Genomic DNA, 60,948 nt, shown 5'->3' with positions numbered 1-60,948 from the left:
GTGGGATTGCTACATTGTGGCAGTTAGCATTTCAAGTGTTGTAGGAAATACCATAGAGTTTTCCATAATGAATCAGTAATGTATATTCTCACCAAAAGTGCACCTTTCATTTTCTCCATATCGTTAGCAAATATTTGTCTTTTGTCTTTAACAATAGCCTCTGTGCAGGCATCATAGTTCGCTAGTTGAGTTGTTTTCTTATTACTTTGTTGTTTCAGCTCTTTATATATATATTAGTTCTTCATGTTGTATTTATGAGTTATGCATATGTATGTATATTTGTGTATGTGCATGTATGTATCACGTATGCATGTATGAACATATGTGTCTATATATGTAACAGCAATTAATGAAAAGCAAGGCCAAGAATTGAAACAAAAACAAGAAGGGATATTTAGGGCGGTTTGCATGAAGGTAATTTAAACATTTTCTTCCAACATTTACAGTATATTTTTTTTACACTGTTGCTTCCCTTGCTTTGCATACACTTTTTAATTTGATGTTAACTAGTGTGTTTCTGTTGTTATAAGGGTAATTAAAAATAAGATTATGAAGAATGAACATCTATAAGATGAAGGAAATTATTAAGTGAATAAAAACTAGGTTTCATGGAAAGGGATAGCAAGCATAATTAAATGATTGGTAAATTTTTCCAAGGAGAAGTTACAGAGTTGTGAACCATCACATATGTGCTGGGAATTGAACCTCAGTGAGGAACATCTGGTGTTTTTAACTGTTGAGCCATTTGTTCATTCCCCCAAAGGTAAAATTTTTAACGTTAACCTCTCCAAACAAACAAACAAACAAACAAAACAAATTATATACTTCCAATATACAGTGATACAGAATAAATATTCCAATTTGAAAATGAAGGAATTGGGGACATAGCAGGGAGCAAAGTCAGAGAACATAAGGCCTTATGCTAGGGCCTTCAGGATGCTTTTCCTTTGATCCTTGGGTAAATCACAATGTTCCCATTTGACTGGGTAAATCCCTAACAGCTACTACCACTTTATTTTCAGTCACCTTAGTTGAAGCTTTAAATTTTCTTACATTACCTTTTCCGTGAGCATTTCCATGTCTTTATGTTCCATTTATGTCTCAAAACTCACAGGAAACACGGCTAAGAGCAACGAGCCATAACCATTTCACACCCTAAAGGTTATGCTGTTTTGAAATTTTCTCTGCCAAATAACTTAGCCCATTATTTTTTATTTCAATCTCCCTCTAATGTTTAGAATATGGGCCGTATGTGGCCATATTATTTGCCATAACACAAATTTCTTCTAGCCCAGCCCCTGATACCTCCCTTGTTTCCCTATAAAACCTCTTGAGCTAGGCCTTCATTAATCACATTTTTAAAATTGTTAACATGGAATCTGAGTTCCCACCAGAATGTTCCATTAGTCACCATTTACCGAGTTCTAAGGCTTCACTGTCCCACTATCCAAATTTCTTCCATATTTCTCCTGAAGTTCAGAAAGTCTTTCAACCACATGGTCAGGTGTACCATGACAACCCCAAATCTTGGTATCTTTTTTTCTGTGTGTGTTACTTTTCTTATCAAGTAGAAGGATGGAAGAATTTGTTTTGACTCATGGTTGAAGGGACAATGTCTATCATGGTGGGTACTTCCATGGAATTTTTTCTTCCCATTTTTAACATTAGCTGTTTTATTTGTTTGTTCCTGAGATAGATCCTCCCTCCCTCCCTCCCTGCCTCCTTCCCTCCTCTCTCTCTCTCTCTTTCTCTCTCTCTCTCTCTCTCTCTCTCTCTCTCTCTCTCTCTTCCTTTCATTTTTCAAGGCAGAGTTTCTCTGTGTAGTCCTGGTTGTCCTAGAAACTACTCTGCAGACCAGGCTGGCCTCAAATTCAGATTTTATCTGCTTGCCTCTGCTTCCCAAATGCTAGAATTAAAGATATGCACCACCACTGTCTGGTGAGTAGAAAGTATCTCATGGAACGTGCGCTTGAAAGGAATGTGTATTCTTTTCCTGTCAGATGGGTTCTTATGTGGTGTACTCTACTGCATCTCTCTGACCTAGTAGGTTCAAGTACAATGTTTCTTCAATGTTTTTTCTGCGTGATCTATTTTGAAAAGTGTTATGTTGACACTTTCTGCAATATCCCTGTAATAACATCATTATTAACTCTTAAATAATTTAATATTTGTTTAAGATACTTCTGACTCAGATGTTTGGACTGTATAAGTATACAACTGTTATTTCTTCATGATAAATCTCTCCTCCTTTATCATTCCTGAATATATTCTTTATCCTTTTTGATAGTTTATTTAAGGTCGGTTCTCTTTTATTAGAGTCATTCATGCTTTCTTGGGTTTCTACTTGCGTGTTTTCTTGCTCTAGAAATTCTATTTTTGAGTATTTCACTCATGAATCCAGTGAAATATGTGATCCAGTGAATATGATATCTACTCTATAGTTCCCCTGCCCAACTCCATTTACTTCCCCCCTAACACACACTCATTTTACTTCATAGTATTTATTTTATAAAAAATATAAACATCCCAATAAGCTCAGTTAGTGCTGACCATATATACACATGGTGTTCATTGGAGCACGAGAAGCCTACAAGTCGTAGCCACATCCTGGAAGGAGAATGATTCTCTCTTCTACACCAACTGTTAACTATCAATAGCTCCCCAGTAAGGAGTAAGGTCTGGCGATCATCTACTTGAACTATGCTAGGATTTTGGCTGGCTAGATCTTGTATAGGTCTTGTTCAAGTAACTACAGTTTCTATGAGTTCATGTTGTGATAGCCATGTTACTTCCAGAAGACAGCCCCCCACAATACTCTTTTCCTTCCTCCATTTTTACACCCTCTCTGCATCCTCTGATTTGGCCAGTAGAGAAAAAAAAACCCTGAATCACAAAAGAGAAAGGAATAGTTAAAAAAAAACCAACAAAGTTCAAATAGATGGTAATGTAAGATTAGTGATAAATAAATCAGTTTTGTGTTCAAGCAATGTGAAAGTATGTATATGTGTGTTTGTGCCTCAAGTGAAGGAAACCCTACATTGGGTATCATTCTGCTGGAAATTGTCAATAAAAAAGTCATTTTTTCCCCAAATGCACCATTTCTCTTTTCTAAGAAACCCAATTTAAGTTAGTAAGGATGGAATTGTATACAAAGGTTGGGGAAACTGGTTCCCTAGTTATGTTTATTACCGATCACTTTATCCATTTAAATGAGATAATTTGGTCAACATGATGTGGTTTTTAAAAGTGTAAAATAGTAACTACTGGCATCGCATCAGTAGAGAACTGCTTGTTTATAAGGCATATGAACTTAATTATGATAGCTGACAACTTTTTAACTAAAAAGAGAACTCAGATTCATATGTAATTAAAAAGAATGAAACAAAAGTACCCCAAGACCTGGTTTTCTTGGTCTCCACAATAAAAAAAATCAAAATGTTAGGTGTGTGTGTGTGTGTGTGTGTGTGTGTGTGTGTGTGTGTGTGTTCTGTGAAACCTGGATGATTTGTTAACAATGGTTTCCGTTTCAAAGGACATTTTGGTGTTTTAGTGAAAAAAGAATTTAACTCCTTCTCCACCAAGCAATTAAGTAAGAAAACAAGGAAAAGTACTCATTTAAGGCAAGATAAAAGCATTAGCTTTTGTTAAACCTTCATATGCTGGAGCCCTCAAGATGCACTTGTTTCTAAAAAACAATGTTTTCAGGATTGGCGAGGTGACTTACCGGGTAAAACTCTTGCCTACCAGGTGTGAGGACCCAAGGACTTGGATCCTAGTATTCATTTAGAATTTCTGCAAACTCAGTCACATCTGAAAGTATATAACTTTTGTTTTGTTTGTTGCTTTTTTTCCGGAAGTAAGTGAATGAAAAATTGAATAAAAAGGAAAGGACATGACTGGTTCCAGATTTCAGCACCAAATGAATAAAGAAAGAAAGAAAAGAAAAAAGGAACATGACTGCTCCTAGGTACAGTGGAGGAGAACATTTACCGTGCATTTCTGGAAGAGCATAGCCATCGTGCATTTCTGGGAGAGCATAGCCAGAGCCCAGGACATCTAAGAGAGTCCAGAGTGGACATGGTGAGACAGAGCTCTGCACGCGGAGGGCAAGGGAGAAGAGAGAGCAGAGGAACCAGGCGGAGCAGCCAGGAGGCCCAAAGGTACAAATAAAGCAGGTAACCAAAATGGTTGGATTATATAGGGAAGAGCAGCCCAGCACCCCTGGGCTGGAGAGCTGAGGGTAGGAGATAGGGATGGGGGAGGGGGTGTGCCTGTCATATCCTGTAATGGATAAAGCACTAAGAGATTGCAGAGAGAACCTAGCAGGCAGGTCCCCTTTGGATATTAAATAGTTACATCACTCATTAGTCTCAGGGTTTGATTGATATCTCACAATGGGGAGTTCTATATCGTTTGTTTGTTTGAGATAGTGTTTTGTAGTCTAGGTTGGACTTGAAATTACTACGTAACAGAGAATAGTTATGAACTGACTTTCTTGCCTCCACCTCCTAAATATTCAGATTATAGGTATGTACCACCACATCAGCAGTCCTGTCCATGGTTTCATTCAGTCCTTTCGTAAATCGATACAACTTTTAACAGAATTGATAGAGATTATCCTTCTCAAACTGCCAAGAATCATAAAAATATTTAATAATTTTCCACTGGTCAGAAACATTATTTAAACATATCTTCTTTTCTTTTTGTTTCTCTTCCTTTCTATTCCTTTCTTTTCTTTCTTGTCTTTCTTCCTTCCTTTCTCTCTCTCTCTCTCTCTCTCTCTCTCTCTCTCTCTCTCTCTCAATAGGAATTACCAGATTTATTGAGGAGAATGACTTTCTTTTCTTAAAAAAATTCAAATATCCAGAAAATTAGAGTTAATGGAAGGCTCAGCATGGGGAAAAGGAATAAGAGTGACAATAAGTCTCCAGTCTCCTAAGACCTTCCTGGTGTCCACGTAACCCTCCTTGATGGAAATCAGAGAGACTTGGAAATTCATCTAGGTCAAGTTCAGTTTCTTTCTTTTTTTGTTTTTGTTTTTTTTGTTTGTTTTTGTGATTTTGTTTGTTTGAGGCAGGTTTTCTCTATGTAGCCCTAACTGGTATTCATTCTATAACCAGATTGGCCTCAAATTCAGAGATCTGCCTGCCTCTGCCTCTCGAGTACTGGGACTGAAGGTGTGCATCAACACCGACCTGTCTACAGTTCAATTTCAATGGTGTTGTTGGTCAATGGTGTTGGTTGATAGGGGCGGTGGCAATACCTAACATAGTATCTGGAGACTTCTTGGCACGTCTCTCTCTCTCTTTCTTAAGATAGAGTTTAACAGTATAGTCAAATCTGCACTGGAATTCACTTTGTTGCCCAGGCTGGGCTCAAACTCATGGTAATATTCTTGACTTAGTTCCACTGGATCACAATTAGTACACTCAAGAGAAGTTCTCTTACCATGTTGCTTTCTACCCTTACAGCCATTGATGTGACTGATCTGTCCAGCTGGATTCGCAGTTCACAAGTCAAATCTACTTCTTTTCTTTGGAACCAGAAGAAAAGAATTCATGTTCCAGGAGATCCTGTTTTCTAGGAATTGTGGCGAATCCAAGGAGGACTTAAAAGATGACTTTCAGACACAGAGAAGTGATTCTGTTACCGAATAATCTCTTCTGAGAACCTAAATGGGCATTCATTCATGGCCTCTGTCTCTTGGGCTTCTCAAGTCTGCTCCTCACATGTCTGCTTCATGAGTAGACAGAGACTATCTGCCCATAATGCTCAGTGTTTGGCTTGTGCTGTGACAGCTACCAGGTCTCCTGGGAACCAATCACCTGATCCCCTCAAAATAAAGGAAACTGAAAATTTAACAGGCCAGTCTTAGTGATGAATATGCCCTCCATGAATGACATAAAAGATGATATTCTTGGGATTTCTGCCATTTTGCTTATGTGAGAACACCCAGTTATCTAATTCAGCCAATCAGAACTTAGGATGACTGTGAGTCTTTTGACACCAGCAGAGTAAAGCCTAGCTTATGGAAGGACAATAATCATAACAATAATCAATAATAATCAACCAGACAATTTTACCCATTCCCAAACACAGCTGGTATTCCAATGTCTCAGTTGCAAATGTCCCCATACTCACAGTTCCTCTCTGAGAAGTTCCATTCCTCTAGGAACTGATGGTTGGTTTTCAGTGCCTGAGACCCTTCAATAGTCACTAAGTTTTCCCTTTAGCCACACATGAGGCTACAGAGATGTAGAGGAGAGAAAAAAGTATTTATTGGAGAATGGACTGGATGATGTTCATCAGGAAGGAAAAGGGTCTGGCTAAGCCTTGCTGTTCAGGAAGCTGAGTGCTCTGTGGCAGTTCTCCTTCCAGGTGATTATGTTACTGATTTGATGGTCCAACCCTCCTCAGAGAATCCCTGATCTGACCTCTTTCTTCTTTCCTCAGTTGGACAGTATGCATCCAAAAAAGGGGAGCAGGGATTAAGGGATTGCATTAATTTTGTCATCTTGCTTATAGATAACCCAATTTTAGCTCATAGCTTGGAATACAGGTTTCTGGAGAGGGAGGAAGAGAGAGAGAGAGAGAGAGAGAGAGAGAGAGAGAGAGAGAGAGAGAGAGAGAGAGAGAGAACATGCGTGCATGTAGTGAGATGTGGGATTGTTTGCAGGAATTACACCATCAAAACACCACATCCAAAAGCTCTCCTTGTGCTAGGTATGAAGGTTTACCTATAATCCTAGCACTCATAAGGTTAAGGCAGGAGGATCACCTTAAGTTTAAGTCATGGATTTCAGAGCTGTGTAGACTACAGAGTGAGTAACAAACTCCTGGATGTGGCAGACACCTAGAATCTTACTGTAGCCTCATCAGAGCGGTGGCAAGTACTGGATTACTTGACCTAGCTGTTCCCTTTCTCATGCTGGGTAAGAACTGATGCTTCTTTCTTAATACCTCTGGGGTGGTGGGAGAAAACATGAGTAAGAACAAGACCAGTGTATCTTCACTGGATGGTTCCACAGAATAGGAGGATCAGGGATGGTTCCAAATCAACATCAAGATTCACCAATACCTTTTGACTGATAGTCTCATGGCTTGTCCTCCTCTAGCACTGAAAAGGCTTTTTTTTTTTTTTTTTTTTTTTTTGATTTTGTATTTTCTGGCCCCTGTGCATACCTTTTAACAAAACTTATTGATTCTCACTTCCAAATTATGAAATGGGCACCTTTGTGTGTGTGTGTGTGTGTGTGTGTGTGTGTGTGTGTGTGTGTGTCTGTGTGTGTGTGTGTGTTTAATTTCTGAAACAAAACACTGCCAAAATATAATTGAAGGAGAGGGGATTGGGGCAGGGAGTCTATTACAGTTTGGAAGACTTTGTTAGTTTTATCCATAGCAATGAAAGCTCGGCTTGAAAATCTCTACATTTTGACATATAAAGGGGTTTGCAACCCCATATGAAGAATAACAATATCAGCACACCAGTCCCCCCAGAACTCCCATGGATCAAGCCATCATCCCAAGAGAATACAGGGATGGACCTATGGCTCCATGCACATATGTAACAGAGGATGGCCTTGTGGGACATCAATGGGAGGAGAGGCCCTTGGTCCTGTGAAGGCTTGATGCCCCAGTGCAGGGAAATGCCGGGGCGGGGAGGTGGGTGTGGGTGGGTGTAAGGGGGAGCACCCCCACAGAAACAGGGGGAGGAGGGCTGGGATGGGGGATTTTGGAGGGGAAACCGGAAAGGGGGATAACATTTAAAATGTAAATTAAAAACGCAATTAAAAACCCAAACAAACAGAAAAAAACAGAGTGTTTAACCCATATTCAAAAATAACCCAGACGCTCAGACCCCACCCTGCTCGAGGTGGTTTACGTCTTCAACAGAAGCCAGTTTCAACCATTTTTAAACCTCCCAACACTACAACCAGCTGGGGACCAAGTATCCAGACACATGAGCCCGAGAAGAAAGATTTCACATTTCCTCTGTAAGAGCTATTAAATAACTGCTCTTATTAATGATGTACTTATCAGTTTCCCCTGGCTAATCTACTGCTTAGCATCAGATGAAGCCAGACAAGAGTTCCGAGGTTTTCACACCTGGCCCATGGGCAGTAGTGATCGGAGAGGGTAAGGTTTCTTGATCCTGCTTCCTGACAGGTGGCAGAGCCCTGGACATTGGAGGCAAAGGCATCTCATTCAGCAAGAACTATTGATTTATAGAACCAAGTCATCATGTTGCCTTGTGACTGTTTCAAAGTCCTGAGTTTTAGAGAAGAAAGGTCAGAGTATGTAGGTAGAAAGGCAGAAACCAGCAGGAGGCTGTCCTGGCAGATCTGTTCTTTTTATGGCTTTCAATATCCCGATGAGTTAGTTATGGAGTTCCATATGAGTGTGATTATGTCTTCTGGTGATTAAAATGCCTCTTTGTAGTTAGACATCCTTGAAGCTGCAGTTAGAATGTTCCCACTGTATCAGAAATTAGGCTATAGGACTCCCCCATTGACTATTCATGCATTATCAATGAGTATCCTGAGAAGCAGGTGAAGGATTTTAGTGCACGAGAAAAATCAGAAAAAAGGGGATGCCAAGGTGGGGGACTTACCGATGATACCTGAATGGGAAGGGGACTGTGAGAGACTTCTGAGCCTCCTCTAATGCTCTTCTCTGCCTTAGTCAGTCTCTTCAAGAGCCTGTGGGACACTGTCAGGTTGTGTTGCTAAATAAATTTCTGCCCAAACTGTCTGTATCTTGCTCAATTTTTTTCTTTTGGACTCCTTTTCAGTAGCAACATGACACACAAATGGAAAATTACATACCGGGCCTCATGTGTTTAGTCAAATAAATATTGTGTACAGTTATCTTCAACCTATGACTGTCAGGTATACAGGAAAAAATAAATTTAAAGTTTTGGTTTGGGTTTCATCCAAGAAATCTCACTGTATGCATACAAATAACAAAACACCTTACAATATAAAGTAAAATCTAGGAACCAAAACACTTGAGATATAAACATATATGATATAAATTATAATGTTATAAAAATCTATCAAAGTAGATCAAGAGTTGGAAAAATGGAAAAATAATTGTAATAAGTCAGAAATATCAGACTCAGAAAGCAGGATTTAATGAACTGGGATCTAATGGTTATTAGGCCTTGTCTTTGATGTTAGTAGTCCAAATTTAGTAATATAGATTATGTTCAAAGGAATCCTTAAGGCAGACTGTAGACGGGGAAAACACAATCTAAATCACCTCCGGAAGGGTAGGCATAGTGTATCAGAACATTTGACGCTGAGAAGTAAAAACCAGGCCACAGAAAGGAACTGACATCAGGGTGGGCAGAGGTGTGAGAAGTCCTGGGTGGACAGGAACCTAGAAAGAGCAGCACATAGGTGTCAAAGATTTACGGGAAAGCCACAACATCATTTCTAGGTGAGAAAGTAAGGCACTTGAGGAACTCGCTACTATAAATAGGCCTTTGGAAAGTTTTCTATCATTCCCTAACTTTTTCTAGTGCCAGAATATGGAGGCAGGGGACCTGAGAGGCGGAGCGATCTCTGCTTAGCCTGTAAATATATTCTGTTGAGTTCCAATGGTCATTAGAATTACAATGGATTGCAAACATTGATGGTATCAGACACCAACATTTCTTGTGGACAGCCTGGCTTTGGTCAAAGATTTTGGTTTTGTTCTTTGGTTGCAGGCTCCCTTTGTCCATTCGATTCCATTCTATCTTTTACTTTGTGCCTTCTGGATTCCTCTTTCCTAGAGCTTTAAACTTTAAAACCCAGCGCTAGCTGAAAACAGTTCTTGTATCATTCAAGACAGCTCATTTGTTTAGATTTTAATAGAGTCCTGCCCCCTGGCCCTACCTGTATTGGAACTCACTATGTACAACAGACTCACTTTTGATTATCACCCACCCCACTTTCTTTGTTTCCTCAGTACTGGGGTTATAGGTGTGTACCAATTGATTCAAGCTGAGCTTTAAGATGGAGCAGATTACTTGAGGGCCCACCTGGCTTGATCCCAATTGGCTTATCTTCCTCACCTGAGATACTGAACTAAGCCCTTTAGAAATGAATTAGTGGAAAAGAAGTCCTTCTGATGTTTGGAGCCAAAGGATGAGACAGATTTGCTTACCCCAAGGTAAAAAGAAGTAAAATGTTTTCTGCAAAATATAATAACCCTGTGTCTATTTCATGAGGTATTAGGGTGTACATAACAATGTATTTTCTGCGATTCATAAGCATTTATTAAGTATAAAACTGCTATTAGATACAACTTTCGGGACACTAGCTGCCCGGCAACTGTATTTACAATTAAGCTTTTGCCTTTTGAAAGTTTTTGTTTGTTTGTTTGTTTTATACTCTCTGAAACTTCCTCCATACCTCTTTTTATTTCTTTAATGTATTTTATTTTGGTGTGCTTATTTGAAAGCAAAGGACTAGATATTATAAAGCTCTTGTCTCTATTTGATGTTCTTCCAACAGCCTAAACATACCAACATCCCAGTAAAATCCCTGGATATTTTCCCAGCCAACTTCCCCAGTCTGTTCTAAGTTTCTTTCTTTCTTCTTCTTCTTTTTTTTTTCATCTTTATTAACTTGAGTATTTCTTATTTATATTTCAATTGTTATTCCCTTTCCCGGTTTCTGGGCCAACATCCCCCAACCCCTTCCCCTCCCCTTCTCTATAGGTGTTCCCCTCCCCATCTTCCCCCCATTACCGCCCTCTCCACAACAATCCTGTGCACTGGGGGTTCAGTCTTTGCAGGACCAAGGGCTTCCCCTTCCACTGGTGCTCTTACTAGGCTATTCATTGCTACCTATGAGGTTGGAGCCCAGGGTCAGTCCATGTACAGTCTCACAGTTTTCTTTCTTTTCTGTCTTCTGCTTGGTGAGTTTCAGGGACTCTTCTCTGTCATTACCTAGTCAGATTCTAGCCTGTTGATCACAAGCTGCTCTTCCTTAGCTTCTGTCTCAGGTGAGAATACCTGGAGGAGGCTCCTGCACTGCCCTCTTCCTGCCGAGAAAGAAACAAAAACAAAAAATAAAGTCTTACCTTGATTTCTCTCTCCTAAGAAACAGGGTCATTCAATTTTTATGCAGTCATGGGCAGAGAGGCAGAGAGAAGTATGGATTTTAAAACATCCTTAGAATGGCATTGTGAGATTGAAGTTGTGCTTCATCTTCCTTTTGGTATAGTACCTGCTGTAAACTTATTTAGAATGATTGTGCTGCTTACTGGTGAGAGCTTATATCTTATACATGTAAAAGATATGTTAATAGACAAAGCACATTCATTTAGCTTTTTTTCTGAGGAGCAATGCTAATGATTGCTTTTATAAATTTTGTTCACTGGTCTCCCTTTCCTTTTGTGAAACACAAGCACAATCAAATGGTAATAATTATGTTTGTCTGTCAGCCTGTCTGTCAGTCTGTCTGTCTTTTGACCAAATACTCTACAAGAAAAAAAAAATTAGGGATGAAGCACTTATTTTATTTACAATTTGAGATATACTCTATTATGGTAGGGAGGCCTTGTGACTGTTACAATCACATTGTATTCAGAGTCAGGAGAATGTGAAGAATGCTGGCCTAAGCTGATTTTCTCTCTTTCTCTTTATAAATTCAATCAAGTATCACAACATATAGAATGGTACTGCCCAACTTCAGGATGAGTCTTTCCATTGCAATCAACCCAATCTAGGAACTACCTCATCACATGACTAGAGCTTTATCCCCCAGATGTTTCTAGAAACTGTCATGGTTACAATAACTGTTAGCCATCACAAACCTACCCTTTATCAACTTGACACTTTTAAATCATAACCTTCCCCCTCTTGTCTCCATAAGGCCTTCACTATCAACCAATGCAAAATACATTCAATATAACAGTTGAAGACCACCCCTTTCCCCAACTTTTAACAATGCTGTACAAAAGCTCATAGTTTTAAACAAAACTCAAAATTCAAAGTCTCTTATGCAGGTCAAGCAATCTTTTTGCTGTAAGCCCAATTATTTCAGTTAATACACTACAACACAGAGTTAAATATTCCCATTCCAAAAGGAAGGAATATGCACATAGCAAGAGAATATTGGATCAAAACAAGACCAAAATACAGTAGAAAAATACCAAATTTCACAACTCTGTCTAGGAGCTTATGATAGAATCATCTGGACTCTAATGGCTTAGATCTGCCGTTGCTTTACCTATAGCCTTTCTCTGTATGGTTTAATCCAATGCCCTTATGTTTACTGTATGATAATCCCATAGTCTTTGAGTCTTTGATATTCCAGCATGTCCATTCTATCTAACACAGACTTTGTCTACATAGCTACATACAGTGCAATCTCAGGTCAACTTTGTAGTGATTCTATTTTGGCATACACTCCTTGGTCTTAGTGGCCTTTAGGAACCTTGGCACAAACTTCCACATTGCATCTTTCATGCTTGTAAAACCGAGTTCTACTGACTGCTTGATATAAGTAGCCTTGAAACATAATCACAACTGTACCAGTCTTTGGTAGTGCTCCTAGGAACATACTTCCCTAGGGGGTTATTTTTGAGCATCCAATCACATAGGCATAATTTTCAAATTATTTGTTTGCTTGTAAATGCTCTCTGTTTTTTCGAAATAGAGCTTTTAAAGGGTATGGATCCTTTAAAGCATCTTTTCTGTTTTTTTTTCAATGCAGAACAAGGTGATTTTTTTATCAGATTTTTTTAAATTTAAATTTCAAATATTGTTCCCTTTCCTGGTTTCCCATCCATAAACCCCCTGTCCCATCTCCCCTTCCCCTTCTTCTATGAGGATTTTTCCCCATCTAACCACCTACCCCTTCTTGCATCTCCATCCTGACATTCCCCTACACTGGGGCATTGAGCCTTGGCAGGACTAAAGGCTTCTCCTTCCATCGGTGTCCAACAAGGCCATCCTCTGCCACATATGCAGCTGGGGCCATGGATCTGTCCGTGTGTACTCTTTGGATAGTGGTTTAGTCTCCGGGAGCTCTGGTTGGTTGGTATTGCTCTTATGGGGTGGCAAACGCTTTTAGTTCCTTCAATCCTTTCTCTAACACCTCTGATGGGGACCCTGTTCTCAGTTCAATGGTTGACTGTGAGCATTTGCCTCTGTATTTGTCACGCTCTGGCAGCCTCTCAGGAGACAGCTATATCAGGCTCCTGTCAGCATGTACCTCTTGGCATCAGCAATATCATATCATCTGCGTTTAGTGGCTGTATGTATAGGTAGGGGCTGGATCCCCAGGTGGGGCAAGCTCTGAATCGTCTTTCCTTCAGTCTCTGCTCCAAACTTTGTCTCTGTATCTCCTCCTATGAATATGTTTATTCCTCCTTCTATGAAGGAGTGAAGCATCTACACTTTGGTCATCCTTCTTCTTGAGCTTCATGTGGTCTGTGGATTGAATATTGGGTAACCTGAGCTTTTGGGCTAATATTCACTTATCAGTGAGTGCATACCATATGTGTTTTTTTGTGACGGGGTTACCTCACTCAGGACGACATTTTCTAGTTCCATCCATTTCCCTATGAATTTTATGAAGTCATTGTTTTTAATAGCTGAGTAACATGTATAACATGTGTAACACATTTTATGTGTCCATTCCTCTGTTGAAGGACATCTGTGTTCTTTCTAGCTCCTGGCTACTATAAATAAGGCTGCTATGAACATGGTAGAGTATGTGTCCTTGTTATATGTTGGAGGATCTGTTGGGCATATGCCCAGGAGTGGTATAGTTGGGTCCTCAGTTAGCACTACGTCCAATTTTCTGAGGAACTTCAGACTGATTTCCAGAGTGGTTGTACCAGCTTGCAATCCTACCAACAATGGAGGAGTGTTCCTCTTTCTCCCCATGTTTGCCAGCATCTGTTGTCATGTGAGTTTCTGAACTTTTCCATTTTGACTGGTGTGAGGTTGAATTTCAGGGTTGTTTTGATGTGCATTTTTCTGATAACTAAGGATGTTGAACATTTCTTGAGGTATTTCTCAGCCATTAAATATTCCTCAGCTAAGAATTCTTTGTTTAGTTCTGTATCCTGCTTTTTAGTAGGGTTATTTGATTCTCTGGAGTCTAACTTCTTCAGTTCTTTGTATATATTGGATATTAGCCCTCTATCAGATGTAAGATTGGTGAAGATCTTTTCCCAATTTGTCGGTTGCTGTTTTGTCCTAATGACAGTGTACTTTGCCTTACAGAAGCTTTGAAGTTTTATGAGGTCCCATTTGTTGATTCGTGATCTTAGAGCATAAGCCATTGGTGTTCTATTCAAAAAAATTTACCCAGTGCCCGTGTATTCCAGGGTCTTCCCCAACTTTTCTTCTATTAGTTTGAGTGTATCTGGTCTTATGTGGAGGTCCTTGATCCAATTACACTTGACTTTTGTACATGGTGATGAGAATGGATCAAGTTGCATTTGTCTACATGCTGACTGCCAGTTGAACCAGCATAATTTGTTGAAAATGCTATCTTTTTCACTCTGGATGGTTTAGGCACCTTTGTCATAGATCAAGTGACTATAGGTATGTGGGTTCATTTCTGGGTCTTCAATTCTATTCCATTGATCTACCTGCCTGTCTATGTACCCGATACCATACAATTTTTATCACTATTGCTCTGTAATACTGCTTGAGGTCAGGGATTGTTTCCCCCACTTCCTTTATTGTTGAGGATAGTTTTTGCTATCCTGGGTTTTTCATTATTCCAAATGAATTTGCAAATTGTTCTTTCTAACTCTATGAAGAATTGGATTGGAATTTTGATGGGGATTGCATTGAATCAGTAGATTGCTTTTGGCAAAATGGCCATTTTTACTATAATATTCCTGTCAATCCATGAGCATGAGAGGTGTTTTCATCTTCTGAGATCTTTTTCGATTCTTTCTTCAGAGACTTGAAGTTCTTGTCATACAGATCTTTCACTTGCTTGGTTAGAGTCACACTGAGGTATTTTATGTTACTTGCGACTATTGTCAGAAGTGTTACTTCCATAATTTCTTTCTCAGCCTATTTTTCCTTTGAGTAGAGAAAGGCTACTGATGTGTTTGAGTTAATTTTATACACAGGACTTTGCTGAGGTTGTTAATCAGGTTAAGTAGTTTTCTGGCGGAACTTTTGGGGTAACTTAAGTAGACTATCATATTATCCGCAAATAATGATATTTTGACTTCTTCCTTTCCAGTTTGTATTCCTTTGAGATCATTTTGTTGTCTGATTGCTCTGACTAAGACCTTGAGTACTATATTGAATAGGTAAAGAGAGATTGGGCAGCCTTGTCTAGTCCCTGGTTTTAGTGGGATTGCTTCAAGTTACTCTCCATTAGCTTGATGTTGGCTACTGGTTTGCTGTATATTGCTTTCATATAGTTCTTTTTGTTTCTACTTGGTTGATTTCAGCCCTGAGTTTGATTCTTTCCTACCTTCTACTCCTCCAGGGTGTATTTTCTTCTTTTTGTTCTAGAGCTTTTAGGTGTGCTGTCAAGCTGTTAGTGTATGCTTCTTCCAGTTTCTTTTTGGATGCACTCAGAGCTGAGTTTTCTTCTTAGCACAGCTTTCATTGTGTCCCATAAGTTTGCGTATGTTGTGCCTTCATTTTCATTAAATTTTAAAAAGTCTTTAATTTCTTTCTTTATTTATTCTTTGACCAAGTTATCATTGAGTAGAGTTTCCAAGTGCTTGTGGGCTTACTGTCACTTTTGCTGTTATTGAAGACCAGCCTTGTTCCCTGGTGATCTGATAAAATGGTTGGTATTATTTCAATTTTTTTTTGTATCTGTTTAGGCCTGTTTTGTGACCAATTATGTGGTCAGTTTTGGAGAAGGTACCATGAGGTGCTGAGAAGAGGGGTATATCTTTTGTTTCAGGATGAAATATTCTGTAGATATCTGTTACATCCATTTGGTTCATAACTTCTGTTAGTTTCTCTGTTTTGTTTCTATTTCTATGATCTGTCCATTGATGAGAGTGGGGTGTTGAAGTCTCCCACTATTATTGTGAGAAGTGTAATGTGTGCTTTGAGCTTTAGCAAGGTTTCTTTTATGAATGTATGTGCCCTTGGATTAGGAGCATAGATATTCTGCATTGAGAGTTCATCTTGGTGGATTTTTCCTTTGATGAATATGAAGTGTCCTGCCTTATGTTTTTTGGTAACTTTTGGTTGAAAGTTGATTTTATTCACTATTAGAATGGCTACTCCAGTTTTTTCTTGGGACCATTTCCTTGGAAAATTGTTTTCCAGCCTTTTACTCTGAGGTAGTGTCTGTCTTTGTCACTGAGGTGTGTTTCTTCTATGCAGTAAAATGCTGGGTCCTCTTTACATATCTAGTCTGTTAGTCTATGTCTTTTTCTTGGGGAATTGAGTCCATTGATGTTAAGAAATATTAAGGAATATTGATAGTTGTTTTTTTGCGGCTTTTTTCTTTTGGGTTTGTTGCAAGACTACTTTCTTGATTTTTCTAGGGTGTAGTTTCCTTCCTTGTGTTAGAGTTTTCCATGTATTATCATTTGTAGGGCTGGATTTGTGGAAAGATATTGTGTAAATTTGGTTTTGTCCTGGAATATTTTGGTTTCTCCATCTATGTTAATTGAGAGTTTTACTGGTTATAGTAGCCTGGGCTGGCATTTGCATTCTGTTAGTGTCTGTATAACATCTGTCCAGGATTTTGTGGCTTTCACAGTCTCTGGCGAGAAGACTGGTGTAATTCTGATAGATCTGCCTTTATATGTTACTTGACCTTTTTCCCTTGCTGCTTTTAATATTCTTTCTTTGTTTTGTGCATTTGTTTTTTTGACTATTATGTGATAGGAGGAATTTCTTTTCTTGTCCAATATATTTGGAATTCTTGTATGTTTATGGACATCTCTTCCCATAGGTTAGGGAAGTTTTCTTCTATGAGTTTATTGAAGATATTACTGGTCCTTTAAGTTGGGAATCTTCATTCTCTTCTATACCCATTATCCTTATATTTGATTTTCTCATTGTGTCATGGATTTCCTGGATGTTTGGGTTAGGAGTTTTTTGTGTTTTACATTATCTTTGACTGTTGTGTTGATGTTTTCTATGGTATGTTCTGCCCCTGAGATTCTCTCTTCTATCTCTTGTATTCTGTTGATGATGCCACATCTATGGCTCCTTATCTCTTTCCTAGATTTTTTATCTCCAGGATTATCTCCCTTTTTGATTTCTTTATTGTTTCTATTTCCACTTTTTAGGTCCTCAACGGTTTTGTTCAATTCCTTCACCTGTTTGGTTATATTTTCCTATAAGTTTTTTTTTTTTTAACGGATTTTTGTGTTTCCTCTTTAAGGGCTTCTACCTGTTTATCTGTGGTGTCCTATATTTCTTTAAGGGAGTTATTTATGTCCTTCTTAAAGCCCTTTATTATAATCATGAGATGTGATTTTTAAATCCAAATCTTGCTTTTTTTGGTGTGCTACGATATCCAGTATTTGTTTTGGTGGGAGAACTGGGCTCTGATGATGCCAAGTAGTCTTGGTTTCTGTTGTTCAGTTTCCTGCACTTGCCTCTAGCCAACTGGTTATCTCTGGTGTTAGCTGTTCTTGCTCTCACTGATAGTTGCTTGACCACCTGTATGCCTATGTGTCAGCACTCCTGGACACTGGTTTTCTCCCAGTGGTATCTGGGTATAGAGAACTGTGGACTGGGTCAATTCTGGTTGCAGGCAGAAACTGGTAGAATCCTGTCCCAGTCTACCCCTAGACTGTGTCCTGAAGGCTCCTAGGGGATTTTCTTGGGCCAGGAATGTGAGCAGTAGTGGTGGTCTCCCTGGTGTTTCAGGATTGTCTATAATTCTGAGATTCCAGCTTTCTCCCCAGTAGGATCTGCGTACAGAGAGCCGTGGAATCAGGTCAGCTCCAGGAGCAGGTGGAAACTAGAAGGATCCTGTTCCATACTGTTCCATACTGCTCCTGGGTTCTTGTGTCCTGAGGGTTCCAGGTGGGTCCCTGGGAGCAGAAGTGGTTGTCTTGCCTCTGCTCTCAGGTGTGTTAGTGCTCTTGGAGACTGACTTTCTGCTCCGGGCACAGGTGGAGACAGGAAGGATCCTGTCCCTGACTGTTCCTAAGTTCCTGTGTCCAGAGGGCTCCAGGCAGGTTCCTCTTGGCCAGAAATGTGGGCAAAAGTGGTTTCTCTCCTATGCTCTCAGGATTGTCTGCACTTTTCAAAGTCCAGCTCTCTCTCTCTCACAGGAACTGGGTACAGAGAGCTATGGGACTGGGTAATTCTTTTAATAGTAGTAATCTATTCAAAACCTACTACTATTTTTTTCAATATTCACTTTGTAACTTTAAACTCTTAGCTTGTTCCATTCAACTGAGATGTTTATTAATTTTTCTGGTCTACTTTTTTTCTCTTCTCTCTGTAGGCTCATAGATACATAAGCACTAGCTATGACAGATCCTGGATATACTTTGTTTTGAGATTTCAAAGCAAAAAAGATAATCCTTTGGTTTTTTTTTTTTTAACTCAGTCACACTCAAATTCTCAGGCCATCTCCAGAATACTGTCACAGTCTCAACCAGAATGCAGGAAGAAGACTTCTAGTCAAGTCCCTGATTGAGTGTTGTTTATTTTCTGAAACCCTCTGACCTATAGCTTTCTTACTATACCTGTCTTCTAGGATCTGACTAGAATGGACCACTAAGCTCTGCTACATTATATTAGGATGTCACTAGCCAGTACCATGTAACAAAGCAACAGTGATCCAATTCTTGGTACTAATTTTATGTATTTGTTACTTTAATTATTTCTGTGATAAAACCTCTGACATGTGCAACTTAAGAAGAATTCTGTTTGCTTTACAGTTTGAGGGTAGAGTCCTTTGTGGGGGAAGGCATGGCAGTGGGAGCATGAGACTCCTGAAGTACTGGGTCTGCATGAGGAAATCAGAGCAATGGAAGCTGCTGTACAGGCTGTTCTCTACCCAGTCTCCAACTCTGCCCCACCAATTGGTGCCACTCAAATCTGTTGTGGGTCTTTCCACCTCTGTTAGTTCACTCTAGAACCTCCCTCACAAACAAGCCCAGAGACTTCTCTACTAAGTGACTCCAGATATTGTAATTTGGATAGTTCATATTATATCATGCCCGTGTTTGGTAAGGCTAATATAAAAACACCCAACATTATAAAACAAAAACCTTTGGATTCTACATCCAAAATACTTTGCTACTATTTGTCTTAAATGTTATTTATTTGAATTTACGTATTCTATCAATCCACTTAGAAGAACAGATTTTTTTTTTAAAAGAAGTTACATCTTAAAGAACAGAAGGCCATTGAGGGAAGACTACTTAAAGCCCAACCTTGAAGAGGTTCCCTCTTATGTTCCCTCTCAAAGTTGCCGAGTAGCCAAATGAATGTAATCCATACAAAGGTTGAGTCAGTCTGATGTGTTGAACAAGTCCTGATCCATTATATCTTCCTCATAAGGTTGCCTCTGAGGACCACAAAGTATGGTTCTCAGAACCATGATTAGGGCTCAACCTCATCAGATCTCAGAACCATGAGTAGGGCCTAACCTCATCAGATCTGTTCTCCTGTGGCATACATTTCCTGAAATGTTAATTTCTATCAAAACAAATTCTTAATGGATTAAGTTCAAAGATTAACTTATAAAAAATTCCTGAGTAGGCTTTACTTTTTTAAAATTAATTTTATTATTTAACTATATTTATTTATTTTTATCAAAAATAGTTCTTTTTACATAGTGTATTCTGCTGTCACTTCCCCCTCCAACTCCTCCCAGATCTTTCTCACATACCTAACTTCATACCGTCTCTTTTTCTTCCTCTCTTTAAAAAACAGAAGAGTGAAAAACCTTCAAACTAACAACAACAACAACAACAACAACAACAACAACAACAACACACACACACACACACATAAAGAAAAAACAAAACAAAAAAACCCGGAGCCCACTAAAACCAAAATCAAAATATATAAGCAAAAGATCAATAATATAAAAAAATGTCCAAATAAAGGAATTTGAAACTCAAAGTCTACAAAAATTGTTTGAAATTTGTTTAGTGTTGGGTATCTATTGCTGGTCATGGGGCCTACCTTGAAGTGGGTTGGATATACCTAGTGAGACTGCATTGGCAAAAACTAAGCCTTCCTCATGTTAATTGGAGATAGCTTCTCAGTTAGGGGTGGGAGCCCATTTCTACTCCCCTTCCTTAGTACTTGGACCCTATCTGGCTTGAACATGTACAGGCCCTATGCGATGCTCCCATAGTCTTTATGGATTCCTATGTTTGTCTGTCCTGTTGTATCTGGAAGACACTATTTCCTTGGAGTCATCTCATCCCCTCTGGCTCTTATAATCTTTCCATCTCTTCTTACACGCAGCTCTTTTATCCTTGAGGGGAAGGATTTTTGATGGAGACGTCCCATTAAGACTGAGTGTTCCATAAATCTCTATGGGTCTTCCTGTCTACTACAAGAAGAACATTCTCTGATGAATGTTGAGCAAGGCAGAGATCCTCCACTGGATGTGCAATGGGTATAGATCTTTTCCCATTCTGTGTCCTGCCACTTTGTGATAATGATAGTGTCCTTTGTTATACAGAAGAGGAAGTTTTATTTTTCATTCATGGTACTGTCTTATATATAGAAGATGGTAGGGGCAAGGGACACTCTTACTAACAATATAATGATTTATTGTTTTATTAGATTTATTATTGTTTATTAGATTTATTCAGCACTTTCTATGTGTCGGTTATAAGAGAGGAGAAATAAGTATAATTTTATACCCGTTTAAGGTTCTACATCTAGGAATTGAATGGAAAGAAGGCAGATTAATAGAAGAAAAATAGGTAAGGCGAGCTACCTCTCTGGCCAACTCCAGAGCTTTGATCTTTTAATGTATGTATTTTAGTATTAGGCAGCCTAGTCAGTAGGATAGCTAAATTATTTCATGTTATATGAGTTGCATGATGTATCTGTATGTTTAGTCAAGACATAATAAGTACACTTTAGAAGAACTTGGGTCTTAATCAAGAATTTGAAGTATAGCCCGTGAAACAATCATAGGGTTTTAATTGCATTAGTGTCCTGCTTTGTGAACTAGAAAAGTCAAGTCTATATTCCATAAAAGCAAAACATAATCTTCCACTGTCATCTTATGAACAGGAAACAGATATGTTTCACTGGAGATTTTTCTAGGCATGAAGATTTCAACAGAAGGAAAGGTAGCAGGATGCTACTCTCTGATCACAAATGCTATCCAGTTTCAACCAACCATTTAACAGTAGTTCTACTAGATGCTCACTGTATCTAGTACGAATTGTAGGGATGAAAGCTAATTACATAATGTTTCATGCTACCTACATGCTGCAATTTCTATCAGAGGGATTAGTTTATATGACATGGGCTTGGGTTGTGTGATTTTTGTGATTGATTCAGAGAACAATACAGTTAGAAGGAGAGTCATATGTTTGAAAGCTGACTAAATTGAGAAAAGTAGTTATCAGTCAGACTTCATAGGAAAGGAGAGAACCTTAAAACTTTTGTTGGGATGGGAGAATTGAAGGAAGTGGGGAAAGGGGTGGTCTGTGAACTTGGGAGAATCAATTCACTTTGTGATGTCATCTGCTTCTAGAACCTTGGAATTTGCATGACATCCAACCTATAAAGTCCTCTGTAGACCTTGCCTTGTTCTAGGAGCGCTTGAGTAGATTTAGGTTGACCATAACTCACATGAATTAAGATTTTCTTTTGTTATGATGGAGATGCAGATGGTAGGCAAGTGATTCTAAGTTTCCAGCAAGGTAATAGTATACGTGCTTTATTATAAATTTCTTGATATTCATTTTTTTAGGTGAAAGTGATGAAAATTGTCACTCAATGGAAGGTATATTTTTCTAACTGATGATATTCCCCTACTGTGTTTCAGTTCTCATAATTTGTAAGTGGTAGTGTCAAATTATCCATTTAAATCCCTTAAAAATTCATTTAACTCAGGAACTCAAAATTCAAAGATACTGTTAATTAAAAGATCTCTTTAAATCTATCCTAGAAAATTTTTATTTATGCCTCATAATTGAAATTCAGAGTTTTATAAGGATCAATGTAATCAATCCCCTAGATCATCTAAGTACAACTAACTGAGTTTTTAATATAAGCTTATTTCTATATTTAAGATATTATGTTCTATTTGTCACAATTCTTGACATTGTTATAGGACAGAAAACTAATATGAATATCACAGATGATTTTGGTACAAGTGTTTTATACATGGCAAAAGTGAGTCCTTTAGACAAATTCAATCCATAAACAATGTCAAAGTAAGGAATGATATCAATTTCTAAAATATTTCACTGACATAATGGAAGCATGGTTATCTGAATTTATATTTATTCCATCTATCAAACATCCAGAGAGCAAACAAAGAGTAGGAATTGCCAAGGATAGAAGATAAGTCTATAAAATCAAGTAGTGTGTCTTTACAGCACTGGGAGAATTGGGGATTCTCTCAGGTGCGTTGATTACAAGAAATGTAGTGATATTCATAAATGATGAATAGTGAAGAAATTTGGTCCCAGTGTGAATGCTAGGGTAGAATCAATTGCCTTTTATACCTTAGCCTACCATGGTTTGAAACATCATAGCAATTTAATGTCCATGTGTGATTGGAATGTCAGAAGAGATTAGAAATTCATAGGTTTCTAGGTGCTAATACCAACATGACAGACTCTAAAAGTGCAGATGAGATAGAACAAGGGGAGAGGGTTCCTCTTCAGCAAGTAAGCCCCCTTCAGTAACAGCTTTGCTTTAGTTGTCCATACTCTACAGGCAGAGCTCTGGGAGTCTGATGTAGTAATAGCATCCTGCCTTTTGCTGACTCTGTGTCTCCAAGTGTTACCTGTAACTTGTGGAGTAAGCAGTCTGTCTTAGGCAGTGGTAACTCATTTTGTTAGACCCAAAGCAAAAGAAAGAAGCTTTATCTTGTCTCTGAAATTCTGTATATGTGGATCATGATAACTTGATTTACTGATAGGTAAATAGGAGGAAGTCTAAACATTCCTCAGTATTTTTCACATACATAGGAAACTCTATAAAAAAAAACCTGTAAAGCAGTGGTTCTCATCTTTCTTAATGCTACAGCCCTTCAATTCAGTTTCTCATGTTATGGGGACTTGCAACCCTAAAAAATATTTTTGTTGCTATTTAATAACTATAAGTTTGCTATTATTATGAATGATAATGATTTTTTTTTGAGATAAAGGTTTGCTAAAATACTTGAGAGACACTGCTCTAATATCTAATATCTAATATCTAATGGGGGGAGGATGGGGAGGGGAACACCCATAGAGAAGGGGAGGGGGAGGGGTTAGGGGGATGTTGGCCCAGAAACCAGGAAAGAGAATAACAATGGAAATGTAAATAAGAAATACCCAAGTTAATAAAGATGAAAAAAAAAAAAGAAATATCTACAACTAAGATCCTAATAGGTTTTTAAAGAAAGATTCATTATGAAGAACAAATGAAACCAGTGAAAATTTCTAAAGGAAGGAATGTGTGGCATATGACCAGAAGGCATATGTAGAAACTATTTGACAATATAGGACATGAAGTATGTTTGTTAGTACTGGTTCACTTTAACAGTCACCCAGTCTCAACTTATGAGACATATTCTTAGTACAAAGAAGATAGCCTCATTATGATAGCTATTTTGTTCTGGGATAGATCAGAAAGCCCTTTTCACATGCATTCAATCAATTTTCATTAGCTTAAAATGCCATATCACTATGTTTTAGGATGTTGTATTATGAATTTCTTTAAAACTCTTACCCCAAGAGATTTATATATATTCTTATAATATCATAAGGGACCTTATATATAGTTTTTTGTAATCCATATATATATTTATATATGGATTATATGTAATCCATATATATAGTTCTTTATAATTCATATATTATATATACATATAATATATGAATATATTATATGGATAATCCATGTATAGTAGATTATAAAAACTATATAGGTTTATAGATATATATTATATATGGATTATATATATAATGTGGTTTTTATGTATTTTATGTACTTATATATTTTATATATTATTTAGTTTTTATATATTTTACATATAATATATAGTATATGTAGAGTATGGTTTTTCAAGATAGGGTTTCTCTGTGTAGCTCTAGTTGTCTTGGAACTTGCTCTGTGAAGCTGGCCTTGAACTCACAGAGATCTGCTGGCCTCTGGCTCCCAAGTGCTGAGCTTAAAGGTGTGTGCCACCACTGCTCACCTGTATAAGCTATATATTGTAGTTAAATATGTAAAGGAAAACGTGTAAAATGCAGCAAGGTTGCAAATTTTGAGTAAACTGACTGAGAATTGAGTCTAACTGTATGCCTCTTGGTTCTACCTAGAAAATTCAATTGCTTTGTGCAGTATGGGTATTACAGATATTAGTTAAGAAATACTCAGATAAGAGTTTCTGGTTGTTAAAGAGATTAAGTTGAAGACAATAAATAACCTGCCTGTGCACAATTAATTAGAGTGGCTTTTTATTTTAGGATGCACATTCAAATGTTTCAAGTTCCAAAAATATTGTCTATCTAACTGGTTTATACTGTACATACATATACATTCACTTGTAGTCAGTATAAACAAAATAATATCTAACTATGACATTGTTGTATATAAATTGTGTCATATATTCCAAGAATTCCCCTTCTTTAATAGAGAAAGATAAGACTTTTTTCCAAAGCTGTTGTTCCATACCAAGTATGATGAGATTGAGTTCCACCAAGAGATAAAGGAGAGTATCAGTTTATAGGTAATTATTAGCTCTTTTTTTGGTCTAATCTCATTTTAAATAGTTATTATCAATGCTTCCACCATGCCTATGCCATAAAGTCACTATCAAACTTTGATAGAATTTGGGAATTCTCAGGTCATAGAGGACCTTGTGAAGATTCTTGAATGGAGGTTCACTTGGGAAAGTATGAAGCTTTGACCGGCTTCTCTTACCAATTGATCCTATGTATCTCCCTACTCTTGGACTTTGCAGCATCACTTATGACAATCTACTAAATCTGTTGCCTGAAGTTCTGTGTTTAAGGAAAGTAAGAAAGCCCAGAGAGAGAGCTGTGGGAAACTTAATGTTTTACCGAGTTGGTCAAAATCACCTGCATTCTGTGACTGCCTCTTGATGGGGGAAAAGAAATTCTGTACTGAGCTATTAGCACAGAAGCTCTGCGTCTGAGGATCTACAGGGTCAGAGTTACATTGGGTTTGAGAATACCTAATTGTTGTCTGTCTTAGAACTCATGGTTTGTAGGTAAAGAGAGACCTTCACACTTTTTAAGGTCACAGAAGTCTTCTGTGTTGGATGTGACATGAGAGTGGGAGTTAATGGATTCTTTGTTTTCCTAACACAGGATCACTGAAAGTGCCCATATGATTACAGCCTCTTATTTATTCACTGCACTGGTGCTTGGTACTCTATCCCATTCTGTCCTAACTTATCCTCACTCTACTTAAATCTACTTCTGTTATTCATTTTTCCACATGTGCTCATTAAGAGCTATGAAAATGAATTTTGGTAGGAACATGACATATAGTTGTGACTTTCAATTTTGAAAAAGTACAAAGGGTGGGACTTACTATTACTTTCCTATGTATGTATGTATGTATGTATGTATGTATGTATGTATGTATGTATGTAATGGTCTTCTAGTTAGATTCATCCACAAGGGTTCTCAGGTTCAGGAGCTGATTAAGCACTCCTGCCAAAGAGGTTACTTCATTGTTCCATTCTTTGTCCACATGAAACATATGATCTTTGTTGAGGTTAAGACAAAACAAAGTAATAGTCTCTTGTGGGCAAGATTAAGGGATAATTTAACTAATGTAGAACCTCCCTCTGTTTTAATCTCTGATTCTTACCTCAGACCATTTCATTGCTGTCACACTTCGGTGTCATCCATCAGAATGACAACACAGTCTTGCTTTCTGAAACAGTATTTAAAGATCAGAATTCCTCTCATATTTTTATTTAACAAGTTTAGAGTCAATCAAGAGTCATTTGTTAATTTTAACAGTGAGAGGACATCTTTGTAAGATTTGATTTGGCAGTATCCTAAGGGGATAATAAACTTATATTCAATTATTATATTACTTGTGGGGAAAAATGACTTTTCCTCTCTCTTGTACTGTCCCTGACAGAAGAGTAATAATAAAGTGGGAAGAAAGAACAAGCATTAGAAACAGTGATGGTTGAGGTCCACATCATTAAAAAAAATAAAAAAGAAAAAAAAAAAAAAAAAAAAAAACAGGGATGGTGGTAGACAAATAATCCTAGGGATTTGAGAGGCTGAGGTACAAGGATTATGAGTTCCAGGATATCCAGGGAACTTAACAATACCATGACCTAATAAATGAGTCAATGGATGATCAAACAAACACATTACTGGAAATTTAACTCATTTGAATGTTTTCCTAGCATATGCAAGGACTTAGGCTCATTTCCCAATACCACCCTCACATTCACATACACAGTCATAAAAGAACTATAAAAAAAGTATTTTTCTTCAAATTCTGTGAAAGGTTGTTTTAAAAAATTGGCAGATCACGACAGAGTGGTTTTTCACAAACAGTAAATACAAATTTACATCCCTTTAACTGGTATTTTCTAAAATATTGATAGATAACATACCCTATATATCTGGAAATGAAGTAAGAAAAATAAATACATTCAGTTTTCTGTGGGATCAGGAATGATTTTGGAAGATAAGTGTTGACTATTACAGAAGTTTATCATCACAAGGGAAAAAACTTATTGCTTTAAATACTTCAAATAAAGCCTTCTACCTTTTGAAATTAATTTAAACTCCTTGCATAAATTGGAATTGCTAAAGCTCTCACGTGACTACAGAGAATTTCATATTTGTCTTTTTTTTTTTTTTTTTCAGTTCTGGATGTTTTAACTTGCCGCAAGATATTCCTGAAATGTAACACAAGAAGAAGAATCTTCTGTGTAAATTAGTCACATACTTTATTCTCCCACAGTGGCCTCATGTCACAATCCTTCTAATCTATTGCATCAAATTCGGGAGTGACCGAAGTATATAAGAAATAAGTGCTTACATAGTAATTATTCTCCGTAATGGGAGAGTTGCAATTTAAGTGCCTCTTTTGGAGGAGCTTTGCTGAGTCTGGGGGCACATTCCAAACAGTGTTAATCTTTCTTTTCATTCCATATTCCTTGACTGTGGATTATAGGGCAGCACCAATTCTGTCAGATACAACTTTCGTTTGGGTCTGGAATGTTCCAACTGAAGCTTGTGTAGGAAACGTTACTGAACCAATAGATCTGAGCTTCTTCTCTTTAATCGGAAGCCCCCGGAAAACTGCCATAGGGCAGCCTGTCACATTATTTTATGTTGATCGACTTGGTAACTATCCTCACATAGATGCACAGCAAAGAGAACATCATGGAGGAATACCTCAGAAGGGGAATTTGAAAAATCATTTGGTGAAAGCTAAGCAAGACGTAGAGCGTTACATACCAACAGACAAACTGGGTTTAGCTATCATTGACTGGGAAGAATGGAGGCCTACCTGGTTGAGAAACTGGACACCTAAGGATATTTACAGGAATAAGTCTATTGAATTGGTCCAGAAAGCTGTTCCAGCAATTAATATCACAGAAGCTACTGTGAGAGCCAAAGCACAATTTGAAGGGGCAGCTAAACAGTTTATGGAAGGGACTTTAAAATTGGGGAAACATATTCGACCAAAGCACTTATGGGGTTATTATCTATTTCCTGATTGTTATAACAATAAATTTGAAGTCGATAACTATGATGGCCAATGCCCTGATGTGGAAAAGAAACGAAATGATGATCTTGACTGGCTATGGAAAGAAAGCACGGGCCTTTACCCATCTGTCTATTTGAAGAAAGACTTGAAGTCGAGTCGAAAAGCAACCCTTTATGTCCGCTACCGAGTTTTAGAATCTGTCAGAGTGTCCAAAGTTTCGGATGAAACGAATCCAGTTCCAATTTTTGTCTATATCCGTCTTGTTTTCACTGATCAAGTCTCTGAATACCTTCTAGAGGTAAACAAATGATTCTTGATGTATTTATACATGATGTTTACTGGAAATTAATGTTTTTAAAGGACATATAGTTCAGAATGTAATCAGTATGGTCTCCAAAAGAGGTAGAATTACTACATTTTTAGTGCTTATTGTAATTATATGACCTGTTAGAGACCATGGAGAATCATAAAATATAGACATTTTAACTTTTGTTTTTATTTCATGGATATTGCCAGTAGAAGTAATTATGATAATAGCCTTTTTTTCCCCTTTAAAATAGTAAAGAAAGCCCAAAGAGTCAGATCCACCAACTCAAGAACATATAGGGCTGGACCTAGGTCTCTCCACATATATATATAGCAGATGTGCAGCTTGGTCTTCATGTAGGTCCCAAACAACTGGAACAGGAGCCGTCCCAAAAGGTGTTGCCTGTACGTGGGATATGTTCTTCTAGCTGGGCTGCCTTGTCTGATCTCAGTGGGAGAGGAAGCACCTAGCCTGGCAGAGACTTGAAGTACTATGGTGTGTGGAGGGCCACACCTGCTCAGAATATAAGGAGAAAAGGGAATGGGGGAAGGGTAGGAGGAGGTGACCAGGAGGTGGTGACCAGGAGGGAACAGTCAGCGGGATGTAAAGTGAGTAAGTTAAAAAATATTAAAAACAGATTTAAAGGGTGCAAAAATATTTAAAGTATTATTGTTGGATTAACATGCTTGCTTTGTTGATGTTGTCCTGTGTGAATGATTCCATTGTTACTTCCTGCTAACTCTTATAACCTTTGCCAGGATGATCTTGTGAATACAATTGGTGAAATTGTTGCCCAGGGTACCTCTGGAATTATAATATGGGATGCTATGTCTTTAGCACAACGTTCGGTAAGTTGAATTGGTTGGAAGTAGATGAAATAATTTTATCCTTTGGAGATGGTGTTAAGAAAAGTATTCTGTTAAGTACTGTCTATGTTAAGTACTCTCGTGGGCAAACAGTAGGTGCTCAGAATTTGCCAAATCGAGTTGTGCTGCATCTCTTATTATGAAGTAGAAAATGTATTTGTCTTCCAGTGGTGAGAAATAGCCAGCCTTATCTTATAGAAAACTTGAATATTTAATATTCAGGAATTTTTGTGAGTCATCATTATTAAAATTAATGAATAAAAAGTCACAATAAGGGGTTGGGGATTTAGCTCAGTGATAGAGCGCTTGCCTAGCAAGCGCAAGGCCCTGGGTTCGGTCCCCAGCTCTGGAAAAAAAAAAGAAAAAAAAAGAATGAAAAAAAAAAGTCACAATAAAATACATTGTGTTAAAACCCAAAATAACTAATGCTCAAAATATGCCAGCTGTTTTACTTCATGTGTACCTGAATGCCTGAGGTTGTATATATCTGTTGTATCTGCACGGGTTGAACACTCTAGAATAGATGCTACTCACTTTATATGCTTATGCTATAAAACAGGAGTGTTCTCAGTTCCTAACTCTGCATTTAGTGTAATTGCTTGGTAACATTGTAGGTATAATTATATAGTATTTTTTAGATTGAAAGTGTATATCTTTCCATAATGTACATATAAAACTATCATCAAATCATCTTTCTCTAGTATGCCTTTTGTTTAACCCTTGTCTTTTTGTTTGCCTGACTGATGATGGTTGACTGAGGGTCATTTCTGTCTTCTAGAGGTCTTGGGCTTTTTAAGGTTCTGGATCTTCTGTTATAAAGTTAGTAGTAGTGATTCATTTTTTATTTACTTATTTATTTTAGATTATATATATACACAAAATCTATATAGATATAAAAAAGTATGTAGATTTCTTAGATTGTTATAATTCTATTTCAACCTTCCCTTTTTTCCCTGCAAAACTTCCCAAATACCCCTTCCCATTCGTTAATATTAATGATCTATTTTTCCAATTAATTGTTGACACACACACATATTTCTAAATATAACCCACTTAGTCTACATAATGTTCCTTCTATGTATGTTTTCATAGTTTTATGTAGCATATGTTGGTTGGCCATTATTTGCTATGTTGCTGAGGTTGATCTTGAACTCCTGATAGAAGGTTCTCTAGGGACTAGAGGGCAGATATATTTGCCAGGAGATTACTGACTAACAATAGAATGTCAGCTCAAAGAAAATAGCAAATGTAGATTCAAATCAGAGCTGCCAGGATTCTCTATCAGTTTTTTGGCAATGTGCTACCACAGTCAGCCCATTTAGTAGAACTTTTCATCGTTAGAGACTATGACTGTCTTCAATTTATTTTAAAGGCTAATATTCAAGTTTTAGAACACAGTACTGTTAAGATGGATTACTTCTGCTTCTTATCACTGTAATTTACAGTTTGTCAAAGAATTGTCATTATACATGCTTGACTCTATATCATTTTAGCCATCAGTCTTGGAGCTATATATAATGATATATAAATTCATCTGACAAGAGTTTTTGTTTCAACTCTCTATGACTGAGAGTTAACTGAGGATGTGGTAGATACTATACCTATTTATAACTTATCTTCACAATAACTCTGTGAGGCAGGTTTCAAAATCATCACTAATTTACAAGTGATGGAACCAAATAACTAGTTTTTCTGAAGTGATCCAGATAACAAACTAAGATTTAGAAAGGTTGTGAGATACCCTAGGTTGGCAGACATGGTCATTAATGAAGGTGGTACTATTATCGGACAAGTTAACCTCAAAGCCCATAGTCTTAACAGCTATAACACTCTATTCCTTTGATTAATTTATGAATTATTGGGGAAAATGAAGGCTAGGATAACTTAAACCTCAACTAATCAATTCTTCAGTAGCCCAATAAGCTTACACATTACAAACTAGTTGCTTGTTAAAGAGAAGAAGTATGTCCTATCACTTGGTAAGTCAAATGTTTCATTCGTCCTTAAGAGTTACTTACTATATTATATCTGTTCATAGAAGAACTTGTGCTTTATTATGCTGACTGTCTTATTATTTTACAGGCAGGTTGCCCAATCCTACGTCAATACATGAAGACAACCCTGAATCCATACATACTCAATGTCACCCTAGCAGCCAAAATGTGCAGTCAAACACTTTGTAAGGAGAAAGGCATGTGTTCGAGAAAAACAGAAAGTTCAGATGCATATCTTCACTTGGATCCAAGTAGTTTTTCTATTAATGTAACAGAAGATGGAAAGTATGAAGTTCTTGGCAGGCCCGAGCTTAGAGACTTGAACTACTTTTCTGAACATTTTAACTGCAGCTGTTTTAGCAACACGACATGTGAGGAGACATCTGATATGCGAAGTATACAAGATGTGAATGTGTGCATGGGTGACAATGTTTGTATAAACGCCACGGTAGGACCCAACTCAGCATTCTACCTCCTACCTGGCAAAGGCCTCCTCCTTATGACAACACTTGCTCACATCTTGCTCCATCTACCACATGATATTTTTGTTTTTCCGTGGAAGATGCTAGTCAGTACTCCTTAGTTTTCTCTATCCAGAGCATTTGCTATATTATTTTTTTGCAGGCCTCGGTAATTTGGGATTATGAATGTGATTCTATTTTGCAAAAGCAATTCAATTTTAATAATCAAGATTCTATTTTTGAGTTTCAAAGACAAATTATATACTCTTCCACCAAAGACTGATTGCAAGCAAGGCTACTGAACTTAGAGATTATTTTTTTTGTTTAAAGAGAATGAAAACTGAATAAAATAACTAACTATAAATTGGTGTATTCTCAATAGTCTGTCATTGCTTTATTTTTTTTTTCTTTTATGGAGAACTCCATGTAATGTATGAGGAAGGTCACTTGTTATCCTCTGGCTTACCCACACATTTACACACTTGTGCATGCACTCTACACACGTGTATGTACCTGCATATGCATGAGCATCTCACACAAACTGTCCATATGGCTTGGCTTGCTCAGCCTGCTTTCTTATGGAATCCAGGACCATGAGTTCAGAGGTGGTACTACCCACAGTGTGCTGGACCCATCGATATCAATCACTAAGAAAGTGCTTTACAGGCTGGCCCGAAGCCAGATTTTATGGATTCATTTTCTTTTTTTTTCTTTTCTTTTTTTTTTTTTTTTTTGCCAACTTGAATATTTCTTATATACATTTCAGTGTTATTCCCTTTCCGGTTTCGGCAACATCCCCTTCCCTCCCCCCTTCCTTAAGGGGTTCCCTCCCCACCCTCCCCCATTGCTGCCCTCCCCCCAACAGTCTAGTTCACTGGGGTTCAGTCTTAGCAGGACCCAGGGCTTCCCTTCCACTGGTGCTCTTACTAGGATATTCATTGCTACCTATGAGGTCAGAGTCCAGGGTCAGTCCATGTATAGTCTTTAGGTAGTGGCTTAGTCCTGGAAGCTCTGGTGGCTTGGCATTGTTGTACATATAGGGTCTCGAGCCCTTCAAGCTCTTCCAGTTCTTTCTCTGATTCCTTCAACGGGGGTCCTATTCTCAGTTCAGAGGTTTGCTGCTGACATTCGCCTCTGTATTTGCTGTATTCTGGCTGTGTCTCTCAGGAGCGATCTACACTTCTGCACTTCTTTGCTTCATCCATCTTGTCTAATTGGGTGGCTGTATATATATGGGCCACATGTGGGGCAGGCTCTGAATGGATGTTCCTTCAGTCTCTGTTTTAATCTTTGCCTCTCTCTTCCCTGCCAAGGGTATTCTTGTTCCCCTTTTAAAGAAGGAGTGAAGCATTCACATTTTGATCATCCGTCTTGAGTTTCATTTGTTCTAGGCATCTAGGGTAATTCAGGCATTTGGGCTAATAGCCACTTATCAATGAGTGCATACCATGTATGTCTTTCTGTGATTGGGTTAGCTCACTCAGGATGATATTTTCCAGTTCCAACCATTTGCCTACAAATTTCATAAACTCGTTGTTTTTGATAGCTGAGTAATATTCCATTGTGTAGATATACCACATTTTCTGTATCCATTCCTCTGTTGAAGGGCATCTGGGTTCTTTCCAGCTTCTGGCTATTATAAATAAGGCTGCGATGAACATAGTGGAGCACGTGTCTTTTTTATATGTTGGGGCATCTTTTGGGTATATGCCCAAGAGAGGTATAGCTGGATCCTCAGGCAGTTTAATGTCCAATTTTCTGAGGAACCTCCAGACTGATTTCCAGAATGGTTGTACCAGTCTGCAATCCCACCAACAATGGAGGAGTGTTCCTCTTTCTCCACATCCTCGCCAGCATTTGCTGTCACCTGAGTTTTTGATCTTAGCCATTCTCACTGGTGTGAGGTGAAATCTCAGGGTTGTTTTGATTTGCATTTCCTGATGACTAAAGATGTTGAACATTTCTTTAGGGTGTTTCTCAGCCATTCGGCATTCCTCAGCTGTGAATTCTTTGTTAAGCTCCAACCCCATTTTTTAATAGGGTTATTTGTCTCCCTACGGTCTAACTTTTGAGTTCTTTGTATATTTTGGATATAAGGCCTCTATCTGTTGTAGGATTGGTAAAGATCTTTTCCCAATCTGTTGGTTGCCGTTTTGTCCTAACCACAGAGTCCTTTGCCTTACAGAAGCTTTGCAGTTTTTTATGAGATCCCATTTGTCGATTCTTGATCTTAGAGCATAAGCCATTGGTGTTTTGTTCAGGAAATTTTTCCAGTGCCCATGTGTTCCAGATGCTTCCTAGTTTTTTTTTCTTCTATTAGTTTGAGTGTGTCTGGTTTGATGTGGAGGTCCTTGATCCACTTGGACTTAAGCTTTGTACAGGGTGATAAGCATGGATCGATCTGCATTCTTCTACATGTTGACCTCCAGTTGAACCAGCACCATTTGCTGAAAATGCTATCTTTTTTCCATTGGATGGATTTGGCTCCTTTGTCAAAAATCAAGTGACCATAGGTGTGTGGATTCATTTCTGGGTCTTCAATTCTGTTCCATTGGTCTATCTGTCTGTCTCTGTACCAATACCATGCAGTTTTTATCACTATTGCTCTGTAATACTGCTTGAGTTCAGGGATAGTGATTCCCCTGAAGTCCTTTTATTGTTGAGGATAGTTTTAGCTATCCTGGGTTTTTTGTTATTCCAGATGAATTTGCAAATTGTTCTGTCTAACTCTTTGAAGAATTGGATTGGTATTTTGATGGGGATTGCATTGAATCTGTAGATCGCTTTTGGTAAAATGGCCATTTTACTATATTAATCCTGCCAATCCATGAGCATGGGAGATCTTTCCCACCTTCTGAGGTCTTCTTCAATTTCTTTCTTCAGTGTCTTGAAGTTCTTATTGTACAGATCTTTTACTTGCTTGGTTAAAGTCACACCGAGGTACTTTATGTTATTTGGGTCTATTATGAAGGTGTCGTTTCCTAATTTCTTTCTCGGCTTGTTTCTCTTTTGTGTAGAGAAGGCTACTGATTTATTTGAGTTAATTTTATACCCAGCCACTTTGCTGAAGTTGTTTATCAGCTTTAGTAGTTCTCTGGTGGAACTTTTGGGATCACTTAAATATACTATCATATCATCTGCAAATAGTGATATTTTGACTTCTTCTTTTCGATCTGTATCCCTTGACCTCCTTTTTGTTGTCTGATTGCTCTGGCTAGAACTTCAAGAACTATATTGAATAAGTAGGGAGAGAGGGCAGCCTTGTCTAGTCCCTGATTTTAGTGGGATTGCTTCAAGTTTCTCTCCATTTAGTTTAATGTTAGCCACTGGTTTGCTGTATATGGCTTTTACTATGTTTAGGTATGGGCCTTGTATTCCTATTCTTTCCAGGACTTTTATCATGAAGGGGTGTTGAATTTTGTCAAATGCTTTCTCAGCATCTAATGAAATGATCATGTGGTTTTGTTCTTTCAGTTTGTTTATATAATGGATCACGTTGATGGTTTTCCGTATATTAAACCATCCCTGCATGCCTGGGATGAAGCCTACTTGATCATGGTAGATGATTGTTTTGATGTGCTCTTGGATTCGGTTTGCCAGAATTTTGTTGAGTATTTTTGCGTCAATGTTCATAAGGGAAATTGGTCTGAAGTTCTCTTTCTTTGTTGGGTCTTTGTGTGGTTTAGGTATAAGAGTAATTGTGGCTTCATAGAAGGAATTGGTAGTGCTCCATCTGTTTCAATTTTGTGGAATAGTTTGGATAATATTGGTATGGAGGTCTCCTATGAAGGTCTGATAGAATTCTGCACTAAACCCGTCTGGACCTGGGCTCTTTTTTGGTTGGGAGACCTTTAATGACTGCTTCTATTTCCTTAGGAGTTATGGGGTTGTTTAACTGGTTTATCTGTTCCTGATTTAACTTCGGTACCTGGTATCTGTCTAGAAATTGTCCATTTCCTGCAGATTTTCAAGTTTTGTTGAATATAGGCTTTTTATAATAAGATCTGATGATTTTTTGAATTTCCTCTGAATCTGTAGTTATGTCTCCCTTTTCATTTCTGATTTTGTTAATTTGGACACACTCTCTGTGTCCTCTCGTTAGTCTGGCTAGGGGTTTATCTATCTTGTTGATTTTCTCAAAGAACCAACTTTTTGTTCTGTTGATTCTTTCTATGGTCCTTTTTGTTTCTACTTGGTTGATTTCAGCTCTGAGTTTGATTATTTCCTGCCTTCTACTCCTCCTGGGTGTATTTGCTTCTTTTTGTTCTAGAGCTTTTAGGTGTGCTGTCAAGCTGCTGACATATGCTCTTTCCTGTTTCTTTCTGCAGGCACTCAGCGCTATGAGTTTTCCTCTTAGCACAGCTTTCATTGTGTCCCATAAGTTTGGGTATGTTGTACCTTCATTTTCATTAAATTCTAAAAAGTTTTTATTTTCTTTCTTTATTTCTTCCTTGACCAGGTTATCATTGAGTAGAGCATTGTTCACTTTCCACGTGTATGTGGGCATTCTTCCCTTATTGTTATTGAAGACCAGCTTTAGGCCGTGGTGGTCCGATAGCACGCATGGGATTATTTCTATCTTTCTGTACCTGTTGAGGCCCGTTTTTTGACCAATTATATGGTCAATTTTGGAGAAAGTACCATGAAGAGCTGAGAAGAAGGTATATCCTTTTGCTTTAGGATAGAATGTTCTATAAATATCTGTTAAGTCCATTTGGCTCATGACTTCTCTTAGTCTGTTTACGTCTCTGTTTAATTTCTGTTTCCATGATCTGTCCATTGATGAGAGTGGGGTGTTGAAGTCTCCTACTATTATTGTGTGAGATGCAATGTGTGTTTTGAGCTTTAGTAAGGTTTCTTTTACGTATGTAGGTGCCCTTGTATTTGGGGCATAGATAATTAGGGTTGAGAGTTCATCTTGGTGGATTTTTCCTTTGATGAATATAAAGTGTCCTTCCTTATCTTTTTTGATGACTTTTAGTTGAAAATTGACTTCATTTGATATTAGAATGGCTACTCCAGCTTGCTTCTTCCGACCATTTGCTTGGAAAGTTGTTTTCCAGCCTTTCACTCTGAGGTAGTGTCTGTCTTTGTCTCTGAGGTGTGTTTCCTGTAGGCAGCAGAATGCAGGGTCCTCGCTGTATCCAGTTTGTTAATCTATGTCTTTTTATTGGGGAGTTGAGGCCATTGATGTTGAGAGATATTAAGGAATAGTGATTATTGCTTCCTGTTATATTCATATTTGGATGTGAGGTTATGTTTGTGTGCTTTTCTTCTCTTTTGTTTTGTTGCCAAGACGATTAGTTTCTTGCTTCTTCTAGGGTATAGCTTGCCTCCTTATGTTGGGCTTTACCATTTATTATCCTTTTGTAGTGCTGGATTTGTAGAAAGATATTGTGTAAATTTGGTTTTGTCATGGAATATCTTGGTTTCTCCATCTATGTTAATTGAGAGTTTTGCAAGATACAGTAACGTGGGCTGGCATTTGTGTTCTCTTAGGGTCTGTATGACATCAGTCCAGGATCTTCTGGCCTTCATAGTTTCTGGCAAGAAGTCTGGTGTGATTCTGATAGGTTGCCTTTATATGTTACTTGACCTTTTTCCCTTACTGCTTTTAATATTCTTTCTTTATTTTGTGCGTTTGGTGTTTTGACTATTATGTGACAGGAGGTGTTTCTTTTCTGGTCCAATCTATTTGGAGTTCTGTAGGCTTCTTGTATGCCTATGTGTATCTCTTTTTTTAGGTTAGGGAAGTTTTCTTCTATGATTTTGTTGAAGATATTTACTGGTCCTTTGAGCTGGGAGTCTTCACTCTCTTCTATACCTATTATCCTTAGGTTTGATCTTCTCATTGAATCCTGGATTTCCTGTATGTTTTGAACCAGTAGCTTTTTCTGCTTTACATTATCTTTGACAGTTGAGTCAATGATTTCTATGGAATCTTCTGCTCCTGAGATTCTCTCTTCCATCTCTTGTATTCTGTTGGTGAAGCTCGTATCTACAGCTCCTTGTCTCTTCTTTTTTGGTTTTCTATATCCAGGGTTGTTTCCATGTGTTCTTTCTTGATTGCTTCTATTTCCATTTTTAATTCCTTCAACTGTTTGATTGTGTTTTCCTGGAATTCTTTCAGGGATTTTTTGTGTCTCCTCCCTACGGGCTTCTACTTGTTTATTTATGTTTTCCTGGAATTCTTTTCAGGCATTTTTATGATTCCTCTATGTAGGCTTCTACTTGTTCTCTAAGGAGTTCTTCACGTCTTTCTTGAAGTCCTCCAGCATCATGATCAAATATGATTTTGAAACTAGATCTTGCTTTTCTGGTGTGTTTGATATTCCATGTTTGTTTTGATGGGAGAATTGGGCTCGGCGATGATGTCATGTAGTCTTGGTTTCTGTTGCTTGGGTTCCTGTGCTTGCCTCTCGCCATCAGATTATCTCTAGTGTTACTTTGTTCTGCTATTTCTGACAGTGGCTAGAGTGTCCTGTAAGCCTGTGTGTCAGGAGTGCTGTAGACCCATTTTCCTGTTTTCTTTCAGCCTGTTATGGGGACAGAGTGTTCTGCTTTCGGGTGTGTAGTTTTTCCTCTCTACAGGTCTTCAGCTGTTCTTGTGGGCCTGTGTCTTGAGTTCACCAGGCAGATCACTTGCAGCAGAAAAGTTGGTCTTACCTGTGGTCTCAAGGCTCAAGTTCGCTCGCGGGGTGCTGCCCTCGAGCTCTCTGAGGCGGCAGCAACCAGGAAGATCTGCGCTGCCCTTTCCGGGAGCTTCAGTGCACCTGGGTTCCAGATGGCGTTTGGTGTTTTCCTCTGGCGTCCGAGATGTGTGCAGAGTGCAGTCTCTTCTGGTTTCCCAGGCGTGTCTGCCTCTCTGAAGGTTTAGCTCTCCTTCCCACGGGATTTGGGTGCAGAGAACTGTTTATCCGGTCTGTTTCCTTCAGGTTCTGGTGGTGTCTCAGGCGCAGGGGTCCTGCCGCTCCTGGGCCCTCCCCCACGGGAACCCAGAGGCCTTATATAGTTTCCTCTTGGGCCAGGGATGTGGGCAGGGATGGGCAGTGTTGGTGGTCTCTTCCGCTCTGCAGCCTCAGGAGTGCCCACCTGACCAGGCGGTGAGGTCTCTCTCCCACGGGTTTTGGGAGCAGAGAGCTGCTGCGGGCCGGGATCCGCGGGTGTGGGATTCCCGGTAAACACAGGAAGTGCCCGGTCCTAGAGGAATTCTGCCTCTGTGTGTCCCGAGTTCACCAGGCAGGTCTCTTGCAGCAGAAAAGTTGGTCTTACCTGTGGTCCCGAGGCTCAAGTTTGCTCGTAGGGTGCTGCCCACGAGCTCTCTGTGGCGGCAGCAACCAGGAGACAATTCTATTTTTAAACCAATGAATACATCGGTTAGTTAAACAGTTAGTTTTTGGTAATGACTGGGAGAGGACAGGATATATAGATTGGTTTATCAGAATGTGAGGTAGAATGGAGCTAGAAAAGCAAAATGTATGATCCAAATTTTATATTCTTAAGCTTTTTTTTTATTATTACAAATAGTTTCTCTCATAAAATACTTCCCAACTACAGTTTCTCTTCCCTCTGCTGTAGAAGTCTGGTCTGGTTGTACCTCCCAGACTCATGCTCCTAAAACTAAGGCTCAAAATATATTTACAAATACATTGGCCATATAGCTAGTCTCTTCCCTGACTAGATCATAACTTTTAAAATAACCCATTTATTTTAATCTACACTTTGCTGTGTGCTTGGTTACCTGTGGCTAGGCAACATGCATCTGTCTCATCACATCTTCTAGGGTGAATCTCCCACCTGGCACTATCCCAGAATCCTTTCTGCCTCCCAGATGTTCTACCCCCATTTCCTGCCTAAGTCATAGGCCATCAGTTTCATTATTTACAGGTACCATATCCATATAGACATAAGAGATTCTCCCTACAAATATATGGACAGGTTTATCGAAATGTAAAGTAGGATGGAGTTGCAATATGAATGATCCAAATTATGTTCTTAAGCTTTTTATTATTAAAAACAGAACCTCTCACAATATACATCCCAGCTGTAGTTACTACTCCTTCTATTCCTCTTCACTTCCCTCCCTATGCCCTCTCCACTAGATCCAACATCCCTCCATTTCCTCTCCAGAAAAGAGTAGGCCTCCAAGAGAAGAGATAAAAAGGACAAAACAAGATACAATAAGACAAGGCAGAAGCTGTCATATAGAGGCTGGACAAGGCAAACCAATAGGAGGGAAAGAGTCTCAAGAGCAGGTAAAGGAGTTACAGATACATGAGTTACCACTGTTAGGAGTCTCACAGAAACATCAAGCTAACAGTTATAACATATATGCATCAGGCAGACTCCATGCTTGCCATTCAGTCTCTGTGAGTCCATGTGAGCCCTGCTTAGCTGATTCAATGGGTCATGTCTCCATCCCTTATGACTCCTACAGACATTCCTCTCTTCTCCAATAGGGTTTCCCCAGTTTCCGAGGGAAGGGACCTGGTGGAGACTTTCAATTAAGACTTTCTCTTCACATAATGTCTGATAGTGAGTCTCTGTACTTCCTTCCATCTGTTGTCTGAGGAAGCCGCTCTGGCGATGATTGGAAAAGTAACTGATCTATGAGTATAGCAGAATATTATTAAGAATCTGTTCATTAAAATTTTTTCTAGCTGTGTTTGATTCTACCATATTTCTCCAGGGTATCCAGCTGTCAGGGTGGCCAGCCAGCCAGTGTCGGGTGGTGGGCTCCTTCTCATAGTGTGGGCCTCTAGTTTAATCAAATATTGGTTGGCCACTCCCACAGGTTCTGTGCCACTAATGCCCCAGTATATCTTGCAGGCAGGAAAGATTGTAGACAGAGGGTTATGGGACTTCTTTGGTTTCCAGGTTTCTCTTTCCATAGCCTTCAGAGTAACATTTCACACCAAAGAGACTAGAATGTCGGGGTGAAGGCTCCATGTACACATCCAATGGGCCACTCTACATTCAGTGAGCTGAGCACAATGGAGCCCCACTGATAGTTTTCAGGGAGCAAACTTCCAACCTAGCATCTGCCTAGATTGTTTATGGATCTTCATGGGACTTCCTTGGTTAAGAACTGAACCAAATCTAACCCAGTCTCACTACTGGAAGCCTTGCCTCGCTACAAAAGATGGCCAGTTCAGACTTTGTACTCTCTAGCACTAGGAGTTCTCACTAGGATCCACTGTACTAGGTTCCCATCCCCAATGCCCCCCAATTCCAGCTGTCTCCTCCTATACACTCTCCTCTATTCCCTTCACATGACCCCTTCTGTTCTTGTCTCAACATAAGATTTATTTTCTAATTCCAACCAAATTTTCAAATTTCATGAGGTGATTTTATTTGGTAATCAGGCCAGTTTCACTACGTTAATTTTATTGATCAATGAGCAGGGGAGATCTTCTCCAATTTGTTTCTTCAAAGACTTGAAGTTCTTGTCATAGAGGTCTTCCATTTGCTTTATTAGAGTTACTCCAAGATATTTTATATTGCTTGTGGCTACGTGAAAGGTGGTGTTTCCCTGACTTCTTTCTCAGTCAATTTATCATTTGTATGTAGGGGGGGATACCGATCCTTTTTCAGGTAATTTTGTACCCAGTCACTTTGCTGAAGCAACTACTCAGTAGGGTTTGCTTATGTATACTATCAAATCATCTGCAAATAATGATACTTTGATTTCTTCCTTTCCAATTTATATCCCCGTTATATCATTCAGTTGTCTTTTTCTTCCTACTAGAACTTCAAGTACAAAACTGAATAGATATGGAGAAAGTGAACAGTTTGCCTTGTTCTTAATTTTAGTGGAAATGCTTTGAGTTTCTTGTCATTTAATTTGATTTCGTCATAGGCTTGCTATAAATTACCCTAATTATGTTTAGGTGGGTCTCTTGAATCCTTAATCTCTCCAATTATTTATCATTAAGGGACACTGGAATTTGTTCTTAAGCTTTTAAGCATCAACATCCTTTCATAATTTATATGTCCAAAATAATTTTCATCTGTATAAATAAATCGATGCTCTTTATAATATAATACAATACAGAGTAGAAGCCAATGTCTCCTTCCCTCCGTATACCAGTGATAATTCCAGGTTGGTTTTATATGCATACTTTGAGATATTTTTAAGAATATAGATGCATATATTTATGATATATTGAGCTATTCTGTGTACAACTTTCTAGATCCCCCTTTCCAATCTAAGTGTATATCTGAATGCCCATTATGGTACATCTTATAATGACCACATCATCCTCTAGTATAGTACTATATGACAATTAAAAAAAAATCCTGTTGACAAAAATGCTCTTTCCTGGGTATTTTTTTCTTTTATGTGAGTAAAAATCTTGTAGTTAGTACTGTAGACACCTATATCTTCACACACTGTATGATGAAATAGAAGTACTGATGTAGGTGGTATATGACTATGGGTAGATATCAGTGAATTTACATCCAAACATTCTGTTCTATTTAATAATTGCAATACTAGTGTTCCTGTGCTTACTGGACATTCTCAACTTCTGCAGTGCCTATTTCTTTTTTTGATAGCAGAAGTGCCACTGTTAATATGATAGCTGAAATGAAAATAAAGACCTCTCCTGACACATTGACTTTCCCTCAATATTAATTAACTGCAGCATTTGCTACAGAAATAATCCATTAATAAAAGCCTTAAAATAAGACACAAATGTAAATATTGATGGAAATTCCTGTTACCAGTAGCAGGAGTCAAGGAGAAAGCCAATTTAATCTTAGTCCAACCATTGGTAAACTGTTGACTTGGGATAAGTTATTCTGCTCCTTTAAGTGTTTAATCAACTACAAAAGATCAGGTGTTGACTAGATAAGAGAAGATCAGCCAAAGTCAGCTGGCACATTAGGCACTCAGGAGTCAACCAAGAAGCATTAGCAGTATAGAAAGCCTGATCTGCTTCCTCATATTTTTCCTATAGATGAGCTGAGGTTTGCACTGTATAATGACTATTACTGGTTGTCAACTTGACTATATCAGGAATGAACACAATCCAGAATTGGAGGGTTCACCTGTGATCCAGATCTTGAGTCTGATAGACACAAATTTCTGACCTGGATCTTGGCATGGAGATATTGGGGCATAGTAGCTATGAAAAGCTTAGGTCCAGGCAAGGTAGTGCATGCTTTTAATCCGAGGAAACTGAGGCAAGATGATCTCTGAGTTCAAGGTTAGCCTGGAACAAAGCAAGGCCCAGATCCAGGCATAGTGGTATGCACCTTTAATCTGGGTCACACCTTCTGCTGGAGACCTACATAAGGACATTGGAAGAAGGAAGATAAACTCTTCTTCGCTTGCTTGCATTTACTTTGCCAGCACATCTGTTGGAACCTATCTATACAGAAGAGCAGCTGAAACCACTAGCCCCATGGGACTGAGCAACTACTAGACTCTTGGACTTCCCATCCCCAGCTGCCCATTGTTGGGTTAGTTAGACTACAGCCCATACATCATCACAATAAATTTCCTCAATTTAGACATTCCATATGTTCTGTGACTCTAGAGAACTCTGACTAATACATGCTGGAAATACAAAATTCACTTCATTATTTCATTTAGAGGGGTAGGATACTTAGTGAAACATGCATTTATATTGTGCTTACTTTGACTAAAGTGATAAATTAACATTAGCAGTGTGCTATTATATTGATATATCACATGTCTGTATTAGTTATCTGAAAAAAGTTAGCTGCTTGCAGAAGCCTAATGACTGATGTGCACATTTGGGATCAAACTGTATAGGAGTTAAATATCATGGCCAATTTGATTATTTATTTGATCTATGATCACTTCAATATTATATGTAATAACAAAGTAGAACATAGACATGTTATAAATGAATTATTCTATCCCAATAATGAAATACAAATTACTATAGTCACATAACACGTATAGGGACAAGATAGGGCTTGGATCAATATACACTTAAGTGGTTTTTAAGGTGTAAAACTTTGCAAAGAATTTTACTTTTTTCACTAGGTTTTGGTTAAGTATGGAAAGAAAAAAAAAAGACTTCTGGGTTTAAATTTATGCTCTGAGGAACCCTGGTCTAATAATTTTATTAGCACTGTCAAAACATCTGACAGAAATTAAGGGAGGGACATATTCTATCTCAGGATTTCAGTGGATGCTGTCATCACGAGTGGCAACTACAAAGAGTTTGTTATGTGAGGTGAGCATGTGGCTGATGTGTGCTGACATAGGCCAGGCAGGATAATAAACTTTGAAAGGTTCACTCCAAGTGATCTCTCTTTTCTAAGTTGCCTTTAACAATCAGGTATCAAAAATGATGGGGAGACAAGGTCTTGGGAGATGCCAGTGGATTCTCTCCTGAGTTTCCAAGAGCCACTGTTTTAACATCTCCTATAATATAATTTAATTGAAGAGTAATCTGAAGCCCTATATGTTTTATGAACAAGGTCAGCAATAGGATATGAGAAATGTGGAGAAATACCTATTTCATTTATGCTTCCGGTAGGACCTTTCTCCAAGGATCTCCAGGGCTGTTGGAACACCAGCCAGCTCTATACACAATGCTTCTGTTCACGCCTGTTCACTTGGATTGTTCAGTTCTCTTCCCATTGTGGCTTCCCCACCACTCCCCCTTTCCCTTCCTTCTCTTATTGCTACTCGCAGGGTAATTTTGTTCTGCCAAATCCATTTATTTACATTAGTGGCTTGAGCCTTGTGTTTTAAGAATCTGGATGACCAAGATGATATGCTGAAAAATAGAATTTTTTATTGTTGCAACATAATGATTCAACTTTTTCTATGTTACAAAATTCAACAAATGCATCAGCACACCAAGAAGTCTCAACAGCCTACCCTACTTTTTGTCAAAGGATCATTAAATGCACATCCAGATGCTAAGCGCAAAGAATGAATGTCTAATAGAGAAAAAAATGTTCTTCCCATTGAGAGATTAAGTTCAAATGGGTCTCCCCAGAGTATGACATGCAACTCAGGGATATCAAACAAAAGTTTTTATAGATTATTTGGCAGGGCAAATGGGAGGGCATAGATGGTATTTGAGCCTACAGTGGGCTCAAATCTAATACGAAGATACCAATATCACCAGAGGTTGAATTCTCTGCATAGCTTCCAGCTAAGCTCAAAGGGAAATTAGAGGACCATGGTACATATTTAAAACATACTGGGGTAGAACAATTGCCTCACATGCACCAGACTCTGGGTCCATCCCCACACTACAAAAAAAAAAAAAAAAAAGTATTGGTGATTTCTGTGGGCTCGTTCTAGAAAACGAAAGTTGTTCTAACAAAGTGGCTTGTGCTTCCTAGTGTTATGAATAAAGTGCTCATTTCCTCTTAGACTGAGCCGATTATCTTAGGGTACAGTTTACGTCACTGCATACCTTTTCCAAAGGCAGTATAGGTCATTGCCCAGTTTTTTCACCATCAACTACTAGAGATCAGCATTGCCTGAACAGTTCTTCTGCTACTATACCTCTTAAAGCCTGTTGCGGTTGTGGTGTCATGGGTGTGTCATCAGGCCTCTTATTGTGTTCCTAAACACATGTAAATGAGTTGGGAATATGATCTCAGCAGAAACACGGCTTCAATCAAGCTTATACAAGAACACCGAACATCAGATACGATGAACACGCTTGCAAGCCTCTGTTGGCTTGGCAGCCATCTTCCAGCTCACTCTTTCTCTCCCAAAACCCTCTCTGTTGCTCTAGTTGAAGTGACAGCTTTCAAATTCAACTGCTACAAATATCTGTGAAGTCTTGAGCAGCATTTAGAGTCAGAAGACCAGATTCAAACCCAGAGTCTGATGGTCTGACAACCTTTAAAATGCTGCCACCTGCTGGGAATCAAATGCTAAGACCTATGAGTCTGTGGGGCTATTTTACATTCAAACCGAAACACCCATCCGGAGTTTAATATGCCATACATAGAATTGTATGAAAACTGAGCAACAAAAGGTGTCCTTTTTGTACCCCTTAGACAGCTTGAGTCTGAAATAGCCAAAATAAACTTCAGTGTGCAGTAATATTAACGGGGTATTGCTCCTGTGAGATTCTGGAATCAGCTGGGCTGAAATTAAAAACACACTTTATTGTTTCTCAAAAATTATTTTTTGTCTTATTCAACACTTGCAATGTTCTACATGCAAATTCTCATTAAACATGTTTTTCCTAATAAAGAACTGTAGCCTTAAACTAAGTGATTTGCTTCTGATCACACAGCGAATACATCCAAAATCCACAAAGATCTGGATAAGTGAGTTTGACTCCAAAGTCCATACATTTCACCAGTACAAAAATACTGCCCCCATTAGCTTTAGCAAAATACAATCATGGTTCAATCAAGTGTTACCCCCTTTTTTTCTCCAGACATATCTAAGGTCTGTCTACCAAGAAACTTTCCAAGTACTAGACCATTGGAGGTACAGCTGTTTGTGGGGAAACTATGTCTACATATACTTTCAATGAGAGCATGCACGCGCGCACACACACACACACGCACACACACACACACACACACACACACACACACACACAGCAGGGAGGCTCTGCGTACAATGATTTTTGAATTGCAAGCAAAAGTGGGATTTCCAAGACAAGAATTTGTTCTAGAAAGAGGTGTCCATTCTATCGAGTAATGCAAATAAACTTGTAATTACTTCTTAATCAGGATTAAAATTGTAAGGTTTATATTTTAAGTCTATAGGGAGATAAGGTTGCAAGAAGAAATTGGATGTTTAAGGCTGGAGGTAGAAGCCAGGTGCTTTGAGGTTGGTCATTAGGAAGGCTTGAACTACAGAAGTACTGGGGATGGAAACGAAGGACAGACTTAGGAGTGTGGGTTCAAGGAAGAGCAAGGCTTGTGATCTCAGACAAGTGTGATATCTATTACGAGAAAGGAACACGTGTTGGGGGGCAGATTAGGAAAGATCTGTGTTCAAGTGCTTAATGAGTATTGTATTGGGCAGTTTCCTTAAAAGCCATAGGATTATTCTTCATGAGTCCCCCAATTAGCTCAGGTTAGTAGATTCTCTGGGTTTTCTTGTGTTGTCCTTGACTCCTCTAGCCGCTTTAATCATTTCTCCACCTTTTCAACAGGATTCCAAGTTCCACTTAATTTTTGGCTGTTGGTCTTTGCATCAGTTTCCATAGTTTCTGGGTGAAGCCTCTCTGATGACAGCTATGCTAGACTCCTGTCTGTAAATATAGCGAAGTATCAGTAGTGTCCGGGGTGGACTCCCTGTCACGGCATGGATCTCCAGGTGGGTCAACCATTGGTCTGCCTTTCCCTCATATTCTGCTCCATCTTTTACCCCCTGCACTTCTTGTAGGCAGGATAAATTGGGAGTCTGAGGTATGGCAGCTGGGTTGGTGAAGCACAGGATAGAGTCTGAACTAGGCTGTTTTGAGACTACCTTTGTCAACACTATTAATCTACATCTCTTTAACTTTGGCAGCCAGGAGGAGGCTCTCTTCTCCATTGGGCACAGCTTAAGCGTTAGGAGATCTTAACCCCCCCTGCCCCTCCCACCAGTGACACACTTTCTCTAACAAGGCCATACCTCATAATAACGCCACTGTCTATGGGCCAAGCATATTCAAACCACCTGAGTTCTATGAAACACCAAGCTAAACAGTCATAATATATAGACAAAGACCTGGGGCAGACCCATGAAGGCCCTGTGCTTGTCATTTCAGTTTCTGTGAGCCCATGTGAGCCCTGCTTAGTTGATGTGGTAGGCCATGTTCTCTGATGTCCTCCATCCCCTTTGAGCCCTACAGACTTTCCTCTCCTTATTCCATAGGGCTTCTTGATCTCCTACAAGAGGGACCTGATGGAGATCTTCAATATAGACTTTCCTCATAATGTCTGGCTACTCCTATCTGATGCTGGAGGAAGTCTCTCTGATGATGACTGGACAAGTACCAATCTAGGAGTATATATATATATATATATATATATATATATATATATATATATATATATATATGTGTGTGTGTGTGTGTGTGTGTGTGTGTGTGTGTGTGTGTGTGTGTGTGTGTGTGTGTGTGTAGAACACTTAAGTTCTATCCTGTTGGTAAATCTCAAGTATTTGATAGAATACATATTTTGTTACACTCACAGCGCTTAGATTTCTTGATTTAACTCACCTTCCACGACTGAAACTTTGTACCGTTTAACCAATATCTTTCCATTTTCTTAACACTCAGCTACAGGTCTCAGCAACCGTCTTTTTCCTCCTGATGTCAATGGACTTTACTGTTTCAAATATTATTCATAATGGAGATCAGGCAGCATGTATGTTTATGGGTCAGACTTACTGCACATAGCAGCTTGTCCTTCAGGTCTTTTCATGCTGCTAAAGAAGGCAGGATTTCTCTCCTATTCTCTCCATCCCTTTGCCACTGCTCACTTAGCTGTTTTCATAATTGGCTGTTGTGAATAATTAATGATCTGCACATGGGAGGAAGGGTTTCTGATACTGATTTCATACCATGTTCTAAATCCAGAGGCTCCATTCTACCAGAAAATGGATTGTTTATTGAATAATGGTTTAAGAGGTCTCCTGTCTCTTTTTCTTCTTAACTTTCTGATAAACTAAAATAGAACATTGCACTATTTAGTCTGTTTTGAACTACTATAACAAAATGCTATCACTGTGTACCTGTTAAACAATAGAAAAGCATTTCTCCATATCTCTGGAGAGTGGAAACTCTAAGATCAGTGGAACAGCAGATTCATTCTCTGGGTCCACTTTCTGCTCACAGAAACATCTGTGTTTTAACATGTTAAGATAGACCGTCCTCCTAAGCCACTACCCAAAGACTATACATGGACTGACCCTGGACTCTGACCTCGTAGGTTGCAATGAATATCCTAGTAAGAGCACCAGTGGAAGGGGGAAGCCCTGGGTCCTGCTAAGACTGAACCCCTAGTGAACTAGACTGTTGGGGAGAGGGCAGCAATGGGGGAGGGTTGGGAGGGGAACACCCATAAGGAAGGGGGGGGGAGGGGATGTTTGCCGAAACCGGAAAGGAATAACACTCGAAATGTATATAAGAAATACTCAAGTTAATAATAATAAAAAAAAAAAGATAGACCGTCCTCATAACACTAATGCCAATCTTGAAGATTCAGCCCTCATGACCTAATCATATAAAAGCTTTTGATTGTACAATTCTCTGGATTAGGATCATAGATAGGAATTGTATGGAAGCATAAAAACTCAGATATTCCATAGGAAAAATGAGACATTTAGAAGTTCCACAGTCTGTTAGATATCTGACCTACTGTGCATTTTTATGACTGGTGCAAACTACATCGTATAACGTCCAGTGAAATCTTTAATATAGGAAATCAGGAAAACGAAGAAAACAGAATAAGAACTCTAGAGGGAAAGTTGCACTCAGCTTGGGATTAGTTTTTCTTGAGACAAGTTTAATGAAAGAGAAGCAGTAAGAAGCAGACCAGGCACAAAGTGCAGCTGCCCAGCAGGAGGGAGAGCACCAAAGGACTCTAGTGTACTGAAGTGACCAGCTGGAACCAGTCTCCCTGTTCAGCCACATGAGGAAACAGCTGTGCTTTTACCAGGTCCAGTCTGACTGGCTGAGTAACGCCAAGTTTGAGATCTAAAAGGATGGACCTCTTCAGCATCATTACAAACTTCTTATAAAGCTGCTCCTGCTGTGTCACTTGCAGGCTGGGATGAGACGAACACTGCCTGGGGACAAAGGACTCTGCTTTCCACTCTGTCAGTGCAGTGGGACTGCAGCTTCCAGGGACCGACTTGTCACTTGCAGAAACCACTCTTACCTGGAGTCCCTGACAGGTGACAGTGGCAAGAGCCCATTATTCTTTGACAAGAGGCAATGTTTTCACCATGAGATGGTGACCTTCTGGAACTGTTTGAAGTTCTATCTGGAACAAGGAGTTCAAGATAGAGAAATGAGGAACGTCTTTGTGTGTCTTACCAGTAGACATGGGTTCAGTTCATTTCTAGCTCTGTCAGAAGATGCTGCAAGCCATGTGCAATGCTATTCTCTCAGGGCCCATTTAGAAACACTGCACAGCAACGGAAAAACGTTCTAGACCATATTGTCAACTTGAAGTGCAACCTTGCTGAGGCCTTTCCTTAAGGCAGCAAGAGAATTTACATCTTCCTTTTTTGAACTATTGTGAAAAATTGTTAGATTGTTAAAGTAAAGAACACATGGCTGTCTTTATGACCAAAGGCATGACCATGTTAACCATGTGGAGTGGCATGGGCTGTAAGTCAGCACTCAGGAGGCCGAATAGGGAGATTTCAATAAGGTTGACACCACACTAGGTTACCTAAGGAGTATCAGGCCAGTCAGATCTATGTGGCACCTCCCGCCCCCACACGCACAGGCACACCCATATGAGGAAGTTGGCTGAGCTTCAGCAGTCATTGGTCGTTGCTTCCTGAGTATGGTTGCACTATAACTAGCTGCCTTGCAGGCCTTCCTCATCCTAGTGGTATTTCCTTTAATTTCGAGCCAAAGTAAACCCTTCACTAAGACTTGGATACAAGGAAACTCATTTAGATTTGCCTGCCTTCAATCCGGTCTGCATATGAAAATTAGGTGCGTTTTTTTCTCTTGTCTTTTTCCTCCCCTCCCTCCTGACTTGAGTTACATAAGCTAGCTCTACCATTTCAACAAACAAGCTGTCCTCTGGCACAGTCTCCCGGGTCTTTTATACCTGCTTTCCTCACTGCTTCCTGAGACCCTACTGTCCAGCAGCTCTGCATGGCAGAACTGCGCAATGGCTGATGGTAGCGAGGGATCCACAGGGAATTTGATTGAGGTCTTCCTCGATAGCAAAGGTGGATGAGGTCTACCTCCACAAGAGAAAGGTCACCATGTTGTTAACAAAACCTACTCTCAGTTTTCTGAATGGAATGCAGATTTTTATCTCCTTCATGGAGGACACACCCCTGATGAATGTTCCCGGTTCTCTTAGTTCTCAGCTCTGTGTATGAGGACCTCTGTGCCCCCAACAGGTTTTGTCCAGAAGTGAGGATGACATCTATGCTTCATGGCTTAGTCTGCTCCTATATGCACACTTGGGTCACCATTTCAATTCAGTTTATCCAGTTCATTTCTAGTTTTACTTCCTACTGACACCTTCCCAAAGGCAAGGAAATAAAATGTCATTGTGTAGGAATAAGCTTTCCTTTGAATTCATGGAAAGAATTCCCAGATTATTATAGTAACCCCTCTGTCATGACCACATTGAGCAGAGAATGTAGCAAATCCTTTATTTACAGTCATTTTATCTAAATGTCTATCACCACAACATCTCAGTTTCTGTGGAGCTTCCACGAAAAATAGTGATAATGTTTGATTCTCCCTGCAGTCTGGAGAAGAGATGCAGCTCTACATATATGCTCTTAGTTGATTCTTCCTTATGACTAAAGCTTCTATTTATTTGCTATTTTCTTAAAAATTAAAGAAAAGGTTGTGACTATAAAGCACAGGCAAATTTTTCTGCAACCCATACCAACCGAATTTCTATGAATCTAGTGAGGTATAAGTCTAAGAAGCACCATTGTTTTAAATAACATGAAGAACACCAACGACAAATGCTCTCACCTAAACTATATGTAAGATACATAATAAAAAACCACTGGGCAATAGTGAAAATGATGCAGCCAAACTTACTTTGAATATATATACTCACTTGAGAACTATATTCCTTATGTAATATGAAGCTTGGAGACTGGAGTGCTGTATAATTTAAACAATGTTATTTCTTGCTCTCAACCAATTTACTGCCTAGGGTTCATATGCAAATATCCCCTAAACCTCTAACTTACCTGCAAACTTTAGATTTTAGTTACTCTTCTATATGATGATTATTATTGTTTTGATACACACACATCTTTATCCCTCGGGAACCTCTAAGATGCTAAATTTCAATGGTAGCACCAATAATGCTTGACTACTGGGACCTCCAGCAAATATCTTCCTCCAGAGATTTGATGTTTTCTGGATGGAAGCTAGTATTGCCAAAGCTTTGACTTTCATGGAAGGGAATCTACACAGTCACTGTTTTCCTTGATATTTTTACTATTGATTTCACTGCTCTTTTCTCCTCAGGAAATATCCTTAATCTAGGTTCTTTCCTCAGTTTGGCTCCAAGGAAAAAAAAAGTGATTATTCTACCTATAATTACAAAGGTTTTAATTTTGGCTATAAATTACAAATAGATCACCATAGATCCTGACACAGCATTTACAGCATTTTCTCTCTCTCTTTCCTTCCCCCTTCTTTATTTCTTTTTCCCTTTTTATTTGGAGAGGCTCCATTACAAAAGCATACCATTGAATACCTGTCTTTGAGAGGTTGGCTATAAAGAATGAGAATTATAAAACTAGCACCCAGAATGTTGAGGCAGGAGGATTCTTTTTTTTTTTTTTTTTTTTTGTTCTTTTTTTCAGAGCTGGGGACCCGAACCCAGGGCCTTGCACTTCCTAGGCAAGCGCTCTACCACTGAGCTAAATCCCCAACCCCCCGCAGGAGGATTCTTATATAACTCTGTCCCTGAAAGATTTTGGAATTGAATTTTTTGAGGAAAAAGAGTTAGAGTAGGTGTATAGGCAGACAAAATCAGGGGGTATTGTATGAATCTACCCTCTTTACACATAGGAACACCCTGAAGGGTAGTTGGGGAGTTATGCATGAGGCAACCAGGGAAATAGCTGTTTTATAGCAGCTGTGTGTCTAGATCAGTGTTTCTCAATGCGTTGAGTTCCTGACCCCCTTTGGATGTCACATCTTATATCTGCATATCAGATACTTCAATTTTGATTCATAACAGTAGCAAAATTATAGTTATGAAGTAGCAACAAATAATTCTATGGCTAAGGGGTCACAAAAATATGAGGAACTGTATGAAAATGCCACCACATTAGGAAGGTTGACAACTATTGTTCTATTTGGTATAAATGCCTTTTGTAGTTAGATGTCCTTGAAGGAACTGTTTGACTGTTCATACTACATTAGAAACTTAGAATCTGACTTCTCTGATCTTGGCCCACAGCTCCCTGCTCCCAAATCCTATGGGAGAGAGAGCTGAACCCCCAGGAGTGAGGGCACTCCTGAGACTGCAGGGCAGGACAGGCTGCCACTTCTGCCTACCTTTGCCCACATCCTTGGCCCAAGAGGAAACTGTATAGTGCCTCTGGACATAGGAATATAGGTGCAGTCATCTGCAGGAGCTCCATGGTCCAGATGTGTGCCCAGATCTGAACTGAACCAGTTAAACAGCTCCCTGCAACCAAATCCCATGGGGGGGGAGGGGCTAGACCCTCAGAGGTGCAGACACTCCTGTGAAACCAGAGACTACTCTCTGCCTACATTCATCACTCAAGAGGAAAACGCTTAGTGCCATCTGTGCCCCCTGCGTAGAGGGACCTATGAGCACTAGGGGCAGGACCCTTCCTGTTGCTGCCCTCACAGAGAGCTGAAAGCCAGCTGCCAGGAGCAACTACATGCCTGAGAACAGAACACTCTCTTCCCATAACTGGCTGAAAGAAAACAGGAAAACAGGTCTACAGGAGTGCTGACACACAGGCCCAAAGGAGGGTCAAGAAACATCAGAAACAGCAAGATAAGCTAACACTAGAGATAACCTGATGGTGAGAGGCAAGCGCAGGAACCCAAGGAACAGAAACCAGATAAGAGTGATGAAGCTAAGAAGTGCCTGCTGATAGGGAACTAGCTTTGGATCTCTCCTGAGAGACATGTTAAATACAGAGGTGAATACTAGCAGCAAACCACTGAACTGAGAGCAGGTCCCATCCTGTTGGAGGAATTAGAGAAAGGATTGAAAGAGCTGAAGGACCTTGCAACCCTCTAAGAACAACAATGCCAACCAACCAGAGCTTCCAGGGACTGAACCACTACCCAAAGACTATACATGGACTGACCCATGGCTCCAACTGCATATGTCCTTGTTGGGCACCAAGAGAAGGAGAAGCCCTTGGTTCTGCCAAGGTTGGACCTCCAGTGTAAGGGAATGTCGGGTGAGGGAGTGTTAAAGGTGGTGGGTGGGGAGGGGAACACCTTTATGTAAGAAGTGGGAGGGGAGGGGATAGGGGACTTATGGACAGGAAACTGGGAAAGCGAATAACATTTGAAATGCAAATAAAGAAATATCCAGTAAAAATGAAGCATTTTGATATACATAAAAACGTGGAAGGAGCATAACATGGGGAGAAAGGGAAAGAAGGGAAAGGAAGAGGAGAAAGAGGAGCAAAGAGGAAATGTTGAAACTTAGTGATTATCCAACTTAGATTTTAGAATGACTGCTGATGCCATTTGCACTGTTTCCTCATTGTATTTTATAAGACAAAATGTATAAAGTATTTTAGTTTTTTGTTAGTCTTCTTTTTTTTGAAACAAGAGTTTTTCTGTGTATCCCTGGCTGTCCAGAATCTTTTTCTATAGACCAGGCTGGCTTTGAACTCAGAAATCTGCTTCCTCTGCCTCCTGAGTGCTGGGATTAAGGCATGCAACACCATCTAGTGCAGTATTTTAATTATTCATCATCAATTTCTCTGATAAATTATATAACAAGTGTGATCTACTATACTTTATCCATCAGTCCATTGTCTACAATAACTAGATAACCAGGAAATAAGATATCACTGTTAATAAATAAAATTTACCTTTTCTTTGTCTCTCTCTACCTCCCGTATAGGTGTGTGTGTGTGTGTGTGTGTGTGTGTGTGTGTGTGTGTGTGTGTGTGTGTGTGTGTGTGTTTTCATGTGTCTAAGTGTGGGTGTCTGGGTACACAAGTGTGGTTACCCTAGGAGGCATATATAGGGGACACAGATTGGCATCCAGTTATCTTACTCTATATCTCAGCGTTTAAGGGAACATCTCCCTTGAACCCTGAACACTCCATTTTAGCTAGACTCCCAGGATTTTCTTGTCTCCATCTCCCAGCTCTGGAATTAGAAGTGTGCACTATTAAACCTGTCTTTTAAGCTAGTGTTTGTGGTCCATACTCAAGTCTTCACATTTATGTAGCAAACAGTTTTTTACCCACTGACCCATTTGCCCAACCTTGAAATTTACATTTGATTACATAAAATATTGGTATCAGTATAAAGGTCTTGTTCTGATTTTTGAGCCCAACTGAAGGAAAGGTTTGTGTGCATGAATGTAGATCATAAGTGGGTGACTTAAACCACAAAATATTATTTGATTGTCCCACTCAGACCTCTTATTATATAGCTAGTAGAAACATTGTTGAATGGAAATTGAAAGATAAGAGCTCTACATTGAAGTCTAACTAAATTGATATCTTTGTAGATATCTAGACTATGGGCTTAAGTCTTCTCCTCCCCTGTCCCCTGCCCAAGCAAGTGAGACGCTAACCCCAAAGTTTTTTGAGTATTTGTACCAGTAACAAGATTTCCGTTATCTACATTTTGTACATGACAAACCATTTAGTCTGAAACATCTTATGTTGGTTTCAATTTGTTATGTTTGTAACTACATTAACTCAAAGAGGTGGCTAGACCTGGATTTCCTAGTTGGATTGGGAGGGAAATTACTGAAGTTTTATCTAATGTTTATTTTCTCACTTGGAAAAATGATTTCAATAATCATTTTAGCCTACTTTTGCTCAAAATTCTTAGATGGTTTTATAACACATATGGAAAATCTGTTTTTAGAGATTCGATAGAATTACACTTTTGTTAGTAATATTTCAATAAAATATTATTGAAAGAATTCCTGTCTTAATATTTACAACTAAATAACAATATCTGTTCTGTCAACCATAACATTAATCAAATAGCCAAAGTACTAACTAGAGGCAACTTCCAGGGCATTGCCTGCCTTATAATTCTGTTTACAATGGAGTCTGTTCCCTTTGAAGTTTCTTTTTAAACCTTTAGAGTTATCAATCTCTCTGCTCTGCGATATTTTTCCATATTTTATAACTTCACTATATTTGTTTTTTTGAGCAAAGAGTAGGTCTTATGAAGGCCTTTTCTCCAGCCCCCAATCTCATTCTTGGTGTAAACTCATCAAGCATTCAGAAGCAGAACAACGCTCAATCCCAGAAATATTCACAGGTCGTTTTGCAGCTGTTTCCTCAGATTCAATGTTCTCCCCCCACCCGCCCCCCTGTGCTTGAGACTCCACTGATCATTCCTTACCCAGATTCTTGTTTCCTTTTGCTCTAGCATCAAGTCTCTGCTTTGTCTCAGGTGAGACTCCTGACAGTGTTCTACTTTTTCTTGGCTTTGGTGATGAGACAAACTCCGCTGCCTGGACTCCCCATCCATAAATGTTTGCAGAGAGAATCTGCTGTGACGTATTTCTAGTGGCATTGTGAGTGGAAGCTTTAGTGCATTTTCCTTTTGTAGAGTATCTGCCATACATATCCACTCTATCCTGCAATAGTATGTATTGACGATTGCTCATATCTTATAGATACAAGAAACACACCAATAGCCTAAAGAGATGGCCTGCAGTTAGCACTGGTGAGTAATCCTTTATCATTGCTTTGATTTTTGACAACTACACTTCCGATTTTGTGAAAAAGAAGCACAATCAACTTGTTTGGCTAGACTAAAGTATGTGGAATATATATATATATATATATATATATATTATTAACTTGAGTATTTCTTATTTACATTTCGAATGTTATTCCCTTTCCCGGTTTCCAGGCCAACATCCCCCTAATCCCTCCCCCTCCCCTTCTTTGTGGGTGTTCCCCTCCCCATCCTCTCCCCATTGCCGCCCTCCCCCCAACAATCTAGTTCACTGGGGGTTCAGTCTTAGCAGGACCCAGGGCTTCCCCTTCCACTGGTGCTCTTACTAGGATATTCAATGCTACCTATGAGGTCAGAGTCCAGGGTCAGTCCATGTATAGTCTTGAAAGACCCCTGGAGTGGGGAGACCCTCACTCGAGTCTCGGGATGACTCGACCCCCCAAGAACTCACACAAGACCGTCCTTGTAATCACATGAGGTTTATCGATAGCAACCAGTGCACTGGGGTCGAGACTCGTATCCCACGCAGGGACAGTGGAGTTCGACCCTGAGAGGCTGGGAGAAGAGGTATTTAAAGGGAGAAACCACAACCTGAGGGGGCAGGGATGGCATCATAGAATAACAGTGAAAAATCACAAGGAAGGACTCTCTGTCTCCCAAGATTGTTTCCTAGGAGAAGCTGTCTCCTACTTCTCAGATTGTTTAACTTCATGGTCCGCTAGTTCCTAGGAGAAGTTGTTTCCTGCTTCTCAAGATTGTTCTCTAAGATTTATGGTCAGCTAGTTTCTGGGAGAAAGCTGTTGAGCTGGCCAATGTAATTATCCATTCTATAGCCCTAGGAGAGGCTTTTTGGAACATACAATTCTGGGGCCTAACCTGTTTTTTTTTTTCTGCTCTAAACTTTGTGTCTAGGGGGGCAACTTTAAAACTTTTATCTTTCAGTCTTTAGGTAGTGGCTTAGTCCCTGGAAGCCCTGGTTGCTTGGCATTGTTGTACATAAGGGGTCTCGAGCCCCTCCGAGCTCTTCCAGTTCTTTCTCTGATTCCTTCAACGGGGGTCCCGTTCTCAGTTCAGTGGTTTGCTGCTGGCATTCGCCTCTGTATTTGCTGTATTCTGGCTGTGTCTCTCAGGAGCGATCTCCACTTCTGCACTTCTTAGCTTCATCCATCTTGTCTAATTGGGTGGCTGTATATGTATGGGCCACATGTGGGGCAGGCTCTGAATGGGTGTTCCTTCAGTCTCTGTTTTAATCTTTGCCTCTCTCTTCCCTGCCAAGGGTATTCTTGTTCCCCTTTTAAAGAAGGAGTGAAGCATTCACATTTTGATCATCCGTCTTGAGTTTCACTTGTTCTAGGCATCTAGGGTAATTCAAGCATTTGGGCTAATAGCCACTTATCAATGAGTGCATACCATGTGTGTTTTTCTGTGATTGGGTTACCTCACTCAGGATGATATTTTCCAGTTCGACCATTTGCCTCCTTTTAATTTCATAAAGTCATTGTTTTTGATAGCTGAGTAATATTCCATTGTGTAGATGTACCACATTTTCTGTATCCATGTGGATTCTATATTAATCATATGTTTTGTTACTATTTCATTTAAATGCTACTTACTTGCATATAACTTATTCTAGTAACCTAATTCAAAGGATTGTTTGATAGATTGCATTTCTCTGGTCAGAATACTATTATTACTGCTCAGTAGGATTCTGATTGATAATATTGGATTAAAGGGAGGCAACTTAAAGGCTGATCTTAAATAGGATGTTTTCTTTCCTGCTCCCTCTTAGTAGTTAAGTGGAAGCAAAAGAATGCAGTTCACAGAGAGGCTGAGTCAGCCTGAGGTACCTTTTTTGCAGGTCATCTTTCTGGATCACAAAGTTTGGTTCCTGCGACTCTTCTTTAAAGTAGAAAGCATCGGGGTTGGGATTTAGCTCAGTGGTAGAGCGCTTGCCTAGGAAGCGCAAGGCCCTGGGTTCGGTCCCCAGCTCCGGAAAAAAAAGAACCAAAAAAAAAAAAAAAAAAAAGTAGAAAGCATCATCAGACTTGTTCTCTTGTGTCATGAATTTCCCAGAGAGTTCCACAGTTTAGAACTGAAAATACAAAGGGAAATGGGAGTTTTAGCTTGTAGAATATAGGACTTTTTGAGAAAGTAAAATGTATAGTGGAAATGAAAGGAAGCATGAGAGTCAGATTGCTAGGCTTGTTTAACCGATCCATTTTAGCCAATGCTTCAAGTGTCAAGTCTCTTCTCCGTCTCTCAGGAATGTTCTTCCATATGGGAGGAATTTGGTTTGTCGGGAGTCCTTCCCACATTTATTGTTCCTTTGTTATCACATCATTAGCTCAAAATACCTGTGATGGCTGTTCTGGCCCATCATTTTGACTAGATCTGGAATGAACTACAATCTAGATATGGAACACACATCTGTGATTCAGATCTTGAGGCATAGTGGCCATGAAGAACATAGACCCAGGCAAGGACATTACATGCCTTTATTCCCAGGAGACAGAGGCAAGCAGATCTATGAGTTGAAGGCCAGCACGATGCGGTGCAGGTTCCTAACCCAGGTGTGGTGGTACACACCTTTAATCTGGTTCATATCTTCTGTTGGAGGCCTCCAAATGGACAATGGGAAAAGGAAGTGTTTGTTCCTCTTAGCCTCCTTGCCAGCACATCTGTTAGAACCTACTTCAGAATTCTGGCTTATGCTACTGAGGACCAGCTGAAACATCCAGCCTCATGGGACTGAGCATGATTCTTGGACTTTCCAATCACCGTTGCCCAGTGTTAGGTTAGTTAGATGACAGATTATAAGTCATTCTAATAATTTCCCTTAATATATATAGACATTCCATAAGTTCTGTGACTCTAGAGAATCCTGACGAATACAATGCCTAATACACCTAAACGGCATAATCTGTGGTGAAGTGTTCTGAAGCCCTTCATTTCCTCTAAACATTTAGTATAAGTTCTCTTAAAGGTAACTTTAGTGTAAGTTCTCTTAAAGGTAAAGCCGAATTAATGCCAGGCAAAAAGAATCTGTTTACAGTAGTAAGAGCTATGCAAAGGGAAGGGTGGACATTAGGAGAAAGTGCACTGAAAAAGGCAAATGTAAGCACACTGGCCAAATTCAATAAATTTATCTTCCAACCTTTTGAGTATGTCAGCCCAATAAAATGTTTGTATCTCAATTGTCAGATGGATAGTGCTAGTGTCTTCCATTCACATGTGTAAAATAGATACTTCATGTCATATATTCCAGAGTAAAACAGTATTTTGTTACAGTGACTTGTACATGTTCTTCTGTGTTAAGTAGTTATATCTGCCAGGTGACAAATTTGGACCATAAGCAAGAAACATTCTATAAGTTTTCGTTTTTCCTAGGTATTAGGATCTCCCTCACAGGAAGGATAGTGGGATTTTCCTGTCTGGTCATAGATACCATCCCTTCATCCATCTGCTTCCATGAGTTTACTTGGTGATCATATTGGTAGAGACTACTGTAGTTCAGGTTTTTGATACCAGCTAGATTGGACTGATCATGTAACGTAACAAAAGTCTAGACGACTGTTGTATGGCAGAATAAAAATTGTGCTTCCCTTAAGAAAACTGTCAGGCTGATAGGAAAAATAAGTTTGAAACAAAGCCGATCCAAGATCAGAAGTTGAGCAGAATAGATTAAGGGGAGAGGAAGAAAGAAGATGATTTGTCTTAGAAAAACATTTTCTTTCTCAAGGAAGTCCGAGTCTAAAAGAGACAAAAATAGAGAAGGAAGTAGTTTCTTGATGTGTTGTCTTAGAAAAATCTGTCTACTTTGTGATGTCATATGCTTCTAGGACCTTGAACTGATTCTGAAATCCTTTCTATGAGGTCACCTGTGGAGATGGTATTCCATCTGATCTGGGTATGCTGGAGAGTCTAGCTAGGCCATGGTTCACATGAACGTAGGAGGAGTATCTTTTACTATAATGAAAGTGCAGGTGGTGAGGAGTTCTGCATAAGGTCCTTTCCAGCAAGGTAACAGTGCACGGTATTTCCTAAGCTCCTTCATATCTGCTTGACTTCTTGGTTGAAAGTGATGAAAAGTATATACTTTATTCACATATCATATGCCCCAAATACACTAACTAGTTCCTATATATTGCAAATCTTAGCATCTAATTGTTCACTCAAGTGCCTGGAAAGTCTGTTCAATCTGGGATGGAAGATTTGGAGATGCTGCTAAGTGTAAAGCCCCCCAGAGTATTTCTGCTTCGTAACAGAAGTTTTAATTTTCATAAAGGCCCATTTTGGTTTAGTCCACTTCATGACTGGAATTCTTCCCCATAAGCATTCTTAAATTTTTATGTTTATGATTATTAAGGATGTTATCAGTTGTTGAAAATTTTAATCCAGAACTGAGGTTTCTACCTTTCCTTTGACCATTTAGTTTCTGGGTAAAAAGCATACACAGCCCTTATATTTACAATAAACCTTAAAGAGCACAAGCACTGGGCAGATATCTACCCCCTATGCTATTGGATTCTACTTTCCTATTGATAACCTCAAGTTATTACATACTATGTTTCTTCTGGGCTGCTTTTAACTCCAACTGGCCAGCCCCCAGGGCCACATTTTAATGACTCACCTAACCTATGGCAATTTCTTCTTCCTTCTCCACCTCCTTCTTCTCATGGTCCTAACCTCAAGCCCAGGATAAGTAAACCCCACACGTGTCCGTTCTGCCCGCCTATTGACTGTGGGCATCTTTATTTATCAATCAGAAATAACTTGGGGGCAGAGTCACTTGAGTTTATGTGCAGAATCTAGGTCTTGTGGGCTCAAACTCAGCATTACAATAGACAGCAAGACCAAACCTCAACCATCAGTTATAATATTATTTTGAGTATAACTATTTTGTACAAAATAGTGTAACACTT

The 60,948-nt window shown here is 39.1% G+C and overlaps 1 protein-coding gene across 1 annotated transcript; it reads left to right on the top strand.

Moving 5' to 3' along the window:
- The first annotated feature begins 21,680 nt into the window (after positions 1-21,680).
- On the top strand, positions 21,681-31,821 carry LOC116902923 (hyaluronidase PH-20). The gene is made up of 4 exons (XM_032905247.1): positions 21,681-21,816; positions 26,980-28,127; positions 28,895-28,984; positions 31,085-31,821. Exons 2-4 carry the CDS (start codon positions 27,174-27,176, stop codon positions 31,577-31,579), a joined length of 1,539 nt encoding a protein of 512 aa, XP_032761138.1. The 5' UTR covers positions 21,681-21,816; positions 26,980-27,173; the 3' UTR covers positions 31,580-31,821.
- The last annotated feature ends 29,127 nt before the right edge of the window (positions 31,822-60,948 follow it).

The sequence above is a fragment of the Rattus rattus genome, chromosome 6 (assembly GCF_011064425.1).
Source record: "Rattus rattus isolate New Zealand chromosome 6, Rrattus_CSIRO_v1, whole genome shotgun sequence".
Lineage (NCBI taxonomy): Eukaryota > Metazoa > Chordata > Mammalia > Rodentia > Muridae > Rattus > Rattus rattus.
The sequence above is the reverse complement of the archived record's forward strand: the minus strand, read 5'-3'. Positions and strand labels throughout refer to the sequence as shown.

Excerpts from the sequence above, each read along its gene's own strand:
- LOC116902923 (XM_032905247.1), top strand. The coding sequence starts at position 27,174 with ATGGGAGAGTTGCAATTTAAGTGCCTCTTTTGGAGGAGCTTTGCTGAG. Across the intron at positions 28,128-28,894 it reads TCTCTGAATACCTTCTAGAG|GATGATCTTGTGAATACAAT; the intron begins GTAAACAAATGA and ends AACCTTTGCCAG. Across the intron at positions 28,985-31,084 it reads TGTCTTTAGCACAACGTTCG|GCAGGTTGCCCAATCCTACG; the intron begins GTAAGTTGAATT and ends ATTATTTTACAG.